Here is a 72,089-nt window from a genome sequence, read left to right as displayed (position 1 = left end):
TGTCTACCATGTAGGGTTACTTTCTATGCATTTGAACACAGCACACTTCCAAACTCTATCCCACAAAAACATTATTTTGCCTTCTCTAAATCTTTCTTTGCCAGTCATATTACTCATCTCAATAATGTCTCCATGTTGTGGTTAATGGAAGATTTGTCTTGGAAGATGAGATATCTGTTGAGGCAAGGTTCACAAACAATTCACCACTGCTCCATCAACTACAGTTTGGGCAAGGAAAAAGCTTAGAGGACTGGTCATGAAAAATAATCAAGAAATAGCTCAGTCTATTTCCAGATTTGAAATAGTTCCCAGCAGCCCTCTGCTCACTAAGGATGTGGCTACCAGGTGGTAGGATAGACAGTTGACTAGCAACAATGATAAGGACAGCACTTTGTTGGGTCAGGAGAGAATAACTTACATTGCCTTGTTTAAAACTTCCAGAAAGTTTTATATATGCACTTCAAACAGCATTACAAAGGTAAATGTTTTCCTTTAGCACAGTGGAGGAAGGCTATACTTCAGCAAAATTGATGTCAGGAAAATGAGATTTTCAGCAGCATGTCCTCTTTTGTCTTTCAACCTTTGCCTGTTTGCTGGTTTGGTCTGTGACTTTTCAGTGCTTATTTATAGTGCAAAGTCTCTTTGATGTTGGGTTGTTAGATTAAGTGAACTAATATATTCCTTATATGCTAATAGCTACATCCCTAATCAACAAGGATGCCTTTTGTCAGGAAAATAGATAATTAAATTACCCATTCCCCAAGTAAACAAATTTTTTGATAAGTAAGGTTTCTCAATAAGCTTTTGAAATGAGAGGTGCATTGTCTCTTTCTAAGTTGTCACTGTCTTTAATGAATTCTCATTCTAAAGTAACTTTCTGATGTAGTTAATTTAACATACTGCTTAGTATGGATTTATGAAGGATTGTTTAGAGAAGACAGGGAAGTTTATCATGATAGTTTGACTCAGCATTAGTAGTTTGTATTTTTTTTTTTAATTTTAGATGCTTTATTGTTAATTAGGGATGACAGATTACAATAATATAATTGAAGTATTCTGTTAAAAAAATGGTAACCAAGGATCTCTTTTGACCAAAACAGACCTGGAAGATATCTGGGGACAAAATGCTAGATGACAGTCCAACCTAGTTTACTCCAGAACATTCTGATGGGCAGGATGAAGAAATTTTCTATTTCCAAACTATTCTTTTAATGTGAATATAGGGATGTAATTGTGTGATTGATTTTTTTAAAAGGCCAAATATTGATAATATGTCTTGAAAAGTGATACATCAAAAGAGTATATAAGGTACTAAGTCACAGTAAAGAACATTATCCTCAAGAAGATTGTCCTGGGAGGTACTGAAAAACAAATGAAGGACAATGCAGTCACTGGTCACAGACATCATGACTTCATAAGGGAAAAATCTGCTTATCAAACTTGATTTCCTTTTATGACAAGGTTACCTATCTAGTTGATCAAGGGAAACCAGTTGATGTAATATTTTTAGAATTCAGTAAGGCTTTTCATATTATATGTATAGTGTCCTTCTGGACAAGATAGCCAGCACTCAACTGGATAAACACATCATACACATGAGCAATGGGCTCATGGGTCAGGCACAAAGGGTTGTAGTGAATGGGGTGACATCAGACTGGTGACCTGTCACTAATTGTGAAACTCCTTCACCTTGGGAAGGCCACACACACAGGACATTGACATGAGAGGCAGCTGAGGAGGTGTCATAAGCCACCAGAGACCTGCAACACATCCCCCAGACTCATTCCTGAGGCTTGCACCAGAGCACTTAATGTGATATTAAGTGCAACAACAGATCCAGTGTCTGTTGCAAAAGACAGCATAAAATTGTTCACCCCTCCATGGGAGGTACCTTGGCATTCCTACCTGGACCAAATGTATCCATTGACTCTATATTTTGTGTGATCCTCACCACCAAAACGAGAAGAGGAGCAGCTGGATGCCATGGGGATCCATGGAGTGGTGAAAAGGAGTCTCTGTGACTCCTCTCTTCCCTTGCCTTCTCTTTCTGTTTATTTCTATTACTCTTTCACTATGTCATATTAACTGTTAAATAAAATCCATACTATTGACTTCAGAATATGGTCTCATTTGCACCTTAATTTGGGCAGAGGTAGCTCTCTAACAATTTTAAAAACTGTATGATAACAGGTACCCTGTATCAAAGGACAGTGTGTGTATAAAACTCTGTAGGTCAAGGGAAGATTGGCAAGAACCTGAAAGAAGATTACACTGAGGGTCACAAAGCATGCAAAACACAAATATCAGTCAAATTACATGTCTCAGCAAAGTCCCTGAGCTGAAATACCAGAAAATGACAGGGATAGTCCTCCAGAGAAATGTCATATAAACTTGTACTGTTTTGTTTTTGTTTTTGATTTTGATTTTGTTTTTGTTTTTTTTTCTTTTCCAGAAGTCCATTTATGTCTACTGGGTTGAATCTGGACTGGACTGACTGCAGACTAAATACTATGCCACATGACCCATGATATGACCTCTGGTGGGCTATATTATCTTTTTGTATTTTTTGATAATCTTTAAATGCTGAGCTTTACAGAGTATATGGTATAGTTAGTCTATCTTACCAATATGTTCAATTGCAAATAGATATTTCTCAAATGTAAAAAGAAAAGTAGTTTTGCATCTGAAATTCTAAGCAGTGTTATGTATACTTCCTGAGAATCATACTAAACATATGACTTTTTAATATATTGCTGTGTTTGGTTCGAGTAGCAAGGTTTTAGTATTGGTGGGCTTCAGGTGTAGCTTTTGTGAGAAGACACCAGAAGTTGTCTGTGTGTTGGACAGAACCATTTCCAGCTGGCTCCAAAATGGACTTACCACCGGCTAAAGCTGAGTGCATCAGTGACACAGGTAGGACTTCTGTGATAACACATTTAAGAGGGGCAAAATAACACTGTAGAACAGACAGGACTGAGAATATGTGAGAGAAACAGCTCTAACAACATCAAGGCCAGAGAAGAGGGAAGAAGGTGCTCAAGGAGCTGGAAAAGTTCCTGTGTGCCTGTGGTGAGGACTATATTGGCACACACTGATCCCCTGCAGCTCATGGAGGGCCACAGAGGAAGAGACATCCACATTGTGGTCTGTGGAATCCTTCATGCCAGAACAGCCCTGAGAAAAAAACTGCAGCTCAGGGGAAACCCATGCTGGAGCAGGAGACTGAGAGGACCCACAGGCCCATGGAGAAAGGCAGCCATGCAGAAAAAGGTTTTCTGTAAGGACATGCAACCCTAGGGGTTACCCTCATATGAGCATTCCATTCGTGAAAGACTGTATGTATCCCATGAAAAGGACTCGTGCTGTACCAGTTAATGTGGAAAGGCAGCTGTCCTGGGTTGTAAAATAAGCTTGTATTCTATTTGCCATCTGTTGAAGGCAAACCGGTTGGACAGGTTTTTGTTGTCTCTCTCAGAGACAATGGTTTGCCCCGTAGAGGCAATGGTTTGTTTATACACTATTGACTGACTCACTGCCGGGCTGGTAAATGTAACACCATCCCATTGTGAGGGGTCCCGCCCAGAGGGGAAGCCAAGCACTCTATTATTGTATAAAGGGGTAGCTTTTGGGGAGAGAGGCAGCTCGCTCTCTCTCTTCGCGGGATTCCCAGAGAAGCAGCTCTCTTTGGCGGCACTCGCAGCGAAGCAGCCGGAGCGCGCTGAGGCGACGGCGACGGAGCTCGGAGGCAACCCCGGCACAGAGGAAGACCGGCCCCACTGCCACCAGATCTTCAGAGGAAAACTATACCCTTCTAAAGATCACCACTGCAGCTGCAATTCATCAACCACTGCAAGGGAAGCAATTGTCCCAGCAGAACTGATACTGGCACCCCGACTCCTCAGGTTCTGGACTTTTTTCACTGGTTTTGTTTGTACCGATTGCATTTGCCTTTTTAAATTGTTGTCTAGTTTTCTCCTAGTAAAGAATTGTTACTCCCATTCCCATATCTTTGCCTGAGAGCCTTTTAATTTAAAGATCCTGGTAATTCAGAGGGAGGGGGGTTTGCCGTTCTCCATTGCACAGGAGGCTTTGCCCTTTTTCACAGACTCCTGTCTTGTCGAACCAAGACAGCAGCCTGTGGAAAGGACCCTTGTTGGAAATCATGAATGACTCTATTCTGTCAGAGGAATACTAAACTGGAGAAGAGAAAAAGTATGAGGAGGAAGGAGTATCAGAGGGAAGGTATGATGATCTGACCGTGCTCTCATTCCCCATCTCACTGCACTGCTCAGGTGGAAGATGATACATAGAAAAGCTGTGAGTGAAGATGTGTCTGGGAAAAAGGAAGATGTGGATTTAAGGAGTTTTTAGATTTGTTCTTATTATGATACTCTACTTAATTGCCAATAAATTAAGTTAATTTTCCCTAAGTCAAGTCTGTTTTGCCTCTGTTGGTAATTGGTATGCAGTCTCCTTGTCTTGAACCCAACCAATAACCTTTTTGTAGTTTTTTAATCTCCCCACTGTCTTGTTGATGGAGGGGAAGTGATAAAGCAACTTGGTGGGCACTTGGTCACCAGTCAAGGTCAACTCATAACAACAAATAGTCATGATAACAAACTAGAACATAAGAACAAACCTAACAAAAAGCACTCTTTTCACCCTGGAAAAAATTTTCCATAAGTGATTGTCAAAATATAGAACTAAAAAAATAAATTATTTTGTTTAGACTGTTAACTGGAACTGCACATTACTTTTGTTTTGGTGGGTTTTTTTCATGACCCCCTTTTTAAGGACAAAGTAATTTTATGCTCTAGATTATTTACACATACCCAAAATCTCACTTGTATGTGTCAGTGGTCTTGGGGAGCAGTGTATTCCCAAATCTCAGCAGAAGGTACCGTAAGATTTATGACTGAAGAAAGAAGAAAGAGAAGAAAATCCTAAGGAGTTAAGACCGAACAAAATAATTTAGGTGTAAAAACTGTTTTACTGACAGGTTTGAAAAAAGCAAATGCAAGTACCAAAATTTACTTTGGAGTTAAAAAAAGAAAGGAATAAAGGACATAAACCCAAAGGTAAATAAATTAGTAGAGGAAAAAATGGAAAAGTGTTCAATACAGAAGGAATCTAAGAAAAAAGTTTGTGTAAGGTGTAAGGGTGTGCAAGGACTAAAAACAATATCAAATCAGAATAGCAAAAAACAAAGTCTGAAGGAACTGGACATGTCTTTACAGGATGTACTGAATTTTAAATCACTTTCTAGGTTGGGTTTTTTGGCAAAATTTTTCCTAAATGAAGGAAAGAAGTGATCTAGCTTCTGGCTCCCCTTTCTTTGCTCTCAGGATTCCCAGTAACACAATTCTATTTCCACAAAAATACTAAGATAGAGTATTCCTTGAAAACATCTATTTTATTGTGTGCTTTTACAGAGGTAAAAAATCAAGTTAAGCACGGACTTTAGACTTAGGTTTTCTATGTATTATTAATCTGGACTTTGATATACATTGCATTTTGAATTACTAAACTAACCAATAGTGACAGTTTTTTATTATTTACCAATAAAACAACAGCATTCTGGTTGTTTTTATGAGTTCTTAATGTGGATTATACAGGTGGTCATACAGGTAAGATTTGAGAAGAGAGCAGAAAAGATTTTCTTAGTCACCCTGACAACTTCTCTCCTATTCTTACACAAACACGTCTTATGTACTTGTCCTGTCTCACTTTTAAACTAGTAAGATTTGTTCTTCCAGAACCTCACTCTTTCTTCTAATCTCCAGTCTAAGTTTTCCCATTTATACCCATTTGCTCTTGTGTCAACCTTGTCTTTTAGTTTAAATAGCTTTCTTCTTCTTTAGCATTTATCTACCTCAGAAGTATTTATAGAGAGCAATGATATACCCTATCAGACTCCATTAAGTTATTTTAGTCTACTCTTACAAGATAAGCTCTTTTTTCCCTGATCATCTAAGCAGCCCTTCTCTGCAACTGTTGGAGTTTAATTAATCTTTCTTAAACATAGGCTATCAGAACAGTGTGTGCATTATTGTAGAGAAAGTCTTACCAGTGCCTTGTCTAATTGCACTAACACTTCCTTATCTCTAGCAGTAATACTTCCCTTCACACATTCTAGGATTTCATTTGCTTTATCATGATCACATGCTATGTTTTATATCCATATTCTGACTGATGAACCTATAGCAGAAAATTACAGATCTAATTATTTGTTCTGTCTACTTCTACCTCTATTTTAAACATAAGCAAATTTGACCTAACAACAGAACAATTAAATGTAAACATTTTATGGAGAAATGTCCATATTGCATAGTTCAATGCTCTGTGTCTATCCCTTTATCTGTTGCAATTTTAGGAAAAGTTTATTTTTTTATTCCCCTTTCCACAACAAAAGGTCAACAAAATAGCCAAGTAATTATGTTGTTTCAATCCTGACTTACAAATTAATATGAAATGAATAATTTTTAGAATGGTTCTTTAGGGCAATTTTTGTAATGGGGTCTTTATCAGTCAGCACACCAGCTGTAATATTCAACTTCTCCTACAGTCATGGCTCGATTAAACAGTACATACCAAGAGATCTTACAAAGTAAATCTGTGTTTCTGAGAAGTATTGTTGACACAGGCCATTACTTCTAGTTACACTGAGACTCAATTACTGACTATCATGACAGATATGAAATTAACCCCTGTCAGAAGTATTTGTGATGTCAGAAGTGCATGAGCTGCCTATGGTCTCAATCCTACTATTAAAATTACCACAAAGAACATAGCTTCCTGTGTCTTGATCCCATGGTTTCCATGAACTTTACATTTTTCTTTATAGATGTTAAATAGTTGGAATTCATTGCTGTCTTAGTTAAATCTGTCAACAGAATGGACTCACAAATGGGACTGTTTATACTTCACAGAAACAAGTAGACAACTATTTTATTACTACTAGAATTTGGACTGAGAGCTGAAAATTGGAAAGAATTTGGTATCTGCAGTTTTAGGACAGCAATAGACCTCTGTGAAATCCATGAGTTCCTTCATATTTAACTTGTGAGTTTTCTTGTGCCTGATGACTTGTCTAACAACCTTCAATGTGCTCCAGTATTTCAGCTGACATTTGGGCAATTTTTATCAATTACATGAGTGGTTATTAATAGCAACAGAAAGATATGCTTATACTTAAGGAGATGAAAAGATGACAAGTAGAGAGATATTTAGCTAAGCCAATCTAAGACATTCCATCTGAAGGCACCAGTTGAAATACTTCCAATTAAACCCACTGAAAACAGGCTATAGTCTTACAATTGGTATTGTGAGAATTTCAGCAATAGAATGTGTAATTTTACATCTTTTGCTGAAAAAAAAAAATTACATGGAGGAGGAAAGGGAAGGGGTGTATTTAACCCAGAGAGACAAAACTATAGGAGGTTTTTCAATGGACTCTGAGTACAGGTTTGGCAAATTACTCTGAGTATACAAAAAAACAACCAGGAAAGTGCTCTCTTTGTTCACTGGGGAAAAAGTACATAGTAAAAAGGCTTAAAGAGCAGCTGGAAACATTTGATTTTACACAAGCAAAGCTTTGCAACAGAAAGGACAGAGAAGCAGGAGACTAGCTAGACTGGGAGTCAGTCTCAGGATGCATTTAAGAATTGAGACAAATGGTGTTAGTGAGGACTAAGCTGCCTTTCTTTTATCCTTGAGAGAGAAAATAAACTAGAAGAACTTCTGAGGATCTGTCTAGGAGACCACAGAACTGTGTAGGAGACCACAAAATTATTAATTAAATTACTGCCTTCTCTTGTTTGTTCAAAGTGTTTGCTTAAGTTTCTGCATTTATAAATTGTAAATTTTAAAATTCTTTCAAAATCATGGTGGAGTGCTTGATATTTTTTATGCTTTGGAGGTAGCTAATGGTATTTGTTATGAAATCAAGACATTGCTTATATCTTCATTGTATGAACCTCATTACATGCTCTAATGTATAGGCAAGTGAACTGAACCTTCCACTGATATCAAATTGTTTAACTGCAGCCTCCAAAGCAACATCAAAAGGATTGAAAGCTATTACCATTTTTTTGCAAGATGTCTAGTTAAACTGACTACTAATAAAAAGAATCAACCTACAGAAAACAGAAGAGCTTTGTCCTTCAAACAGAGAAGAGAGGATAAGTTCATTGCAGCTAAGAGGAGCTCTTTTCCACATTAATCTTGAGAAAAATGGTTGTGCAGTACTGGGGGAGAACTTGAACTTATTTTCTTATGCACAGATTATGTGTCATTTCTAGCTCTGAATTGGGTCTGGGAGAAACACTTACTGGATCAATTTCTGGAAGGAAAGAACATAAGGTCTTGTTTATTTGCTCTTTTGTCTGTCCTTTCATTTAAAGAAAATATAGATTTTCTGAAAGGGAAAAAAGGGTTGAAGAAACACTAACTGGAGGACCAACTGGAAAAAGCTGAGACTAAATATGTCCCTCCATTCCTAAAGAGACAGCAACTGAACTCTGTTCTCATTCAATTCAGAAAAAGGAACCTAGTGTGCCATGGTGAGAAAACCCAATTGAAACTAAGTGTAATGTGGGAAGCTGTTATTTGATGCAATTATTTTGTTTTGCATATATGTGCAAATTGCATATATGTGTTAATAAAGAAGCCTAAAGGTTCAAAATTTTGCCAGCTAATGTCTTTTTTGTTAAAAAACTACTTTGGATAAAATAAAGAATTCTCTTTTATGTATGTGGTCTTCCTAATAGTCTTTATTTCAATAGGATTAAACAAAACAAAACAGTACTCAGTACTTCTTTTCCTTGGTTTACATAATGCTATTCATCCTGATTCATAGAACCCTCAGGATGATCAGGTGGATGCCTGAGCCCAATTATTGTCATGCATTTTAAACTTCTGGTGTTGACTCAATGATTGCATCAGAATAGATGATACATAAATCTCTAGCTCAAGTAGAATATCTCCTTGAAAATAAGTATTCAGAGATACTAGGGAAGAGTTAAGATGACAAATGCTTTTCTTCCTAGTTTTTTTTTCTCCCTCGAGCTCTAAACATTGCAATACCTACATCCATTGATTTTTTTCCTATATATTCAGCACATAATTTTGAGTTTACAAATAAATTATAAATAATTTTTTAATTTTAGATTTTGACATGAGTAAACAGAAGCTATGAGTACATCCTTTTATGAAATAAGATTAGTTGGAGGCATAGTAAAAATGGAATGAAATCTGCAAGATAACAAGAAAACTAAATATAGGGTTCTGTCTATGCTCTTCTTAGACAAGCCAGTAACAACCAAATTCCCAACCATTACTGAATGCTGACATGTTTTGGGAAGAGTGCTCTGACTTTAAATGGGGAGACACAACTGTACATTTTGTGTTATTGTGAGCAAATCAAAACTCCTATAAAAGCACTAATGAGTCAGCAGGCATCCATGAGGCCAGATGGATAGGCAATCTCTGTCAAGAGTAATACAAGCCTGCTATTTGCTGAATAGCAGCCAATAATAATTCACTGCTTTTATGTAGAAAAGAAGTTTAGTTTCTTTCTAATTTCTGATTAATGTTCTGTGAATGGTTCTTTGGCCAATGTGCTTTGAATCACATTTGGCCATGAGGCTATAACCCTTTGAATGACTTGCATATGGATCTCATTAGGAACTAGTGAAAGATATTATTTGCAAAATGCACAAAGAAATAAACTGGCTGAAAATTCAAAAAACTTGTCCTCTGACAACAGAGACAAAAATTAGGAAGCAGTCCCCATGCTGAGCATGTAGTCAGCTGCTTAGCTTTCCTCTTTCTCCAGCAAAATGCTTGGTTAGTGACAAAAATTTGATCTTTGGGTATGTAGACACAACCCATCACTTAAAAAAATATTCCATGCCTTGACATATGGATCATGTAACTGCCAAGAACACCTCCTGTCTGGCTTTGGTGCAAGAATATCTGATGATGGGGACAGAGAGCCTGCTGAAGAACACCAGAAAGAGGAAAAGGCAGTATAGTTATTAGCAAAATTGCACTCCAGGTATCCCTATGCTAATTGTGTTGATCTTTAAGAGAAACAACCAAAGAAAAGTGCTAATAGAAATATATTTTTTTAAATTTGTCTTAGTATTTGTAGCAGCTTTATATGAAATTTAGGTGGAAGTTTGTCTATTTTTGCTAAAAAATTTTCAGCATATATTTAAGTATTTGTGGAGGAAATAGTAATGGATTCTTCAGATGATTGCAAAGTCCTACCTTCCTGAAGACAGAAAATGAACTAATTATGAGATTTATCCTCTTCATAGAAACTATGACCAGAATGGAAAATTAATATTATTGTGCCTAACTCAATGCAACTAAATAATGTGGGCTTTTTTTATGGAGAGAATCAACTGTAAATAAATAATAAAATCATTAATACCTATAATAATCTCTAAAGTTCAAGAGATATTGTTTTATTACTTTGTCATTTGTATGAATCTTTTTTATGGTATTTATAGGCTTTTTGGCAGAGCATGATCCTCTTGAATTACAGTCATGCACTCTGAAGTGCCAGGAGACTCATCTTAGTGGTCTATATTTACTGAGTGCTAATGAACATTTCGCTTTGAATTTCATAAGTCAGGTCACTTTCTGCTGACAAATTCAAGTTGCTGGTTACATTTGTAGATGTTGAACAAATTGCAGCTGTTGCAATTGCCAGTGAAAAAGAAGTTGACATGTGAAGAGCTGGTACATGAAGTTTTGATATTAAGATAAAAATCTTGTATCCACTGCTCCTATTGAATGAGGTTGTCTCATCCTTTGCATAAGAAATGAAATACCCCTGGCAGCTCTCCTCAGTGTAGTGTTGGGTCACACAACAGAAATACCTAGTCTCCATTCTGAGCATGGATCCATGCCTTCATCCACACTCAGGCTTGTTTCTTACACTTGGATCAAGTTCAGAAACAGGTTTCAAGAGACTCCCAGGCAATTCTGGGGGACAAAAATTGGACCTTGATCCTATTCTGAGTGTGGATCCAGCCTGTCTGTAGGGTGTATAGTCCAGCCAAATCACAGTGTATCTCATCTGTTTTGGTACAGATGTCAGGTGAGGACACATGTTCAAAGGACTGGCAGATGAAAGATTTAGGTAGTTGAAATGTACCCATGTTCTTGTTTATAGACATCAGCATCTGAAATGGATATGGAAGCACCTTCAGGTAGTCAGATGTGAATGCATTCAGAGATGTCAGGAAGCCAAATTTTTTGTTCTTTGGCCAAGGCTACTAAGCACAAAGAACGCTCAATCCAATTATTCAAAAATGAAGTAAGAATATCCTTTGTGCATAAAACTGCTCTCTATTAAAGCCTAGTTTAAATTAAGAAAGAGGACTATTGGCATTAGATGATTTGTCACATCTGCAATTGATGTCATGAAGCATTATGAACTCAGCCTTTGAACTGGTTTCTCTGAAACACCTCTAGAAGTTAAACAGTTTTAATAAATTTTTAAAAATTGCTGGTAAATTGTAGTATTTGGCCCAGTAACTAAGAATCTTACATCAGAAATTAATGATTTTAGCTCTTGGCATTTTTACTACTTTTGCCAGAACGTAACTAGTCATACTTTATTTAGAAAGAACAAGAGAAGGAGCAGATGGCAGAATTATTTATTTCTGCCATCATAGTTTTTTGACAAGAATTATTTTTTAAAATCAATATGTTTTGAATGCATATATCTGATGCATGCATATATCTGATGCATGCATATATTTATGTTATAATAAATCCTCGGTGTGTGCAAATGTGTGCACATCTGTATTTATGATTTATTCACCAGATGTTATTTAATCTATGATTTATTCCCAGAATGTTACTTCAGAATGTCTACAGCTTGACAATTTATTAATATTAATATATAATATATTCCAATTGTTTAGGATTATTCTGTTTATTGAACAATGAGAAAAATAATATTAATAACTTCCAAGGAGACAAAAAAACCCTATTGGTGTTTTAAATGAAAATCTGCAAAATGTCTTATGGGACCTATTTTGCACAGAGAAGAAAACATAGATCTTTACTATTTCATGACGAGCAGCAACCTTGTCACTTTAAACATGACAGTCTTCTCTAGGACCAAAAGAAATAGACTTATCTACACAAATAAAGAGGACTCTAAGATGATATAAAATGTCTTCTTATCTTAATGATAAAAAAATTATTTAAAACTCCATACATAACAGAAATAAGAGATTCAGGTACAGGATATCTAGGATAGAGAAAATTCATTAGGACATTTAGAGCAATGAGAAACTTCCTCAAAAAAGATATTCAGTTTGACAGGTGCTTGAGCTTTTTGGTAAAATCAGAGAATCACAGAGTCATTTAGATGGGTATGGTGGGTTGACCTTGGCTGAATGCCATGTGCCCACCAAGTGGCTCTATCATTTCCTTTCCCATCTGGACAGGGGAGAGAAAATAAGATGGAAAATGTCTTGGAGGTTGAGATAAAGGCAGTTTAGGCAGTTTACTAAAGAAAAAGTGAACCTTTGCATGTGCAGAAGCAAAGAGAACAAAAACATGCTTATTCTATATATGTCATGATCCATCAGTAAATAAAGCACAACCTCTTTTGTCCCCTGATAACTCGTTTCATTGGGCTTCTTGGGCACCTGCCACCTTCTTAGGCAATGCTGCAGAATCTCTGCCTTCTCTGTTGCAGAATCTCTGCCAGTCCATATTTTCCAGGATTCCTGGGCAAGTGGGTTTCCCCATTCAGGCTTTTTATTCACTTACTGCATGTAGCATGGCTTGAATGATGTGTTTCAAAATCCGGTCTAGCATCAGCTCTTGTGGTACCAAGAGGAGATTTGCTTATGTCTCAATAACTTCTGAGGCAGCTTGAACCCTCTCATAGGCTGCTAATATCTCTTCTTCTGTTGGATTATAGTGGGTTTCTGATGTGCCAGGCCATCAAATCCACACAGGCCAGTATGCCCAGTCATTCCATTCCTCCTCCTGGCCGAAGGCAGGCACCCATAATTCCTCTTCCTGATCAGAGTATTCACTGTCTAATCTTTTTGATGCCAGCACAGGTGTCCCCTCACCAGGCTCAAAGGAGGTGATTTTGGTTCTTTGTCTGGGAGATCACTGATTGATTATGTTCTTGTGTTTCTGTGGCAATTGCACTGACAGCCCTCTTGGGTAGCCCCTTAACAGCTCTCTCCCCTCTGAGCTCACACATGTGGCCTTCCAGCTTAAAGGTAAGTTCACCACACCACTTCCTCATGTCTTCCCCTGATCACACAGAAAGAATCAAAGTGTTCCACATGACCTTTGCCTGGGGCTTCTTTTCCCTCTGACTGGGGCAGGAGAGGACCAATCTCTTGGGCTGCCCCTGAAAACTGAGGTGCTGGCCCATAGGAATGTGGAAGTACACAGAGTTTCTTCTATGTTTCAGAGCCAGGAGGATACTACCTTTACAGCTGGTGTACCTATTTCTGGGTAATGCGTTTGCTACCAAACTGCTGGAATGTGATGTAGGGGCATTTTGAATAACCTTCCTCCATATGGCCATTGAGCAACAGACATCCTCTGGATCTTTACGGGTGTTATCACTTTTCAGTTTTCTATAAATGACTTTCAGCACTGCTAATGCACTCAACTAGTGGATTCCTTCATCTGCAATGGTCCCCTTGCTTAGGAAGTCCACAAGATTTTCCCTAAATGTCTATCTTGCCCTCACACTACCAATTGCTTCTTTTTTTTTCAATTTCTCTTTCAATTTCTCAATTTCTAGCAAGGGATCCCAGCTGTTTGGCTTCATGACCTTCTAATTGCTGACTGTCAGTGTCATTATCCAGCACTGAAGTCCACCCATGTGACTGGAGGCTGTAATCTCAAAACAAGTCTCAAAGTTCTGATGAGATCAAGGACTGTGTAACTTCAGTGTTCTGTTTGATTCTGCTCACCTCTTTCAATTCATTTGTTGAAGGACCAACTCTGACCTCTCCTATCCTGATTCTCCTGCTTCTTTTCCCTCCCTTTCTAGTCAGTATATGGACCTGTAGCTTGCCTTATCCATTTTTTCTTAACCACTACTGGGGCAATTAGTGTAGCTGTTGTTTGAGTACCTATCTCAGCCATAGTGTCCTCAAATGCAGTTCAAATGTCTAATTCAACTACAGTCCTCTGAGAGTACTGAACTGTGGCTCAATAGGCACAGGACAAGCCCCAGTACAGAGGGAAAAGTTGCTGGTTTTCACTGGCATAAGCAAGACACCCTTCTATCAGGTGATGCCTCAGTTTTTCAGGATTGATTACCTGTTTAGGTATAAAGTCCCAGGCAATGGGAAGTGATGATGGCCCTAAGCATCTGCCACCCAGGAACTGGACATCTCAGGGAACATTTCAATATCACCACACCTAAAGTTTGTTTTCTTTTACACCATGATGGCAACAGATTCCATGAGCCCTATAGTGTAACAACAGTATTAGTTAATATTATTACCAGAAATAAGGGGCTTGAGAATGAGCTATGACCATGGGACCCTACTTTATAAAACCATTCACATCAATTTCAGGTAGGGAGAGGGAGGTGTGTTCCACTGTTGTTCACAGAAGATAGCTCCCCCAGCACAACAAGGCCTTTGGTCCAAGGGTTTGTAGTAATATGTTTTCAAATAAGAATTATTGAAAAATTTAATTTAATTCTTTGTGCAGTCATCTATTGTGCAGTCATCACGGCTGTCCAGAGGAAGAAAGTAATTAAAAAAAAAATCATAAACAAAAAAGCTACCTTGTAAATGATGTCATGTGCCTTTACTTTCATGTTTGTTTGCTACTGAGGTGCCAGCCTGGAAACTTTTTTCCCCTCTCATTTTTGTGCTTTCTTCCATACTTATATATGGGAAGACGTGACTTCCCTCTATCTTATGCCAAATCTGTATTTTCTGTTTCATTCAAATTCTTCTAAAAATGCATTACTTTAAATGAACCACTAAACTAAATTCTTCTCTATCACATTGATATTCTGGATCTGAATTTAAGAATGAATTATAGTAAGAAAACTTAAATTTCTTCCTTCCTCTGATCCTTGTAGTACATTTTCACCATTCCAACTTCTTGTTCTTTCCCACAGATATCACAACAGCAAATATCTTTCAAACAGATATCACAACAGCAATTTTGAAATTAAAATCACTGGTGCTCTGGCACCACTGGCATTTGAGGTGTCTTACATTCTTTGAAGATGTGAATCTACTTTCATTTTCCGTTTTCACGCTCGTTTAAAAGGCTGAAGCATTTTGAAGGGGCAGGTAAGATCATGCATCAAGCTGAGATGTAATTCAGTTCTGAATGCTTGCCCCATAATCCTCTCTAGTAAATGCCTGCTTGAAAGGCCATGCTGAGCAGGAGAGGGACACGCCAAGGAGACCTGTGGAGGCCTGGCACTTTTATGGGCTTCAGGACAGGCTGAGCAACAGCTCTCAGCTGAAGTTCTGTGGAGATGGCCGTATTACAGGACAGACAGCTTTCCAGCATGAAAAAGTTAAGCAGTGATTGTGACTTGCAGATGATTCTGTTAGCCTTCTCGTGTTCGGCTATGCTGTTATGCTGTATACAAAAAATATAAAGAAAAAATACCTCCAACACCATTTCACTATTTTGAAATGCCATAGACTTCAGGTTGCTTATGTAAAACCTTCATTGTAATGGTTAAAAAGGTATCTTCTTTTGGCTACTTAAAGGTCAAAGATGAGTAACTTAATTATGAGGCTTGGAATTGTGTTTTGTTCATCTTTCCTCTAGTTTTCCTATCACAGGTCTAAAATGTATTATGTAGTAGAATGTTTTACATTTAGAAGATATCCTGCCTGAATATCTTTATTTGTGCTTGTGATGACAGGCTGGTACAGCAGTGTGCAACTTGCGAACATACACTGCAGGAAACACAATAGCTTAGCATTATTGAACAGAACCAAAGGGCAAAGTTCCAAATATCACTAACTTGACATTTAAATTCTTCAATGTGTTAACAATGACAGATGTTATTACTGCATTGCAACATAATATATCTATGTGCTATACTTGGATTACAAAAGGACGGTGTTAAAATAGCAGTCTTCATCTTTCATTATCTTAGGGTCTGATGATATTTGCTGGTTTTGTCATTTTGGTTAAAATATGGTTCTGTTATAATTGGATTAGTCCAAAACATTTACTTCAGGTGACAAATCCAAATGTAATTTCTGTAAGAAGTATGTGTTGGAAGCAAGTTTTGCAAAATAAAAATAAATTTAAAAATATTCAGTGTGGGAGAACTGCTATTTAAATAATCCAGGCAGTTAAATAATTCAGACAAGCTTTTTGAAAATTTTTTTAGTATCTAAAAGTTCATAGCATAGAAATCTGAAGGCTCAGGTGAACTCTAATAATATTTGTTTTAAGTCCTAGATTTTAAAGTTGCTAATACTCTTCTAACAAGTTTGTTTTTACTACTGTCACACAACTATGTGTCTGAACCAGTCTTTTTCAAAGTTCCTTTTTTAGGTTGTATTTGAAATGGTTTTGATCAAATACTGTACTACGATCACAGCTGCTATTTACATATGAGTGTTTTTAGTCCTGCAAATAACAGCTCTAATTATTTAATCTTTCAGGAAAGGCAACCTGGGACCTGTTTGAAATTTAAGTTGCTGTTATCAACTCCTATGCAGTTTTAAATCCAGACTAATTATCTTAAGAATGTTGTTGATGTACAATAATAAGTAAAAATCCAGATAGCTCATTAAAAGTATTTATCTTCATTATGATAATATCTATAATTACAACAATTTTACAAAGTGCAATAATTTAAAATTATATATTATTCCTTCTCATATTGCACCATAAAATATATCTAGCATTGAAACTTCAGCTGTATTTCACTACCTTACTCTCCCAGTTCCTGCTATTCCTTCCTGGAAAAAAAAAAAAAAAAACTTCAGAAAATGGAAATCAAGATTATACATGTTAGGACAAATGGTTGCTAGTACTAGCAGTAGAGCAGTGTATGAATGTGTGTTCACAGCCTCTTGTCCACTCTAGTTTTAGTGCTTCATAGATTATCTTTAAAGTCCCCTCCGATCTACTCTATAATTCTATATGTATTATCAAATTCCATGGTAAAAAAAATTAATCAAAAAAATCCCTGAAGATGTTTCCACAGCTTTTTAGGAAGTAGGAGTAATTGACCAATTCAAGGGGAATTGTGAGAGTCACTTGAATGCAACAAAGTCTAGATCCCCTAATATTATACCTGTTGATCAACAGTGCTTCCACAGATCACCAAGTAGGCTAGGAACAGGCAAGACATTGGAAGAGGACACCACTGGGAGTGTTGTTCCTAACTGACCAGAGATATTCAGTGCTCTATAATGTCATGCTCAGCAATAAAAACAAACAAACAAAAAAACACAAAACAAAACAAACAAACACAAAAACAAAACAAAAAACCCTGGAGGGATGCTGGTGTAGTTTTTCCATAGTATCTGTTTCTTGGAGACTGACCACTCATCTGCTGACTAGCAGTAGGTGACTGCCTTTGCATCTCTTGCTTGCGTGGTTGGTTTTGTTTGGGTTTATTTGTTGCTTTGTATTGTTTGTGGCTTTGAGGCTTTTTTCTGTTTCTGTCACCTGTTAACCCCTCTTTGTCTTGACCTATAATTTTTTTCAATTTTTCTCTTCTGGTCTTTTCTGTATCCTACTAGGAGCAGTGGAGATAGGAATGAGCAAGAGGCTTAATTGCAGGCTGGGGAAGGAACCATTACAGAGCCATAGAGGTATTTTGATATATATGCCTATGAAATTTTATTGACAATAGTTATGAATAATAAAAGAAAGAGGAAGAAACTAAACCCCAAACAAAAGCAACCCCAATTAATTAAATCTGTACAAGGGAGATTTTCCTGATTGCTTCAATCCAAACTTCTTCCTGAATAATGATACAACCACTGCTCCATAACAGGAAGACATGAACTGAGTCCCACATCTCCAAAAATCTCAACAGATATATGTGGACAACTTTTTAAAAGCAGCCTCAATATCATGTTTGAGATGTCACAAAGGTGATTCACTCACTCACTCACTCACTCACTCACTCACTCACTCACTCACTCACTCACTCAATCTTTACACTATTTAGCTCTTTGAGGGAATGGTGCTCAAGGCTGTTTTAAGGAGAAATCAGCCAATACAATAAGTGGAAAGATAGTAGGTGGTGTTCCCATAGAAAAAAAACTATAGAATCAAACCTTAGACAGTTGTAAGGATGCTGAGAAGACAGAGGGATAATCCCATGGATCAAAAAATGAGCACAAACATTTTTCCAATTTTTTTTCTTTTGTGTATCTTTCATGAAGCAATTTTCCTGGCTATCTATAAAACAGAGCATTTTTTTGAGATGTAAAATCAAAAATAACAAGGGCGATTAATCCAACGTTGGTGGGGTTTATTACTTTCTCAGTTTGGTTTTACCACTAACACAGCTTACTCCTTTTCCTTATGCATACCTACTAATTTTATTCAAGTCTTCTACACACTTGATCTCTTGTAATAATCACAGCACTGTATTCTGGTACACTGGCTATTTCAAAGAACTTTTAGATTAGAATTTTTTTGTTCTGTCAGAAACAACAGATCAACTTTCATAGAGAAGAATGTAAATAAATAATATCCCAGAAGTATGACAGAAAAGTTTGTATCTTTTGTAAGTTTATGACTCCATTAAAGAGCCAAAAAATGTGACAACAAAATTAGTCTACAGACCAGAATCAGTATGACACATTTCATTGAGATGAGAAGAATTTTGCTTATGAAGTGGTTTCACTGGATATTAAAGCTTAATTTTTAGCTAAGAGCTATTAAAAGCTGTATTTCATTTATAAAGGAACTCTGTGAGCAAATCAGAGCCCTCCCAACACAAAATTTTGCTTAAAAAAAATCCCGTCTATTTCACTATGTTGCTGATATTCTGTGGTATGGGAGTTGTCCTGAGTAGGATAAAATTGTCCTGCAATTGAATTTTTTGATTGCAACTTCCCAAAAATCAAATTAATTCTAGAATACATACAATTTTTTTTTTTCTAACTGGGGAGGATAAAGTCCAAATGCACATCAACAAGGCAAATCTTAGTAGAAAATAGACTCCCAACAAAGAAATGTTCAGAGTTCAAAATTTTACTAGCATTTGTAAGCAGACCTCTTACACTGGTTTTTTTTTTTTTTTTCTCCACTGTTTAGGCATTTTTATTAGACGTGTACACAGGATTTGAAATAATATGCATTGGGCTGTGACTGGGGAAGAGAGATAATAGTACATGGAAGAGAGATAATAGTACATGGCAACATGGCAGGATGAATAAAGGAGGATGAATATCATTAACTGTGAAAAATTTCACACAAAGACTGACCTTGGTGATTATATTTTGATTTTGGTCAAATTAATTAAAACATTTTTTTAAAAATTTAATAATAAAAACAAACTTATATTTCAGGTTTGAAAATATCTGAATGTCACTTAACCGCTTATATCAAAGATCTTCCAATTTTGACATGAATGCTTTCTATATCCATAAAGTTTTGCTTGTGTTTGTGCCCACAACTAAGTCCTGAACTGTTGCTGAACAGTTTGGCATCTAGCCCAGACCGAACAATCCATACATTAGACAATTCTCAGCCTAACCTAAGAGAGGCTTTATTGAGGCTGAAGAATATGAATAGAACACTGCTCCTGCCTGTGACAGTGGGTTCAAGAAGAATTCAGTTCTGGTGTGTTTTACACCTCAGCTGGAGGCTTATGTAGAGGTGGACACTAAAAAGTGTTTTGGTAAAAGCTTCCCCTGAGGGTATTGGAAACTACTGTGGTTTAGTTTCTGCTTTTGCTAGATAGCATACATGCTTTTCTGAATTAGATATTAATTATTATGATATAAACATTTCTAAAATATTGCTGTGTGCTCATCCCTTTGAATCTTTGTACAAGACAGCAGTATTCCAAAATCAATAATACTGACTAAGAAAGACATAACAAATCCAGCTTGACTGAGTGCTATTGCTGGGACTTCACTAATAATTCTGCCCTTGATACCCCTTCTTCCTTCTAAGATCTGATATAATTTGGACATAACATTCATAGTAAAGGGAAAAAAAAATAAAGACTGATTGAAGGAACAGGGGCTTGGTATTCTCTCCACCTTACTAGCTTTCCTAACAAATAAGGAGGTTTTTCCCTATGACTGTGTTCCTCCCACCAAAAAATTTTCAGATCCTTTTTGAAATAAGGAAACGCTTGAAAATTACACTGTGAGTCTGCCTGCCAATACTATGTAGCAACTTATGTAGTTGAAGTAATGCCAGAAATAACTGAAATCATAGTGAAAATCTCTGTTCTCAGTATTAGAATTTTTACTGCTAAAATGAGAGAATAAGTGTTGCTACTTCATTGAAACAGAAAAGATTAACCTTGGCAATGTTTTAAATTACACTTGAGAGTACAGACCTCAGGTGGGAAGGGGATGTTTTCCCTTACACCCAAGTTAGATGGCTCAGCTCAAGAAAGTGGGAAATACTCCATTCTTAGACTTCTACAGCTGGTTTATTCAAGCACTAACTTCTCTGTCCTATCTTATGTGGTTGTACCATTGCCCCAAACACACACATTACAAATTCATTTTATCTCACAAGTCTACTTTCATTTCCTCTTAGGGATTCTAGGCAATTTAACCTCTGGTCTGCACCGCTGGGACCTAGAAGTTACTCAGCTTTGCTATCCCTGTTCTTCCCCAAGTTCCTAATTGGATCCAGCTTTTTATCTCACTCTTCTTTCTTGTTATTTCAGATGCATAATGTTTATTCAATCACTGTTTTATTCAGAATGCATGAAATATAATTTTCACATGGAAGTCTCATACTTTTAGGGGAAATTTGAGTTTTTTCTTGGTATGTGTGCACCACATTGACTACCGGTATAGAAAGCCATTAGCTGTCTCTAAATCTAAAATGAGAAGAGAATTCAGGGTCATCTGCTTGCAAGAAGCACGGCATTTCCTTTGCCTAAGAAATTTTGATAATAGAAAATGTATAGTTTTGGGAAAACTGTTTATGTTATATTGCTTTTGGGTTCATTCATCTTTGTGCACTTGGGGAGAAACCAAATAAATTTTAAAAGTGAAAAACTCAGCCTCCTTTGCTAAGGGCTAGACAGGTGAACCAAGACAAAATAATATTAACAAGAGCTCTCTTCAAAGAAGATAAATAGCTCTGAGATTTATTTTCAAGTTGCACCACCTAATGTAGAGTGTTACACTTATTTAGAAAGAAATTGAGTCTCTCTAAGATAGTTATTTAAAAAAATGAGGAAAAATTCTAGCAACAACCAAATACAAACCTGCTGTTCAAACTCTCACTTCAGTAGATAATCTGGACAGGAGAAGTTAATAAACCCAAGTACACTCAGATTATTTCATTTTAAGGGGATAATTGAAGTAAACTGATTTCAAATGACACCATGAAATAGGTTAAATACAGTGAGAAATAAAATGTACAAACCAGAAAAAAGTTATGGCTATAAAAATACTGAATGTGCTACATTTTAAAGACAACTTCAATGAATTAATTATGTGAAAAGTTCCTCAGAAGCCGTTTTTGCAACATTTCGAGGATGACAGCAAGGAAAGGAACAAGAGTAACAGAGGATTATCAAAGTGATACTGTGTAAGGCTAGAGTTGGCCAGGGAAAATGGTTCTGCATTAATTCCTTTGCAAATTTAAACTCTTTTTATCCTACAGTTTCATCCTTACTCCTAAGGTTATTTTAAGGACTGATCTACACATTTCAAAATGGATGGAAGAGAACACTAGAAATGAAGATGAAAGAACCACTGAGGGGAAAATAATGGCACCCTTTTTTTCCTGCAAACTAAGAAAGTGACACCATCTAAGCAGTATAAATACAAGCAGTTGCTGTCATCTTTGGTATGTTCTGCTGCTGTCTTCTTGAGAAGTTTATAAATTAATAAAATAGCTAGAGGCACCTAAGCTAGGTTATATTAGAATAATCAACTTGATTAAATGAACTACATATGAAAATATCTTTGGGGCACAAAATTACTCTAAGCTCTAAATTACATTCCAGTAAACTTAGACCAACATTTACACTAAAGGAAAAAGTGCAAGTGTGCATGACATTATCAGCTGGAAACATATCCAGAATGACATTAATTATAAATTACTTGTATCAGGAGAATGATTTACTTTGTTTAGGGAACTTCTCTTAAGTTTTGTGGAAATTCTCAGCCAGTTCTGAGAATTGGCACTAGAATTAACTCAAAATGAAACCAAGCCCCTTTAAATGTAGACCACTGAATAGCAGAAGAGGGCTGGGCCAGCTCAGCCCATCCTGATATTTCTGTCAGCAGACTAGGAAACCAGAGGCTATTGCACAGTAATGCTGGTAAACTTTATCGGAGAAGAAGACAATGCAGAACTAGTTGGGGGAACAACAGAATAAGGAGTTTGTGGAATAAATTAACATTTCAGCTCACACCTCCTGCTAAGGCTGTAAAATCCATTCTGTGGGAGGGACTCCTTTTCAGTTTTAGCACTGTGTAAGGGACATGGGCAATCTACATTCATCCACCACTATCAGCCTTACAGCTCTGGAAGAAATTATTTGTGATTTTCTTCTCCAGGGTAGCAGCTCTCCTCTTCCATTTATTCTCATGCCTGACAGCAAACATATATCTTCTGGAAAACTGTTAACGGTGAATAATCTGTCAAAAGCACGGTAGTTTTGTAAGCTTTTGTGGAAAGGAGTTAAGAAAGGTCTGAGTAATTGAAAGAGTAATTAAAGAATTGCTTCTAATTAGATCACACAGTTCTCTGGGGAAGCACAAAGATGTTGAGGTTTGACATTTTGGCCCCACACGCAGACAAGAAACCACATTTAGCAAAAGTGAAGGTTTCACTAGGGTGAGTAAGATGTATCTCAGGAATATAGTGCATTGCTGACAGAACTGTGGATTAGACTTCAGTAAAGATTTTTAACTGGAAGATGAGACTCAGTCGACTTTTAATTGCCATGAAATAAACTTATTATTTAATTCAAAAACAAGTGTTGAAAAAGTAGGGGTTTGGTTTCTAATCAAAATATTTATTTGACAAAATGGTTGCATTAATTAGCTCTTGGTTGTTGTTGATATAGTGCTCTTTTGATGATTTTTACACTTTTGTTATTCCCTAATTAATTTGTGTGCTTCGCAGTATTTAATGAGAAATATGGTGCTGATAGTTTTATTTTTCATAAATTTTTGTTATATTTAACAAATGCAGCAGACATTTACAATGACTAATCAGTGAAAATTTTAGAATTATTTTGGCTGGTTTTGCAGCTTGGATGTATGGTTTTATTCAGAAATATTTCCACATCAAATGGAAGTGGAATGCTAGCATTTCTAAAGTATCTGTAATTTACTTCCACTGAATTGCAAAAAACTATGTTGCCAATAAGAAAGTAAAGTCCATTACCCTACCATACATTGGTTTACCTAAATTACCTTACCGTGGAAAAGACTGCCTTGGATATTTAAGGAATTATCTGATAAAGATGCAAATTTTACAATGGAATTCTGGAATTTCCAAGATTTAGACCTTTGCAAGTTTCACTCTGTGAATCAGTCCTTTAAAGACTTGACAAAAATATTAAACTGGTGCCCTCAGTGGCGATAGCAATCAGCTCCTCAATCATAAACTGGGTTACCAGGCTGCAATAATCCCATTTTCCTGTGACTTCATACCAGCATTTGTAACAGCTATATTAATAAAAGGGAGTAGAATGCTACTGAGTAGTAGCAGCACCATAATGATTTGTCTGAATCTGGGAAAGTATTGATGTGCTAGACAGACATCTGCTCCAAACTGTTTAGGAATCAGATTGAACAGACTAGGGAAATAAGTAAATGGAAATAGAAATCTCATTTCTAAAGTACCACCTTGGAAAAAAAAAAAAGTTTTCAAATATAGAGAACACTCCTGTTAATTCTGTTTTATTGCCAAAGTAAAAGTCATAGAACAACTTCTAGATCTAGCTATATCTATCTATGATAGCTGACAGGAAATGATGGCAAAAACTGCAAAAGTATTATTGACCTCATCTCAATAAAAAGGAAAAATTCTTCATTTCCACGAAGACAGAATATTCCCTTTGACATTTTTCCACACGAGTTTCAAACTGGCTAATTGCAAGGGTTTTTTCCCTCTTTCTTTAATGATATATTTTATTTAAATAGAAAAAATATCCTGGCAAAAAAAAAAAAAAAAAAAAAAAAAAAGGTGTGTAAAAAGATTGTTGCTGGTCAGCAGGAAAAAAGTGTAAAAATTGTTTTCATGTCCATGCAAGCACATCAGGTACACACCAACCAGTTCTGTGAATTCACCATTCAAAGCTACCCACTTAAGTATCTGCTCACAATACCTTTGTTAAAAATGTTTTATCTACAGTTCATATTTTAACCTTGAGTTTATAGTTGCAGTTATTGAACATAGCCATCATTTATTAGGTATCAGGGTCTTAGAGGCTAAGAACACAAAATAACATTATTGAAGCCTGATATTTTTGAAAATTAATCTACATGCAACTTAGGCATTTTTTATTTTTTATCAGCATCATCAAGTTAATAATTGCATATTTTCATGTGTTCATTAAGATATGTCTTTAAGATGAGACAATAGGTATCTGAAGACAATATTTGATCATATACTTGTTAAAAGACTGATGATAAAAAATCACACTGAGCCTGTTGGTGTGATGGTTGAAGAAGCCTCACACATTCTCTGAAGAAGGAATGTAAAATGACACAGAAAGAAAATAAGTTGAGCTACTGGTTTCATTGTTAAGAACAGAATTGAGAAATTGAAGTATCTCATATGGTAATGCAGAGAAGACTTCTGAATAAAGAAGTAGCTTAAGTAGGAAATTACTAATGAATATTTTATTATTTTGTCTGTGTCATTTTAGTTTCTTCTATCTACAAAAATCTGGTTATATTTACTTCTACTATGAGAAAATACTGATGGGAAAAATATCATTTAACTCTTTGGAAATCTGGGAAATAGCATGTTTGTAGCATGACACTGTAAGCACTATATTTAGGGGTCCCACTCTATGTCAGTTGCTGGCCACTCCCTTGACTGTAGGCAGGTTTATATTCGCCTTCTTTAAAAAAGAGATTAACTTTATGGGAATCATCTACTGTATCTGTAGTGGGAAATAAGGCCAATAGGCATGGGAATTTTTTTTTTGTAGTATTGAGCTCATTTATTCTGCTGCTGGGAAAGATGTCTGGCATGTGTTAGCTCCCAAACCATGTCTGGGGATGGCTCGTAAAAGTACAAATGTGTACAGATTAATTTAACTATACAGATGAGTGTGTCTCAGCTTCTGAGTGTTCTCAGGCAGTGGCTAGTTTAGTCATATAGGCACTGCCAGCATATGAATAGAATAATAATCTCAAATGGGTTGTTACTGCAGGAAGCAAATAGGAGTAAGACAGTAATTGATATACAGATGTTGATACACTCCGAATGTAAACTCCTAAAGACAGATATAAAATATTATTTTTATTTCTGTTTAGAAGAGAAAAATTCTAGAAGAGATGTCTTATGACAAATATATTTCTGTGCTGGGTGTGCTAGCAGAGGGGTGAGGCAGGTGACCTTAGAAAATAAGAATACAAGATTCAACATTCCTGTAGAGAATCACTGCTTGTGCAAACTTTCAGCTGAGATACAGCCAAGATACATGGTGCTATGTTGAAAAATATAGACTTCTGTTAGGATGCAAGATATTAAGCTGGACCTACTTCCTTTTCTGATGTGTTGGAAAATGATAGAAAGACCCTATAGAGCACCTAACAAACTTTGGAGAGAAACACAGCTGCCAGACTAAATCAATATATGCTGGAATTTAATTTCCAAGCAATGGACATAAAATGCATATGAAAGAGAAAAAAAAAGCATGAAGTTTAGAAGATCACTCTAAACTCTAAACAGGATACTGCTAAGCTGCTGTGGAAGGTTCCTTGTCTAAAGGGAGATTCACAGTCAAAAATCTCCACATGCACACTGCATATCTACTTGTTTCCTCAGGCTGCTCCACCCATGCCTGAACAATACCATTCATCCTCCAGGGCTCTTCCTGGAGGAAGGCTCATCTTCAGCTAGTTGGCTCTGCCTGGCTCTCTGCCCCAGTCCTACCCCAAAATGTCACATGAGATGTGACATTATGTGTCCTGCTTTCTTTGGTCCTTCAGTTTCCTTTCTTATTTCCCCATATGATATTTGCTGTGACAAGAGACCAGTAATGCATTAGGTACTTGCACTCTCAGAGAAGGCAAAAAGAGTATTGCATTTCGTTAAGTTTATTCGTATTCCTATGTCATTGACTGTTTTATGTGCTTGTTTTCTCAGCTTTTAGAAAGGTGATATAAAAGCTGTTGGTAATCCATAGTGTATGATTTGACCACTGCTGGAATTCAGCTTGATCCTTTTCTATTGAAAATTGCTGCAGAAGGGTTAAACTTTCACCACTGAAAGGCTCTGTCGAATAAGGGAAATAGAAAAGATTTGAGAACCTTCAAGTACACATTTTTATAATGTGAAGTGGAAATCTGTTTTCAGATTTACTGTAAATATATACAGGCATGAAAGTAGTTACTCTGCTTTGCATAATGGCCTCTGGCTTCTTAGGTGACACTTGTTTGCAGCAGTTAGACTATGTAGGATTGCAGAACTGAAAGGTGCAGCTCTTGTTATGTGAAGCTTTATCTTTTGTAACATTGAAGTGTTTCTGGAAAGTTAATAATGACTCAGAAATCAATGCCAAATGCACAGTCTAGACTTCTCCCTCTTCAGAGTTTGTGAAGATTTGCAGGCTGTAATTAAACCCTGCACTTTCTTTTAGTCTCCTGCTAGAGCACCTCATCATTCACTGTACAGTTTGGACGCAATTACCATTTCTGCTGGCCTGCCAATAGCACACTGTCCCGCAGGAAATGGTCTGTGTAGAAAGGCATAAGCTTCAAAGTGCAAACTATATCTGGAAACATCTCCACAATCGCTGCTCAGTATTACTCCAGAGTCCCACAGAATACTAATACTGGTTCAGTAGCATAATGAATAATTAAACACAACTGTCATTGTTTTAAACATTCATTCAATGGCTTCAAATCACAGCAGAAAGGCAAGTATTTCAGAAGCGTGAATCTTTGAAGAACCTGTTTTATTGATGAATGTTAGTTGAAAATTACATACTACAAATATGACATCAGAAAAGTATACCAGGTTTGTAGGATAGAATTAATCTGCATATATTGTTAAATTTCATATGCATTTTAGTTTCTTCTAGTAACATTCTTGTATTTTAGCTTGTTGCTTGGCAACACTATTTTTAGATATTCAAGTAATGTGTATCTTTTAAATTAATCTTTGAAAAGTTGCTGAATCTAAATAGACATTTTCAGGATGCTGAAATACAAATCAATATAATAGTCATCTCTCTAGCATTTAAAATGATGATTAGAATGAAAAAAAACTCTAACAACAAAACCACACATTTTATAAATCTGCTCTGGGGCAACATTATTTGTATGTCACAACACATAAAAATTTAGAACTACAGAACTGTGAAACTAGTTAAAGGGCCATTATTAAAACTTCCCAATGTGCTGAACAGTTGCTGAAGAGTCTCAGATAAATTAACAAATGAAATTTTTGCCTATAGCTGTTGATGGAATATGTGACCAAAACTTTTCAAAATTTTCAATTTCATTATCACTGGCAAAAATGCATGACTATGGAAAAAAATTTTAAATTATTATATCATAGAAATATATTTTAAAACTAGTAATGATTTTGTTTCATTTGGATTGTTTTTGGTGGAACGAAACACAAGCTAAGACAAAACAAATGTGGTGTTGGAAAAAGTTAATTTCAAAATAGAAATTGAAAGGGAATATAAAAACTGGATTTTTTAAAATTCAAGATAAATCTGTTTATTTTTATTTAATTTTAAAAAATGTTAATATGCATATTCATGCAGTTAAGACTATGCAGTATTTTAGTGGTGCTATTACAATATTCCCTATTATTTTTTTGCTCTTTTTTTTAAGTGAAATGTTTTATCATTACACATGAGCATATAGTACAGGTCTTGTGGAAAAGGTGAAATTTTTTATCTATTTTTCTCAGAGTTCCTTCAAATTTTAATCATTGTTCAAGAAGATGGAAGATCTATGAAGACTCCAGTACCTGTTGGATTGTGCAGGGTGGCAGTTTTTCCCACTGAGAAATCACAGGTCTGAGTCTGTGTGAGTTTACTTATTAAAGTGCATAAAAAACCAAAGCCTTTTACTTATAGTGATGATTCTTTTCTTGTGTATAAGTTGAATAGTCTTTCAAAGGCCCCACTATCATTAATTTACTGTGGAATATCAAAATCAGCAAGTTCCAACATGGCAAATGTAATTTTTATGGCATTAACAAAACATTGCAATATCTTCAACTCTGTTAAAAAGTAATTGTTGTTTAATAGATGCATATGGATGTTGTTAGCCCTAGGTACTAATCTCTCTACAAGTTTCTGTTGTTCCAATTCACATGTAAAAAAACATACGAAACTCACAAAATTACTGATTTGTTACATTTATTTTTTTAAGGTTTTGATATTCAGGATGACAAACCTTATCAAAGACATGACAACATCCATGTTCTTACAAAAAAAAATGCTCAAACATGATGTTTGTATATTTTTCTAATATTGTGAAATATTTGTACTCAGGAATACCCCAAAACAGCAGGAACACAAGTTAAGAGAATCTTTTCCATCATTTGTGACCTTGAAAATTACACTGAAAGTATGATGGTGTTCTCCTGTTTATATTTTTATTCTTCTTACCTTGATACATCTTTCAAAATTCTGAATAGGATTTAAGTGGAGGGCCTACTAGCCCTTAGTATGGAGAAGAATATTTTTCTTGCCACCTAAGCTGGAATGATAAGTTGAACCAGAAACAGATACAATGGATGAATAATAAGTATGGCACAACAAGGACTGAATCTCAAAAGCAATGAAACCTTATCTCCAGGACCAAATAAAATTGTAAATATTATTGCGATAAAGATGCCCTCTCTGATATCTACTGGGTTTTGCATTAAATATTTCACCTCACATACAAATATAAACAAGACTGTAAAAAATGTTTATTTTTCTGCTTTACAAGTGTGGCCTTTATCTCAGATGACAATAACTCAGATACTTGTAAGGAAAGCCACAAGAATAAGAGCACAGCAGTGTGATAACAGATCTTCTTAATAATAGCATCAAATACACTCAGATGGCATCAAGTACACTCAGATTTTTTTTAAAAAAGAACACTAGGATATTTCCTTTTTTTAAACATGCCAGCAACTACAACTAGAGGAAGCACCCAACTTTATTTTTGGTCTTAAATTAAACAATTTTAATTATCAATTAAAAAGATAACTTGTGCAATCTGTAATTCAAAATGAAGCCATGATGAGAAAGAAAGAGTGAAACCTTCTCTCTCAGAAAGGGTCTCTCCTAAATCTCCTGCATGAACTTCTCTCTCCATGTTCTGCCAGAAGCCTGGATTGTTATGATCAAATTATTAGAGATGCCTCTGCCCAAATTAAGATGCAAACAAGATCATATGATGAAGTCAAATAGTATAGACTTTATTGAGCAGTACATGTGAGGGAGAGAGAGATAGAAAGAAATAGATTAATGAGAAGGGTACGGGAAAGAAAGAGAGCGACAGAGAAACAGATTAAATAGAAAGATGTCACTATTCTGTAGATCCTGAAATCATCCTCTTGGTCCTCTTCATCTAATCTTCTTGGTTGTGGGGGTCCAATGAAACAAAGAGTTCAATGGGTTAATACATGTTCAGGTATACTTGGAGCACCCAAGCAGAGAGGATGTGGAGGTGGAGTTTTACAACTGAGCCAGTTTGTGCAAGGGAAGGCAACTGGCATGATGGACAGAACCATCTTATCTCTGCTGGGTCTGCTTCTTATCAGCCTCTGGTGGTGGATGTTAACCCCCTCTGTCTTATATGGACCAGAGGCTTTGCCACCAGGCATCCAAACCTCTCCTCCTCCATCTTGGTTGGAAGGAAAGAGCATGCAAATCCCTCAGCAGATGAGGCAGTGGGCTGTGCCCTCTCTCAAATGGACCTAGCCTTGTTTAATTCTCCTTGGACCTGAGATAATTGAACAACAGCACCACCTTTATCTCAGGTTCCTGTCAGGTGGCTTAACTCACAGTCCATATTTCTGAAACCAAGGAGGCATATTTGGGGAGGATGAATTTCGGTGGTTGCAGCTCCTTTGTACAGTTTTCCATAGTCAGCAAAATTCCATGATCTGAAGAGTGTTTAAGACAATTATGGTTTTAAAGTCTCTTACATGGTCTTCCCATGGAGTTACAGCTTCCTTTGGGCATCCATATGTTCCTCCATGTTCCCCCTCCAGGGGGACAGCCTGCTTCACCATGGTATTCACCATGAGCCCATGGGTGGAATCTCTGCCCTGGTGCCTGGAGCACCTCCTTCCCCTCCTTCTTTACTGGCATGGATGTCTGCAGGGTTGTTCTTTGCACATATTCTCCCTCTTCTCTTTGTGTTCAGTTTTCTCCTGTGCATTAACTTTTTTCCTTAAATCTGTTATCCCAGAGGTGCTACCCCTGTTGATGGTGGGCTCAGCCTTGGCCAGTGATGGGTCTATCTTGGAGCTGTCTGGCATTTGCTCCATTTGATGATGGAGAAGCTTCCAGCATATTTTCACAGAATTCACACCTCTAACCTCGCCATTACCAAGAATTTGCCATGCAAACCCAATACAGATATGAATCCAAAAGAAAATACAACCTTAATATTGGTGGGTTTCTAACAGCTTTGCAATGTTTCTAGAACATCTCTACAATATTTCCCAAATGTAAATAGAAAAATAGATGAGAGAAATTTAGGAATCAGGCCTCTGTAAAATTGTCTGGAGAAATCATATTCCAGGTAGAGATAATAAATGTTTCTGCAATACCTTTGAGAAGATACAAAATAGGGAAGAGTTTTAACATTATCATTTTGCATAGGTGAAACACTAAAGTTTGTCTAGGTACAGTTGATGTTCCACTTTTGTAAGCCAAGACAATCAAAACAGTCACATGCTCAACCAAAATACAGTAGTAAAGAAATGATAAGAGGTAAACAGTTATTAACTTGTGAATTACTTTTTTTATCATTCACTGTAAGAAGATGAAACTCAAATGATATTCCATAAAGACAATCAATTTCATAATAACGAGCAACAAATGTTGATGAGCTGTTAAGATGCATATATCATATATGCTTAAGGAATAAATGATGAGTAACAAACTTCTCTAGCCTAATTTCAGTACACATAGCCTAAGCTGCATGTGTCATGGTTTAACCCCGGCCAACAATGAAGCCCCACATAGCTGCACACATGCTAATGGCATCAGGTAGAGAATTGGAAGGGAAAAAAATAAAGAACTCAAGGGTTGATGTAAAAACAGTGTAATAGGAAAAGCAAAAACTGTGCACTCAAGCAAAGAAAAACACATAGTTAATCCACTGATTCTCATGGGCAGGCAGGTGCTAAGCCCTCTCCACGAGAACAGAGCCCCATCCCCTGCAATGGTGACTTGGGAAGTCAAACACCATCACTCCAAACATCCCCCCTCTCCCTCCTTCTTCCTTCCACTTTATATATTGACCATAATGTCATATGGTATGACATATCCAGATTTCACAGACTTCACAGAATATTCTGAGTTGTAAGGGATCCCCAACGACCATCACATCTGACTCCTAAGTGAATGGACATTCAGTCACTTGGGGTCACCTCTCCTTTTTATGTTTCCCCTCAATCTCCCAGACACACCGAACTTCCTTGCCAGTGTGGCAACATAAAAAGCAGAAAAGGCTTTGGCTCTGTGCAAGCCCTGCTCAGCAGTAACAAAATCATCCCTGTGTTATCAACACTGTGTTGAGCACAAATCCAAAACACAACATCATACTAGCCACTATGAAGAAAATTAGTCTAACTCATCCAAAACCAGTGCAGTATTTCACATAATTTATTCTGAAATAAAACAAGACAGAATTTTTGAGCAACATGCTGTTTGACATATACATCAGCCTCAGGGAACAACACTGGCGTGAGATTCCTCAGTTGAAACAAGAGAGTCCTGTCATGGGACACCAGGATGTGAAACCCTTCTCAGACATAAAATCTGTTTTCTATGTTTTTCTATGAAAATAGGAACACTCTTTTCCCTCCTCTTGCAACCAGCTTACATTTCAGCCAAGAACATAACAGTCATGACATCAGCTGGCACACAAGCAAGAGGAAATGCCAGGTGTATCCCTGCTGAACATGGAACCAATTACTCGTCAGTAACATATTTAATAAAGAAAACTCTGTCTGCTTTGGTATGGCAATGAATATAAATGTCATTTGTTCTTTAAATAGTTGTTATTAAGCAACGATGTGATAAATATAGGTAGTGGAGGTTCATAACTCTACATCTTCCAGGTAAACCAATTAATTAACATTTTTCAAATTGTGCTGGGGAAGGCATTTAGTGCAGGTAGCTCTGTGTGTAACTGCAGCGTGAGGTTGAGCTCTGGGTGGCAGGAGCCTGCGGCAAGAGGCCCTGAAGTGGTGCACAACACTTGGCAGAACAAAGGGCATGGGGGCCTGTGGCACCAGCCAGGTAACTGGACACGCGGAGACATGGCAGAATAAAAGGACTTAGCAGGAATACACTAGGTTATCAGTACCTAGACTGTAGTGTATATAAAAGCCCAGGGAGTTTTTGTTCAGGGTCTCTCCTTGCAGGCACGAGCTCAAGCATATGCTGCACCATGACTAAATTACTTTAAGGATCCAGAGATCTGAGATGCCATTATGGGAAACTGAGAGTCAAGCCATTAAGGAAATATTGTCTAAATCTGTGGGTGTGGTGTACATAGGGAGTCAAGTGAGGCATTCCCTGGAGCTCACTGGAGCTGCCCAGTGTGAAAGGGGCTTCACTCCCAGCACTGAAATTCTCTGGTGATGCAAGTGTGACTGCCAGAGCATCTCCTGAATGGTCAAGAAACAAAGGTTTCCTTAAGATTTGAATAAATAGGATGAGGACAACAAGGGTATTTAGGACTGAAGGTCAATAATATTCTTACCTCAATATTTAAGAAGACAAGGTGGAAAGCCCGTCCTACAAAAATGGTTAATGGCTTGAACATTTTGGAGTCTATCAATGGAGAAAAAATATAAGCATTCTAAAAATTCTAAAAATATAAGTTGCTGTGAAATTCTGTTATATGTTGGAGGTTTTTGAGTGCAAATAATTTTTGCTGATACTTTAAAGGCTGGTTATGGTTTACTTATACTTGCTTCGTCCAATGAGCTGTGTTGGAACAGTCTACACAGAAGGATGAATTTATGCTTGCAGTAAACTTTCATGACAAATTAATTTGGGTAGACTCTGCTAGAGCTAGTCATTGAATAAGAAAGAAAAAGGTTTACGATATTCACGACAGTCATATGTCTACAGAGATTAATTAAAGTCCTCTATAGGAAAGTTTAATATTCTTGTTAGCATAAGTTTAGATCTCTGTTTTGGACTTTATTAAACTAATGGGAAAAAAATATTTTTCTACTGTTTTCCCAGGGAATAATGTAAAGAATTTTTCATTAAACACTTATGTAAAAATATGTACGTTCTGCAAAGAGTTAAAATTTGTTTGATCAGCACAATTCATTTTCATGGTGCCTAAACCAATAGTTCAAGAATTTTAAGATTTTACAATCAGTATCTAAACACTATAATTAGTGTTAATGCTGTATGTTTTATTGAATATCTCAGTTATTGATTTTTAAGCATTAAATAATAGTAAAGAGGTCATTTACAAGCTTCAGAATGGAGGTGTGCGTCCTTCTGACCCAGTTTTGTACAAATAAGTGAGGTGATGTTATATTTCACAGGCTGAAAGAATCTAGCATATTACCATCAGCCCCAGTTATTTCAAAATAATAAAAACCTCATAAATCTTTAAGCTTGGTGTGTGGGTGGGTATGTGTGTGCGTTAGTTACTGTGGGGATTTTGTTTTGTGTTGCGTTCTTTTTTTTCTTTTGATGTCCTGATTCTAGCCAGGAGAGGGTTCATTTTTGCAGCAGCCAGGAGGGGCAGGGCAAGGATCCTGAGGTTATTTTACCCCACACCACACCATGCACAGTAAGGTATAGGGTCTTTCTGTGTTTTGCCAGAGTGTGTGGTCAGGTGTGATCATGTATGAATTTCACCTCTCTTGTACACACTACTATTATTACTTTATGTTTTTGTTGTTTACTGCTGCTTTCAGTAAGTTGGTCTTATCTCAAGCCATTATTTTTACCTTTTTCTGTGCCTTTCATTCACCTCTCCATCCCACTACAGAAGCAGGAAGGGTGAAATGAGCAAGCAGCTTGTGGTCAGGGCAGGAAGAGAAAACTGGGGACTGTGTTTCCTAAACTAGAATATTTGTGGGTTTTTTTTGTTTTGGTTTGCTTTTTTAAATTACTATGTGAAAATATGTGTGTAGATTATTTGTTGTGTTTTTGGTTCATATAACACACTTGAGGCAGTTTTCAAGCTTTCTTTTAGTGTTTTGAGAAGTAGAAGCTACAGAATATATGTCAGACTGATCTTTCAGGTAGTATGAGTCCAGAAGGTAATGCTTCTGATCAGAATTAATGAAGGTTGAATCTCTTTGATCATTGGATTTTTCAGACTTTTTTCAAGTGGGGTATTCACTTGAAGCATTTGGTGCAAATCTCAGGAAAATAGAGCAATAAGCTCTTTTCTGTACCAATGATTTTACCTAGAAAAATCTGAGTAAAACAGCAATGTAGCTAGCTGTCTATTTTTCACAAAATGTGTAGGTAGTTGATATCCTTGAAGCCTCTGCTTTCCTGCCAGATTTGCATTAAGAAAACAATCTTTCAAAGTTATCCAGAAAGGGCACATGGATGAACCCAGATGGACCCAAGCAGGAAATCAAGCTAATTACCCCTGATGTGGCACGGCTCTCCAATGCTGAACAGTTTTCAAAAAATGTACATGAAAACCCTTGAAGGGAGGATGAATTAAAACCTCCATTTCAGATAAATTGCCAGCAGGAAAAAGAAATTGCTAGCTATTTTTCAGGAATCACCTATTGCTCAGCTTTGCACAGCTGGTTCAACAGCAAAGGATGTTCAGTTGCAGCACTGCTGTTTTGTTCCAGACCATCCAGCTCTACCTACTACAGAGCTGATGATGTGTGACTGAGTATAATTCCACAACAATGACTTAAAGGCTTACCCTGGCATACTGCCCTTATTATTGTACAAATAGAAGTGAACTCTGTCCACAAAATAGCTGTTATGTGAATGAAATAAAAGTTTTACTTTTGAGTACAGCATATCTCCCCATCCCCATCTGTCTTTGTGAGGTTAAAGAAAGATCCTGAGCTGTTGCTCAGTGCCATTACTATTCTGGTCAGGTCTGAATTCAGCCTTGATTAAAGCACACTGTTCCCAAGCCATGGATCTTTTGCTCTTCTCTCTGTTATTCTGAAGCATTGCACAGGAAGCTTAGCAGAGAACAAATAACCTGCCTTTGAAATGCAGGTGTTGGTGATGTTCCTGAACTGGTACAGCATTTCATTAAAGTTGACAAAGATCTATTGGATCATCAGATCAACCCTTCTGAATCAGCAGTATGTTTCTCTGAAATAAAGGCTTTATCTTCTTCTCAAGCTTTAGTTTCTGTTTAATAGCACTGTTCCAGGAGCAGAATCATTAGGAAGTCATTTCTAAGGAGTCCATTCATACTCCCAGTGGAAGGAATCCATTTAGTTATAAGTGCAACAGATCTTTTCTTATTCTGGTTAATGAACTAAGGAGTCTAGTCAAACATAAATTAATTACCTGTAATTTAAATTCAACTGCACAAAAAGATGAGAGGTAGCTTCAAAGAAATAGATGTGCTTGTCAACTTGTCAATGTAACCTACAGGATGGTCCATATTCATAGAGAAATGCAAAAGCACTTCTGCTGTTTTGCTCCCAACAGGGACATCACCCTTTGATCGAGGACTGTACTGAGTTGAGCACACTCTAGCCAGAAAAATTGTGACTTCTGATCATAGCCAGTCATGGCTTTCTGCTTTGTAGTATCTTCTGTCTTTCAGAGCACAACACAAGCTTTCAAAATGTATTTAACAGTACAAAAAATATTGAAAAAGAGTTTTCATTGCTCTTTTCTCTGATGGTTTTATGCTTCCCTCTTGCTACCTCTTCCCCTAATATTTTCAAAAGGTTTGTCATTCTGAGGATTAAGGCCATTACTTCAGAACATCAATAGAAACAACAAAGCCACAGTGAAGTAATGATCACTTGGAAATATCTGCTTTATGGATGAGATTCTCTTGATGGTATTAGTTGGTGTATTTATTTCCAAGTTTCAAGTTTAAAGTTAATTTCAGTGCTTCCAGTGTATTTATATAATTTTATATTATAGAGTGAGTAGAGTTACAGAGTGGATAGAATTGCTTACTGTGCTTTTATGCAGTACAAAAATTATTTGAAATATGCTTTTTTAATGCTTCAGAATCAGTCAGATCTTTCTTTCCTCTCTTTTTTTTTTTTTTTTTTTTTTTTTTTTTTTTTTTTTGGCTCCTGGGTATCTGAATGGCCTGAATAAAGTGTGTCATCCTTAGCTATAGTACTCACCCAAATATTTGCAAAGATAGATTGCAAATATTTATTGATTCAACATGTACTTGTTTGATTAAAGCAATGGTTTCCTCAGATGTGTTCCTGCACTTGCAACACCCATTAACTAAACACTTAGCCTTGATTTTTGACCTGTTATTAGATGAGTGTTGCCACATGAAGAAAAGTATTTGGAAGCTATTTTTACTCCTCAGTGCTGGTACTTGCATATATACACTTTACATATTTTTATAGAAAATACAGCCATACCCCTTATGATTTTTACTGCAGAGATTGGAGCTATGTACCGGCTTGATAAGTTGTAAGAATCAGCCATTTGTCTGAAGTGGTTATTAAACAAGTGGCAGTAGATTTTGAGTCTGGAGAAAGGGAGAAAAACAAAGAGAAAACAGACTGAGAACTATTTATCCTAATATTTCCAGTTTAACTGAGATGATGATGTCAAAAGTTTACATAGTGTTATCATAACTCTGGAAAAAACATCAGCTCTTATTTCAACAGTGTATACACAAAGTGTGACCTGTGGTGTCTTAAAGAGAGGCTCATCTATTAATTACTCTTTTATATAATATATACCCTGCATTTTATATCTCTCATTCTCTCTTTTTCCATTTATGGTCTAAAAACCTCACATATCCTCAAGTTTAAACAAATATGATTTAAAGTGAAAAAAAAAAATCCTCAAGAAAATTAGTGAAGCAGATTGACTTATTGTTATTATACTATTATCAAAAGATGCCTTTGCCCAAATTAGGATGCAAACGACCATATGGTTGTATGCTGATGTCAATAATACAGATGTTATATAACAGTAAACATGAGAAAGAGAGCTAGGAAGAGAAAATTGAGGAGAGGGAAAGAAAGAGACAGATTAACCAGAAGATATCATTCTGTGTATCCTGTGTTGTTCTGTTGGTCCTTCTTCACCTGGGGCTTCTCAGTGGTGGAGAGGCCTCAAGGTAATTCAAAACTTTCCAGTATTGGTACATTGTAGCAAACAAAGGAATTAATGCTCATTGGCTACACAGTTCTTATTCTATTGGTTAAATGATCTGCTTGCTTCTAATGCTAGTTAGTGGGCATGCTCAATCTTTCTCTTTTTCTGAGTTGGTCAGCTGTGAGTTGGTGATCACAATCTCCCCCTGACAGAATTCTCTTTTACCCAATGTAAGCTGATTTCGGCACAGTTGCTGTGTTGGCTTTCCTTGTGGCACATAAATTCTGCATTCTTTTTGTCTATTATCAGTGGTACATTCTTCTCCCCAGTTTTGATAACCTCATCCTCCATCTGAGATAACATCTGGACAATAATACTGCCTTTATCTTATGTCTAGTTCCCATCATGGTGACTTACAGTCCAACTTCTGGGTATCCACAGAGGCATCCCTGGGGGAGGGGTGTGTTTACGCTTTGGTGGTCACAGACGCCATCTGTCCCATAACCTGGGGTGATCTTTATTTGACTGTTATATGTGCAGAAGCAGCTGCTTCTTTACATGGTTTGCCATAAAGGGAAGTTTTGTCTGGATGTGCTACCCAGATCTCACCTCTGCCAGGCCTGGAGTTATTGCCATCCTGTCACTCCATCTTGTGCTTATTTCATGGCAAAGTCCTTGTCTGGCCTTGACAGTGTTTGACACAGGCAACTGTGGTCTTTAGGTTGTTACACTTTTAAAGCCCCAAGTCTCAGTATTTGGTCCAGTCCTGTTTAATATCTTTGCAGATCATCTGGACAAGGAGATTGAGTGCATCTTCAGTTTGCAGACAACACTAAACTGAGTGGGAGTTTTGATTTGTTGGAGGGTAGGAAGACTCTGCAGAGAGATCTGGACAGGCTGGATGGATGGGCTGAGGCAAATGGTATGAATTTCAACTAAGTGAAGTGTCAGTTCCTGCCCTTAGGACACAAAAGCCCCATGCAAAGATACAGGCTTGGGGCACAGTGTCTGGAAATCTACCTGGTGGAAAAGAACCTGGGGATGCTGTTTGATGACTGTCTGAACATGAGCCATCAAAGGACCCAGGTGCCCAAGAAGGCCAAAGCCATCCTGATATGTGCCAGAAATAGTGTGGTCAGCAGGCCTAGAGAGAATTTCTTCTACTGAAAGGGTGGTCAAGTATCTGAACAGGCTGCCCAAAATCCCTGGAAGTGTTTATGAAAGAACTAGACATGGCATTTTATGCTGTGGTTTAGTTGACCTGCTGCTGATTGGTCAAAAGTTGGACTCAACGGTCCTGGAGGTCTTTTTCCAACCTTATTGATTCTATAATAATATTCTTTATCTAATTATAGAATACTATAGCATATTATAGAATATTCTACAATATTATTATATAATATAATAATATTATATAATAATATTCTAAATAATATTCTAATTACCACCATTTCCATGATGGTATATAATAATTTCTTTAATTATCATAGAGTTTTTGCCTCAACAATCTTGCCTGCGAGGCTTTCTCTACACTTTACTGATTCTCCTTAGGAAAAAAAAATTTCTTGACATCTGTTTTAATATCATTTGTCTTTATATTCCCTTTAACCTCTTTGTCCTACTGGTAATCATATTAGCTGGAAAAAAAGAACAAAATAACTAATATCAGGATACAGTTCCTGATTCCTACAGAGAACTTTAATAAAATTCCCCTTATCTGTATTTTGCAGTTGAAAAATAAGCAAAGATTAATAGTACTTCCTTTTATACAAGCCTGGGGTTAATCTTACAATTCTCATTTCTCCGAAGTGTTAGCTATATATATATATGATCTTTTCATTTAAATTAGCAAGGAAGAAATATCAAAGGAAAATAACAATAAAACCAAACATAAAATCCAACAAAAAAAAATTCTAAAATTCTTCTTTATAATCTTTATATACTGCAGGGTTTTTTGTTTTGTTCTTTGCTTAAGAGTGGGTGTTATTTTTGAAATTCATTTGCATTTAATTTCTACTTAGATTGTTTGGGTTTTTGATGATACTGTACTTTCTTGGTATTTTGACATTAAAGTGGTAATAGTCCAGAACTTTTTAATAGTCACACCCATGTATCACCATCTTCAAAAGATGCAGACCTGTACAACCTGTGTGCTTTGGCAGGATGACCAGAAGAGGTAGCTTAAACTACCATTGTTTGAAAAACACCCTGATTTTTGAGGTGGAGATATTTAGGAAAGGGATGTTGTATCTATTTATATAGAATTATTCTTTCTGCTTCCTTTTACCATGCTTCTCTGTGAGACAATTCAAAATGACTATTACTGCAGAGGGGCAGAGTTGTTCTACTCATGATGATACAGCCCAGATCTTCATGTCATATAACCATGTCAGTCTTAGAAATGTTTTCTCAAAAGATGCTTGTCTGATACAAAGAATATCCCTATGCTCATCTAACTTCCCATTATATTTTCAATTTAGGAAGCAATTTTGGCTTCTATGAAGAGCCATTTTTTGCTGCTTCAGTTGCAAAGTGTCTGCATCTAGTGACACAGGGATACAAGAGGCAATCCTACTGGTTTATTAAATAAAGTCGAAGACAGTTCAGCTGAAGGAAAAATGGGCATAAGTTCAGATATAACCATTTTGGAAACTCAGTGGTGCCCAATGACTATCTTAAGATATTTAAATGAGTCGTCTATAATGCAAAATTCATCATAGAATTATAGAATCATAGAATGGCTTGTGTTGGAAGGTACCTTAAAGATTATCTTTTTCCAACCCAGCTGCTATTAGCAGGGATATTTTTCACGAATTTACCAATATAACTATTTAAAATTTGGATTCAGAACAACTATTCATCTCTTTTATTACACAACTTGCATTATTTTAGATTTTTGTCTAATCTATTCACTCTGCTTATACGTGGAATCTTATATAAAAATATTCAAGAAGTGTTGGGACACAATCCTGTGCAATCCTGTCAATCCAGGATGACTCTTCTTGAGTCAGGAGGTTGGACCAGATGACCTACTGTGGTCCCTTCCAACCTTTCCCTTTCTGTGATTCTGTGATTCTGTGAATACAGCTTATTTATTCTTGGAATATTTAAGTTTCTTCATATAAACCACAAAGTTGTTTACATTCACTTAGACTTTTAATATTAAAGGCTTGCAACTACCCTGCCCTAAAAGGCAGAGACAACCATATGATATATACACACAACTAAAATTTTTTCACAGTCTGGTAGCTGCAGAATGAAAGGATAAGCAGTAATTGAAAATAGTAGGCATAAAGCACAACCAGTGCAGAATGGAAAGGCTTGCATTTACTTTGCATAGCTGTAACTAGAAACACTAGTTCCAAGGAAAGAAGAATCATGACCAGAAACTGCCAGTACCAATCCCTGACCTAATATAAAATTTCCCAGCTCCGTTGATTTCAATAGAGGTAGAAAATTTACAGCAGTGAAAGCTGTAGGCCATTTTATTGCCCCGATTATGTTCTTACCCATGTGTAGTAAGGATGGATATCATAGACCCTGGTTTATCTCTCACTCTGTGGAAGATGAATTTGTTCCTGGGTAGTTTCTGCGAGCTTCACTCATGAAGCAGCAGTAGGACTGGTGAAGAATAGGAACACTTTACCCATTGCAAAGTCTGTGCATTCTCACTTCTTCTGTATATGTGGGCTACTGGTGAGGGAGAGCAGTATATAAGCAGAGACATGAGCAAAAAATACTTCTGGAAGAGATCATCTGCATTGCCTTTGGAGATCTAAGAAATTATGAAAATCCAGCCTCTCTCTACTCACTATTACCTAGTTTTAATTGATGGGATTCAAAAGCAGTTTGAAAGTCTCAGGGCACTATTCTGCATAGGTTTGCATGTCATATCACATTTTCTCATAATTTATTAATTTTCATTCATAATTTAAATGAGAACATTGTGAAACATGACTCTAGCTGAAGATGTTGAAAATCAGTATTCTCTACCTTTTTCCTTTTTTCAAGTCTTTGCACCACAGATCTGATATAAAGATAGAGGAAATTTAAAGAAAGAGAAGTGTTTTGGCAGACAAATAAAAGGTATAGCCAAACAAAATAACATGAGTTTGTATCTAGGAGTCATATTTTTAAAAACAAATTAACAGTTTTTATTTGCAAAAATTTGCTGGTAACCAAAGGAAGGGGACAGGAACAGATTGCTGGCAATCTGAGGAACTCACCTATGCATCAGCTCAACAGCTCTTGGCAATACAATTTGAATTGATGGTGAGATGCCAGGTGGGCAATTTCATTGAAGCTGAACATACAGAAATATTTAGGAATACCTTTGAAGACATTGTCACATATATTGTCATGTTATGTGACAGGAAACAGTTAATGGAACAGAAAATACACTTCATGATGTCTCTTGACCTCTTTGTTTTACACAAACACAAAAGGATACTGAGTAAAACTGAATTATTAGAAAGACGAGAAAGATGATTAGGAGATTAGAAAACTATTTTCTACAACATATAATTAACCAGCTATAGTCATTATCCTCAATATCAGCAGTGTAAGGGCAACAGTTAATAGTCAGGTGCTTGCACCGACATTGATTCCTACAGGATTTTCTAAAGAAACACCAAGATACTGTAATAAATCCCCACTGATTTAGTTTATGATCCTCTGAAAGCATGATCTCTGGAAAATAGGTTTGCATAAAATTGGTTATGCTGCCTCACAGGGGCACAGAAAATATACAGGTTGCCTGTGAGACATCCCAGTGTATATGCCAGTATGCAAGAACCTCAAGGGGGCTCTGGCACAGGGGATCCCCAGATCTCTAAATTTGTTGGTCAACAGGAGCACCCAACTTGAACAATCTCTCACCAGTCATGGAAGTGGGATCCATGAGCTACATCAAATAGTGGCTTTTGAGCATGTTAGCAGATATTAGACATCATTAATTTATGGCATTTTATATCTTTTGTGAATTTAGATGCCATGACCTCAGGAGGATTTGAAAAACAGACTTTTTTTTTTTTTTTTAAGAAGAGAGATATTAAACTGAAATATATGTATCAAAAAGAAACAGGAAAAAACCCAAACAAACCACTTTGGAAGAAACAGAAATCCTTTTGATTTAAAGCGTGAGCCATTTTCTATCATTGGATTGTTTTCTGCACATGGTTCAGGATAGCAGGCAGTGCTAGTGCCATAAACAGGGCTGATCTGAAGGGGGGTAGCCACACTTTTGTTTGTATGAGCAAAATCCAGGGTCTGCTAGTTAGCTGCAGTTAGCCAAGCTCAATCCTTTTTTCTGATGAGGGCCTCTACATCTGTCAAACCACTGTACTTGGTCATATTTTCCTTTGTTTAATTTTAAACCTTTCTCATCATCTTCACTTTCTCATGTCATTTTTTAATCTGTCTGAAAGGATATGCAAAAGAAAGGACTTTAAATTATTTTTTTTAGAAATGCTTAATGTAAGTGGTGCATAAGGGCAGACAGAATTCAATTTGGGTAAATGTTAGCTAATACACACTTGCAAAAAATTGTCTGAATTTTAAAAGGCTTTGGTCCTGGTTCAATGCGTATTTGAGTGTTCCTGAGAGGATAAAGCCCTTCATTTCCTTGTCAGGAGCTAAGGATTCTCTTTCTACTCAATCAGCAATGCAAAGAACTTAACATGGAGCTCTGACCCCTCTTAAGAAGAATGTGAGTGATTGTTCAATGAAGACCAATTCTTGGTGTATTGTTGCAAACAGGTTGTTTGGGCAAATCATAGGCATTGAAAAATGGCATACAAATACCATAATCCTGTTATACAAAGCAATATTACAAGCTGGGTAGGCACTGAGTCCCACATTCATAGGACCACTTAAAAAGATTTAATACTAGAATTTCAGAGAAGGTTAATGAAAGCAGTAAATGATATGCTAGAATTTGCAGGAAACAAGGCAGCACAAAGAGCAAGTCATTCCACTCCAGCCTCACTATGCCTTTTTATGATGGCAGCAAAATAGTCAAAGTGACCATTCCCCTAGACAGGGAGAATTTAAAGTCACTATAGGCAATTCTATTGCATTGCCCTCTGCAGTCTTCAGTACTGCACTCTTGGAAGCTGGCCTGGAAAAGGAAGGCAACTGCAAGATTTCTGTATTGGATACTTCATCTAGACCAGAAGCCCAGAATGGTTTGTGAACAACCACTCTCAGCAAAGCCCTACTTAGTAGAATATAGGCAGGAGCTGCTCTCAGTGCTGCAAAAGGCAAGTTTACATTCTCCCCCACCTTTTTCCCTTGGGCAAATACAGATTACTGAAATAGAAAGGCTGGATACTGAATTTGGTCAAAATTTGGCTGTCATATAATGTTCTTTAGTTTCTTACATATTTCAGCATAGAATGAAGAATTTGAATTCTTTTTATCCTTTACACACTATTTTTATTAGCTGCAGATATTTCTGCAACACACCCTCTCTGGCTGAACATGGCAAATGAGGTTTCATAATTTCCAAACATATATATTCACATTGTGAGTGGAAAGTTATATACCTACACATTTCTTTCAGTATGTGTAGTTTATTTTGTAGTTCTTAGGGCACAGAAAAAATACAATAATTACCAGGCTAGAAGACATGCCAAAGATTCAAAACTTTTTGCTGAGATTTGAACTGAATTTAGTTTCTTAATGCTTATAAGGAGGTTATTATTATAGTATTAAGTGAGATCTATTGCGAACAACAAGTGTTTCAGTAATTGTAAAATCTGTAAAACAGACAGGGCTATTTAAGATGCTTCAAAATTTATAGCACATTATATCTAATTAATACATTCAAATATGAGTAATAATTTATTATTTGAAATATGAAGCAACATTTTTCTGTATTCATGTTTTATATTAAAAACAACATATACAATTCCCTTAATAGTGTTGGAATGGACAATTAGTCTAGAATGGTATACTGACTTAGTCCACTACATCATTTCTTGACCTCTGTATGTCACAAATTAAATCTGGATTAGTTAGGAAAGAATTACTGTAGAAGATTCAACTGAGCTCTTCATTGGCATGTGAAAACCAGGGTTTATTAGCAGGGTTGTGGTTGTGTAGGCATTGAAGTGTTTATAATTAATTAATCTCCAGGTTCAATTACCATAGCTAAACTCATACTTATTAACTGCTTTTATTACAAACTATGTATCCTTTTCTAATAAATTAATTCATTTATTATATTTCCTTCAGCATAATTATGTTTTTAAAACATTATCATGAAATAGAGAGAACTCTAGAGTGCTAAACTGATTTTTTAAAGTTCCTTGAGGTTATCAGATAAGTGAAACTGAGTAAGTACAATATATTATTATTATTATTATTATTATTATTATTATTATTATTACACAGAAAATATAGGCAAGACTGAGTACAGTAGGTGTATACATATATGTCTGTATATTTGTACTACTGGTGTCTGAATTACATTTCAGGATTATTTCACGTGCAAAATTAAAGTTGTAGTACTTCACTGAGTCCTTAATTGGGAAAAGATATACAGGAAAATTCCATAGGGTTCCAATTGTTTACGGCTCTCCAAAATCTCCAGTACGGTGTAAAGGATGGGATGTATTTTTCTCAGTAGTGGTAGCCACCCATTTCAGACTGATCTCTGTAGATCAGGAAGATCTCTGTAGATTTATAGTAATCACCTTAGACTCTCTACAAGAAGATCCTGGACCAAGATGACTGAGTCACTGAATTACTTCCTCTGCAGTGATGCCACAGTAATTAGAGAACTCCTGTTCTAAGGTGATCCCTGAACTCCTTAAGAGAGTTATTTCTTATCAGCATGAAAATTATAGTATTCTTCCTTCTCTCAGACTGAGTGGAATGAATTTAAAAGACATGTGAAGATCTGTAAATCTATAGGAGCATGAAAATCTAAAGAATTTCTGCAATGGCTGTAGTTTGAACAGGACTACATTTAAAACAGACATTTCTAGGCATGTAGTGTGCCACAACAGTTCAGCAGCTGACCTAATCCAGAAAGATTTTACAGCTGGTGTTGAATGCCTTGTCACAGCTGCTTTGCTGCATTGTTAAAAGCAGTGTGAGCATCTTTACAGAGGCAGCAGTACCATCATGTGTAACCACAGAGTGTGTACACAGGGATTGATCTGATCCAGCTGCAGGTGTATGAGTTAAACATGTACCTCTAAGCTAATTACTGCTATCAATGGAGAAAAGTATACACATGGAGAGATTAATTAATTTGACTGAACTGCTGACTAAACGACACTGGCCACAAGGGATATGAGCCTACATACCTACCTTAAATCAAGACTTCTAAATTCTAAAGCTACATTAGAAGAGAAAAATTCCATTCACACTGTTTAATGGATCAGAAAAAGATAAAGTAGGTTCCACTTAAGACTTCACTACTTAGAATTTCATACCAAACCAGAAGAGAAATGAGTCAGAGAGTCAGGGTGGAGGTCTTGAGAGAGCAGATACTCCTGAGAATAGTAAAATGTCTGAAATTATCCTATTGCAGAAAACATTCAGGCATAAAACAGACAATATCACTGTGGGCCTTACAAATTTCATAGAATAAGACAAATACCTGCCTGCAAAGAGTCCAAACAATCTCCATATGCATCTCTAAGCATAAGAATAAAAATTATGCTATTTTTCTTTCCATCCCTGGAAATTGAGGAAAGGAATTGAAAGGAAATTAAGTGCTCAGCTTTGAGGGAGATCTAAGGAGGGAATAAAATTTAACAGAACAGCAATATATGCCTGTGTCTGTCTAGAGAGATGCTAATTAAATATTATGGGGGAAAGAGGAAGGAGGTACTATCTCAAGACTTCAGATATTTCTATGTGGGAAAGCTGTCTCTATCACAAAACAGGAGGTGATGGCCTCAAAATTTGGTTAAATAAGATGAAAAAACTACTTCATGAACACCTATAATTGAAAGGCTCCATCATGCAGCATTAATTCAAAGGAAGTTTATCCATGAAATCTTATCTGAATAGTTTTTAAATTTTCATTTTAAGTGAAATCTGCTACTCTGCAAATGATTTAACTAGTAAAGCAGGCTTATCTATTTCTCTGGAGCAAGGAAATTTGTCTGTCTTAAGAGAGACCCATTATATCACATACCAAAAGACAACTTTCACCTTAATGAGAGGTAAACATTTTGAAGGCAGAACCTCCAGAGATCAGTGACCTCTCACCAAGAAAAGCATGACAGCATGTAAACCTGAGCATATTAATTAATAGTAAATTTTTAAAAATGATTGAATGGATTGATTTATAAATTTATTTACTTAGTTGCTTTTTTATTTATTAAGAGTACCCTCCCAGGAATATGACAAGCAAGTCATATTCCAAAACTGCACTGGGAGGCAGATGGCTGAATATGACTCCAGAAAGTGATAGACAGAACTCCATGCAGCCAGAAGATAACATTGCCTGCCCAAGTGCTGGAATTTGATATGTAGAATATAACTACTAGCTCTCAGTAGTATTCATTAACACTTTGAATATATATGCCTGGGTATGTGATCTGAGTGTGTACAGCCTGTTGATTTGCCTGTCGGATTTCATAATAACATTTATAAATATTTTGATTAACTTCAAACAGCTTTGTCATAGAAACAGATATTTAAAAAGTAAATGTCTGAGGAAAACTCATGAGGCAGAAGATAGATATCTGAATAACATCTCTAGAAAAAAAAAAAAAAAAAAGAGAACATGGGGCTTAACCTAGGTAGAAAGATATTCAAGGATCAGGGATTTGGGACTATAGAAATTCTCTGTGATTCTGAACAACTCTTTAAGGATTTAGTATCCCCAAAAGTCTGTGAAGCTTGCAGAAATTTAAGAGAACAAAAGTTTTTGGAACTATTCTTGTCTTGTCTCAATGTTGGGGTACTCACAGAGGAATACAATATATTCAGTAGAAGGTATCTTCTTATTGGCTAGATGTTATGGGCTTATGTTCAATAATTATATGTTAATTAATAATTAATGTTTTCTGCAGTAATTTTACAGCAATCTCAAGTTGTGCTTTGTATGTCATCTACACACTGAAATAATCCGTATGAACACTGTTCTGTCAAATTTCTCCAAAACAATTTCACAGCAAAAGCATTTAAGCATTTGGTAGAGTTCCACCAGCACTTGCAGAAATTTAGTGCACCTGCAAAGAATCATCTTTTCACCCATATTATAGCATACACTGACAAAGTCTTAGAATCTCTTGTCTCATAAGTCCTGCCAGCATATTTTCATTACTTTCAAGCATTTTTCAAAACTTTTCCAGTACTTTACTTTCAAGAACTCCGTCCTTTACCCACTCGTCATCTACACTGTGATTCATTCCTGCTTTTACACAGCATTCATGTGTTCAAACAGTCCAGGTCATGAATATAGGTCAGTGTAACCTCTAAAAAATAGAAGCAAGAATAACCCTAACCAGAAAACAACACCTCCACAAAAACAGCAGTACCCAGAGAGGTGCTACAGATGTGACAGAAATACCAGAAGTACCTCTGTTATGGTACAAACCAAATACTGTCACAGAAGCAGATCTCTTACCAAGCACCTGGGAAGAACTGACTAGAAGGAATACATGCTGCCCTCTAAAAGCTACACGTGCTTGTGTAAGTTACTTCTATTTTTAGAGTGCCTCAAATATTTAGTAGGTCACTGCATGAAGACCTTGTCACTAGAAGAAGATATGGTGAGATAGATGCTAAAGGGTACTGCTACATTGTAGTCAGCATCTTTGATTCTTGTGCATTGATTACAATGAAATGAAGAAAAAAAAAGAGAAAAGAATAACACACAAAATTACAGAGAAAATAAAACTCAGACACTTGATTTTTAAATGGCCAAATCTCCAAATTATATACAATTTATTAATATAATATATGACATAAATCTTGTCAGCCCTTTGTTCTTGTTGATTTCTATAGGACATAGGTGCAATGGAAGCAGGGAAATATTTCTATACACCTCATCTTGATCTCAGAAAGTAGTGGGCTAATGGAGCAATTTTTTCTAAAATGTATGCTGCTCACTGTGCAGTCTCAGTTGCAAATCCCTAAAACATTCCACAACTGAACTATTTTATTCCTTATTTTGAAGCAGCTAGTGTTTTCCGCTGCCAGAGGTCTGGTACTGGATTTAGCAGACCAGGGAATTGCTTTAGGTTGTCACTTCTTCTCTTAGAAAATGCAAATTCCAGGCTGCCTGTAGAAATTTTATTAATCATCCTGCCAGTTCTCTTTAGACATAAAAGGCTGAAAAAAACCATAATTGAATGAGAAAAGGAAAAAAAAAAAAACCAAAAAACCACCATTTTCTGGTATTGTAGCCTTGAGACTCTCATAATGCTTTTCCTATCCTTCTGTGAAAGTGATGGAATTTTTATTTCAGCTCTGATTCACATTGCTGATATAATGTCAGGTGACTAAAGGTAACAGCTGGGGGAAGAAAGACATCAATTACATTTGCATTCAGACTATCATTAGGGTTGTAGAAATCTGTAGCACTTCAGGGCTAATTTCTGCAGTGATGTTAACTAAATAGTGAAGCAGATTTGTGAAACTTCCATGACAATTCTGTAGCAGTAAATGCTGCAAAAATTATAACAGCAAGAAACATAATATATGTAATTTAAGCCATTTTGTTATTATTTTGGTTTATATCCAATTATTAAATTACACAGTGAAAACTGTTAGCACTAGGAAACATATAGCAAATTAAATATTTGCTATGAAGACTCAGAAAATAAGAATTCTTTTCCTGCTGGCAGCATGAGGTAATAAGCTATTTCCCACAAGACAGGATAAACTTATTCTCTTCACTGCAGTCATTGTTTTGTTCAGACATCTTTATTCATGTGTATGTATACTCCATCATTTACTTATAGGTACATCACAAATAATGAAAAGAATTTAATAGAAAATTATCCTACCAGAAAATATAATTTATCAAAAATTAAAAATGGAAACAAAAATATTACTACAATTATAACATAGTCCTTCAATGTTAACAAAATGAAAAACACAGGAAAATAAAAAAAAAATAAAATTCAATTTTAGTGAATTCAACTGAATGCTTCAACTGAAGTGTTTCAATTGAAGTAATATTGCGTGTCAGGTTCGTATTGTTTCCTCTATGGCATTTACAGGTAATATTAAATTATTCACTGATAAAGTAAAAGCATTTTAAATAGAAACCTTTAAATAGTTTTAGTAATTAAAATTAGTATATTTTCTTTCAGGATATCTGAATTCCTAATATTTTCAATATTTAGTCTGACATACATGAATGCTTATTCCTTAACCATGAAAAATCAAGTATTGAAAACATGTACATGAAAAATACAATGTAAAATGGAACTGTGGAGCACATTCTATTTTTCTCAGGTAGTATGTTAAACGAAGGATGGAATGTGAAGGGTTTTTTCCCTGTCACTTTGTTTTTCTGCTTGCACTGATACAGCTTATGCCATCACAGAATCACAGAATGGGTAAGGCTGGAAGGGACCTCACTGGGTCATCTGGTCCAACCTCACTGCTCAATCAGCGCCATCCCAGAGCTCATGGCACAGGATTATGTCCAGACAGCTCTTGGATATTTTCAGTGAAGGAGACTCCACAACATCTCTGGGCAAATTATTCTTGTGTGCAGTCACCTGCACAATAAAGAAGTTCTTTCTCATGTTCAGGTGGAACTTCTGTGTGTCCGTGTCTGCTCATTACCTCTTGTCCTATTGCTCGGCACCATTAAGGAGAGCTTTTCTTGTATTTAACGAAATGAGCAAATAGACAGTAAAAAGAAGACCTAAAAAGGCATCCAGATTTCCTGCAATAGGACTTATAAAGAGAAAAGAAATACAGGCCAGATTCTTTGACTTCTCTTCAAACTGAAGGATGGAAGAATGCTCTCAGGCTTTGTATCACCCAAAACCAAATAAACCAGGTGAATGAAAAAATTACTGATTAACCTGATTATTCTTTTTAATGTATTGAATTTCTTGCTGAAGTCATATGTTCTTGTCCATAAATAAATATCTTTTTTGACAGACAACAATCCTGTCTCTTTTGATATGGAAAATGTGACACCAAAACTCCAAACTGATCTCAACTGATGACAGTGAGTGTTCGTAAATTTCTGCAGCCTGAAATAAATTAAGTGTGTCAACACTTTCCACAGAAGCAAAATTCTGCCTTTTGACAGGTGTATGTAGGTTCTTGACAGTAAACAGCAAAAGATTCAAGCAAATTGACTGACTGCAAAGGAAATGGGATTAATTTTACTGCATGTCTATGATTATAGTGGTAACTGCACACTGAACATACAAACACATAGATCCAAAGGTAAAAAAATTCAGTCTATTTTCATTTGTGAACATGAGATTTTGTTTTTTCTACCTTCATGGTTCATCCATATTAAAAAAAATAATTTGGGCTCATTACTTTCCAAACAACCTCCAATGAAGACACAGCTCAGATCTTTTGGAAACAAAATGTACTATGTCTTACTGCTCTTCCATGTTGCTGATGTGCTCAAAGAATATACAAATTTGGTAAGTAGGATTTTCCTTTGAAAAAACTATCTTCCTGCCACATTTCTTATAGTTTCAAATCAGTAGTTCTGGCTTAAAGCCAAACTCTCTGATATTCTACTGATTCGTCTCTGACACCTTTTACAAGTTAGGTCCAAACTTACAATACTCCATTTTTGCCATTAATTACTTGTTTTTACTGAGAGACGGCACATCTTTGCTAGTCATTCAAGGATGTCACATTACCAGTTCATCTAATTTCTCTGCTCCTCTTCTTAGGTTAGAAAATCTTCAAACACTTGTATTGCTTTGCACCTGTAATTTGGTGGTAATGACCTCATGTTGATTATGAATAAATGCTGGGCAAAATTAAAGACATGCCCATACAAATATATGTAAATTAGGAAAACAGACTTTGGAGATTTGATCAATAAAGGACTAAAGGATTCTTGCATTTGGGCAATATAAGCCATATTTAAGGTGAGTCATCTTACTGCCCAGTGTTCTCTGCATGTTGATTGGTTAGACAGGATAGTCCCTTTTATTTGAAAGTACTGTTAGAAGCACAAAGATCACAGAAATTGTTGATAAATAGATAAAGCACATTATACTTTTAATTTAAATAATTATTTTTTAGTGTTTACAGAATCAAGTCTGTGATAACCCTATGATAAAATCTTATCAACAACCATTTTCAAGCAGTTTGTTTTGTATCTGTCTATTTCCTGGGTGCAACACAGTAATTGTTAACTACTTTCCACATTTCTTTTATGAATTTGGTGTTTCTGAGTTGGGAAATGCGCTGGATCAAAATCCCTTAAAAAATAAACAATATACAGAGCTAAGGGAGCTGATTTGCAAGCTTTCAGGCACTATTGACTTGAATAGGCAACTATCCTTGGTAACCCAAAACATGTGTACCATATTCCATATCTCTGCTACATCATATGCCCAAGATTGTCTCTGTCCCTCTAACACCCAGGGGCCAGAAGGAGAACCAGGTTGTCTGGGCCTGGGCCAGGAAGGAGGGGGGTGCCAGGGTCACTTCAAGATTTGGAGGACACTCATTCAGAGCCTCTTTTTCTTCCCACTCTAGCCAGATTGCTAAGACTTGCTTCACTGAGTCACTGTTTCTCTCTGGGCTCCTTGCTTGCCTCAGGTCTCCAAGAAAATGTATTTCTTGATCTTAAACAGTTTCAGGGAAAATTTTGCAAATTGAAGCTGTAGGTTTCAGTGCCCAGTACGTCTGCCTCTTTCCTTTTACAATGCAAAAACAACTAAGTACTGCAGTGCCAACACCAACTGGGTCCAGCTGGCTGAAAAACAAGCAGGGAAATTGATGCTGCAGCTTTACCTTGCCCCAATTCCAGCCACTGCCCAAGTTCCTGGTTCCAGATGCTGCCCAAGCTCCAGCCCTGACCCAGTTCCATCTGCCATTGTTGATGGAGCTGATTCCACCAGGAGACCCATCCTGTTGGATGGCATGGAGCAAATGGATCAAGGGGCATTTGAATGGGTTTTGACTCTTGGTTTCTTTTTGTTTTGTCCTTGTTCCCTGTTGTTGGCTGTCTGGGGGAAGAGCAGACTGCCTTATAAATTGTCTTAAACCATGACAGAAGCAAATGTAGGTGACTCTGAACCCATTTCCTCCCTTGTCACACTTTCTAGAGGGTCACACAATAAAACTATTTATTATGAGGGTATTTTTAGTGTAGTGAAGTTTAGACCCCTCTTCCAGGGCATATCCATTAAGTCACTTTGAATATATCATTAAAATTCCATCAGAGTTTTAGAGTAAATAATTGTTTTGTCCTTGCTCTATATCTGGAATTTTAATGGACATGCACACGTCCATGAAGAGTCTTCATCTGAATTTGTGACTTTGCTGCTGACTTTGTGACTCATTGAAGACCTCAATTTACATTCATTCATAAATACAATCATCATGCAGAAATAAGACATTTTTTCACCTTAGTTCCCTAAAGGCCGTACATTTGAAACACATCAAATTGGGTAATATTAGATTTCACAGAAGATACCACTGCCTTTTCCTTAGAAGCAGATTCAGCAGTTATTTTCATGCAAGATTTTATATACTTATGCAGGAATTGAAATATCTATTTCTAGACTATTTCAATTTGAATTTGCCTAAAATATACCCTAGAAGATAACCTATTAAGCAAATGTGGCAACAGCCTCCATTGACCCTGTAGGTGAATATAACATTTCCATTTAGTCAGGTGTATTCATGTTAAAAATTTCATACACTAATATGGGACAATTTCTGCCCAATTCTGAGATCTTCTTGAGCCCTTTTTGATGCAACCCCAAGTTCCCCCTGAAACTCACATAAGCTGAATATCCTATCTGGCAACATAAGATGCTTAGTTAGTCTTGCAAGTTTAGATCCTATGGGAAGTGTTTCCTTACCAAAAAATTATTATCTTTTGATGCTCCTCCTCTAACTGTAGTGTTTCTAGCATGCTGGCACTGTATTTCTCACTTTTTATCAGTCCCTTTTATTATCTACTGGATCAATTAATGTTTTTCACTCCACTGTAGGTGGGGAAAAATTAATTAGACTACTATGGGGGATACTAATTTCTTCTTATCTTTTCCTTCAAGCTTGAATTTTTAATGGGGATTTGTTTGATCCCTTTCAAACCAGAATATTATATTAAAGTTTTGCATCTATCTGATTGGTCATTTGGTTATATTGCATGTGCAGTGACTTTATATCCATTTAAAAATATATAATAACAGGAAAAATACAAAGGAAAAACTGAGAATAAAGTGAAGAAGAAGAAACTTAGAAGAAACTGAAAATCCTATATGAGACTATCATAGGGATATTACAATTCTGCTGTCACACTTTAAATCTGGTGAGATGCAGACTCATGCCATTTTTGTTCAGTGAATCAAATCATGTCAAGGCATTTTTTCCTGCACAATTGTTACACAGTGTTGAGTTTGTGCCACTTATTATGGTACTAATTAGGCTATCTCTAAATTTAATATCATCTGGAGAAATTTACTGATAAAAGCTACCAGGCTATAAATTCTGAACATGGAGGAAGTAGGAGGAAACAAGCTAAAATTAGACCCTTTATTTATAGTTAGTGTTATGGAAGTCCAGAGGGAGATGCATCTATTTCTATCATGACCAAGCATAGACTGGAAAATAGATCCTTAGAGTGATATACTCTTTCTTTCCATTGTGCATAAAGGGCTCTACCATTCTTCCTGCAACTTGCTAATTCTAATTTGATCTGACAAAAGCCAAAGAACAAGACACTGTGTAGATGTTCAGATGACCAAAGACAAAATGGAAAGAAAAAGGCCCACAGGCTGTAACCAGTCTTAGAAGGCATTTCATCAGGATCCTGCAAAAGGAATCAAAGTAGGAGAAAAAAAGAAAAAAAGGGCAAGAAAATAATTACCCTTTGCAAAGTTTGGCTGGCATTCCTGGAAAAGTTTGAACTTTGTTGCTGCTTCTGGCTATCTGTACAAATCATTTTAACAAAAGATTTTCCATAAGTATTTTTTTTTGTATATATATATATGTGTGTGTGTGTGTGTGTGTGTGTGTGTGTGTGTGTGTGTGTATCAAATAGAATTTCATAACCACATACACATAAACTCTATAGTTCAGTATTTAATTTACAGTAATTGGGACTTTTGCTTATAATTTTCACAGTTACTCATCAAATAAACTGCCATCCTAAAATTTCTTAAAGATTTTCAAGTCCTCTGACAGGAGTTGCAAAAATGCTTCAGAATTTCAGAACTGAAAGTACTTAGTAAATATCACGCTACTGGGTAGCTGCCAAGGCATTTGGAAGATGGTAACGTGGAGAAAACTGCTGGAGAGTAGTACTTTAAAAAATAGACTTTGAATTTTTTTTTGGAGTAGTCTTGTGAGGAACACCTGGACTAACAAAATGTGTATTACCAGATTAAGTGAACAGATGCAATATTTCACTTAGATTTGAGGCCATATAACTCAGACTTCTAAATTGTCAGAAACTGAAGAGTGAAGATCCCATTGATGGAATTCAGCTCACTGAATGATTTCTTTCCAAAGGGTATCTAGAATTAGCTGTTTTCCTGGTTTGCCTATTCAATAAGTGGAAAGAAATAGACATTTCCAAGGAAAATTCATGCAATCTTCACAGAAGTATCTGCCCTCAGTTAGCACTAACTGATTTTTTTTTTCCTACTGTGAAGCTTATATATAAAATTCCATGTTATATTCTGAATTTTAATTCTTCCCAATGCAAAAAAAAAACCATTTTCCGACCTGGATGCATATTGAAAAAACCTATCTTTTGATAATGGGGAGAAAGCACACCTAACACATTGGGTCTGTGTATTACTGATAAGTGATTTCTTTGCACTAAATAGATATCTCTATATTCAGTTACATGTATACAAGTATGAAGCAAAAAGACATTTGGAGAAATACATTTAGCTTGTTTTGGTGTCTTAAAATTTGAAATTTAAATAGTGCCACAGAAAAGGTAAAATATATAAGTATCCTACACTGTTAATTTGTGTTTTACCGAAGAAATGAACTGTTGTACCACATTTTGTCATGAACGCTAAACAGACTATTCAGAAGTAGAATTTAAACTGTTGCCACCCAAAGTGTCTGGTGTAGTACATGTAGAATGATATGATTTAATTTTTCCAATGTTATTCATATGATAACAATTAAGGGTCATACTAGCACCAGAGGAAACAGCTTTTTTATGAGAAACACAAAGAATATAAAAATCGCCTTGCTTATGTTAATTTGTTCTGAATGAAGAAGCAACATGGAGATCAGGATTTTTAAAAAATTTTATTCACAAAATACCTTGCTTATTCAGGCAATGAGATACAAAATAAAGTGTGTGTTACTATGAGATAACGTTCACCTCTGGGGCTGCTGTAAAGGAAAAAAAAAAATACAAATTGCATTCTAAAGAGAGCTATTGCCTACAAAGAACTTGAGAAAATTGGTATTACTGCTAAAAACACTCTAAAGTACCTAATTAGGATTTTGGAGATGGGATTAGTAAACCTTTTTTAAGAAGAAGAATCTGCACTTGTTAGAGCAATTATATATATTTCTACTAATTCAAAAAAGAGTAGTGAAACATAATGGCTGAATACTTTTCTTTCATATGTGCCCTTAAGTACAACGTTTTAAATATACAAAAAGAACATCAAACTTTCAAGGAGGCAAGTGGTTAAAAGTCAGGCAACTTTAATTTACCCCTTGTGCTCACGTCTTACAATAGCTGTCTCAGTTTAAGATCATTACTTGTTTTATCTGTAATGGAATGGATTTTTATTTTCTTTGCAGTGATCTTGGATTCATCTGGAGAGAGTTCCCTTCAGTTATCTCCTACTTACACTTTCTAAAATCAGTGAAATAATCTTTCCATTCTTTTTATTTTTTGAACCATTCTTACTCTTTAGCTCACTGTCTTGTACAATAATTTCATTTTTAAAATAGGTGGTAGTATTCAGATCTGGAAAAAAATGAACCAATGAATAAGCAGAGGCCTGTTGACACTGAAAAGTGTGAACTCCATTTACTTTACATACAAACTCCTATTTACCCATTCTAATACAATAATAGTTTAATTTCTGTTGGAAATCATATTGTATTGTTGTTTTGTTCTCAGCATTACTCCTAGAGAATTCTTACATACTCCTGTGCAAAATCCCTATTCTGTGATGAAACTATTTTCTCCTCATATTTCTGAAGAGGAATAATCAGGTCCTAGTAGTTTCAATATATATTCCTGACCAGAACTTTCTCCAGATGAGGAAAGTTCTATCCAGAATTCTAGCTGTGAAATATAATCTGTACTCATCACTTCAATTAAAGCCATATCTGACCTTAACTAATGCTCATTGAAGATTGAAAAGATTTTTTTTACCAAGTAATTTATGAGAAATAGAAACATTTTTATTTGATTTAAAAAAAAAAATTAGCATAAGTACAGATGTGAGTATGGGAAGATTCCAACTAGTGACACCCAGGTTTTGGCAAACTGCAGTTCTGGGTACTCTGAGGTTCAGAAGTTATCCCACAGCACCTCTTGGTGTTTGACAATATATTGAATGTATTTCTCCTTTACTCTTCCTGTGATTGAAGAGCCAGAGTCATGACTAAGCTGTTGTGGTTTAAACCCATCTAGAAATTAAGCACCCCTCAGCCACTCATTTAATCCCCTTCTCTTTCCCCCCAATCCTGGTGGAATGAGGGGGACCATCAAAAGTAAAACTTGTAGATTGAGATAAGAATAGTTTAATAGTTGAAAAAAAAAATTAAAAATATAAAAAAAAAAAAAAGAAAAAAAGAAAAAACCCTCACAAACAAGTGATGCACAAGGCAATTGCTCAGTACCTGCTGACCAGTGCCAGACTTTCCTTCCTAAACCCAAATTGGCTATCCTTCAAGGTAATTCCTCCAGTTTATATACTGGGCATGACATTCTATAATGTAAACTATCACCTGTCCCAGCTATGCTCCCTCCCAGTTTCTTTTCTGTACCTTCTCACTGCAGAACATAGGACATACACACAAAAAAAATAGCACTTAATTTAGGATAAGCATAAATTTCAAAACCCCAGAACATCAGTATGTTATCAAAACCATTCTATTTGGAATCCAAAACACAGCACTGTATCAGATACAGAGAAGATATTATCTTATATTATATAGCATTATAGTATTATATATAGTATTATATTATACTCTATCCCAGCTAAAATCAGGACACCAACTCATCAATATTTTATGCTAGTCAGCTGAAAAATTTTAGGCATGTGTAGGTCATATCCAAAAAAATGGCTTTCCAAATAACAGTATTTTACTGTTTTTCGCTGTGTATCTAGATCTATTGACACTCTGTGGGAGGATGGATTGTAGGAGAATAGAGATAGTGCTGAAGGCAATCTTGCCCCGTGAGTTGCAGCTGTACTAATTACCAAAGAATAGGAACAGCCCCGCCCTTAATAGGGCACAGCTATGTCCAATAAAGATGGGTGTTATAAAAGAGTGGATTAGCTAGGTGAGAGAGTTGGAGTTAGTTTGCTGCGCTGGCCAAGGGTCAGGCAGTCATGATAGGGACAGGAGGAAGTCAGCCAGCTGTGTGGAAAAAAGACAAAAGGACTCAGTGTTGTGAGGACCTGCCCATGGGAGCTCACAGAGTGAAGGTATGAAAGCTTTACAGTAAGGTAACAAACTGGTGATGGCAGTCAGTTCCCATCCACCGCTGATTGGTGAGATAACGTTTCCCTATGAAGTTGTGGAGTCTTACAGACCTAGTAGGATATTCCTGAGGATTATTAAAATTCATTGAACACTATAGGATAAAATATGATTTTGTGAGTCTAGGTTTTTATGCATTAGCATCAAATTATTTAATTTGCTTTACCTTGAAATGTGTTACTGAAAACCCTCTGATGATTATTCTCATTCTGAACTTCAAACTGATGCTAGATATTAAACATGAACTTCATGTGTACAAGTATCTATTAAGATTTTTTTCTGTTGTTAGATATTTAATTATACTCCTGTCTATAAAACAAAAATATTTTTTCCTTAATATCTATTCATTTGCTCATAAACTGGAAGAAATAATATCATTACTAAATGTAAACAAACCTACCTTTTCCAATAAAATAATTGGCATTGTCAATAGCAGTTTAAAATAATGCAATGACAGGTGTCTTCTGATGGTAAAAAGTCAAATCAGTAGTCTATCAGGAAAGCATAAGCTTCCCTACTCAGATTTTTCAGTCTTCTTTTCTGTTCAGTGTGTAATTGATTACTCAAAATTTTGCATTCCTATTCCTTGAGTGATTTGACACCCTATAACCTTTGGAAAAATGTGGGGTTAACAATTCATCAAATTAAACATGGGTTAGAATGGAATACAGACCATTAGCTAGGTGAGCCTGTAATCAAATATATGTTTTAGCTATATATGAAGATAAATTTTAACTTGCTTTCATTTACTTGTACATTCAGTGAATACTGAGAATGAGTAATGATGTGTTCATTTTGTGAAATGCTCTCATTATATTTTATGACCCATGATCAGTTTACAGCCACATAAAAGATTTTATCACAGAGATGACACCTGGAAGAAGAAAAAAAACTATTGATTGTATTAGATGAGGCACTTGTAGAAATTGCAAGTGATTGACTATTAACACAGTATAATAAAATCCAACCCTAACAAGTGAAGAATTCACTGTTTTAATCACAGAGGGAAAATTGAAGAATAAGGCTGTCAGCATGTACTGCAGCATAAATAAATTTCAAATAATAAATTAAGCAGAAATAATGGCTAATCTTTTTTCAAGCTGTTTCCTTTGGTGGTGTAAATTATTTTAGATACAGTTTTAGGTGTGTGTTTTTTCTCACTGTAATTTTAGAAATCCGTCATTCAACCTGCTGAAGGAGGTTTTCTTCTCTTAGAGGAAATCACAGTTCAATACTCAGGGATGTTATGTCATCAGATGCCCTTTCATGAATGTTCTTTCCAGCCTCACAATAAAACTTGGCTGCCACTACTTCTTAGATAAATGATGCATGCAATGTGTATCTGTGTTGCCACAGAATTACTGAGTAGACATTTGCTGAGGTCTGGCTGCCCTCATTAAAGGATAGATGAAATAATTTTTAATGTATAACCTCTTATTGCTATCTTGGACCCTAACAGTTTTCACACTAAAAAAATCCTCTTTCTTATCTTCCAATGTCTTTGAAACAATGCACTTACATAAAGCTTATTCATACTATCTGCTTAAAAAGACATTGCATCCCTGAAGGAAGGAATTAAATAATTAATCTCTACAAGAATAATTTTTTCCTAATCATGATGAAATATTTTCTCTTGCCCACTGTGCCAAACACCTGCCAAACACATGTTCAGACTTGGCTTGACAATTTACAGCACAGCTGTGTGGCTCTGTTCAAGTTTTAATCATCATAGAACTGTGAGCTTGCCCTTGCTAGATTGAGTAAAAATATATGTTTAGGTAGCCATTGGTCACTAAAGTTCAAAAATTAAGGTCTCATACAGTTCCAGTGTTCCCACTTGTGTTGGTACATAAAACATGATGTGTCTACAGAGGTAAGAGCCAAACTCAGGTTATTTGAGAAAGGAACCTAAGTTAGACTTCATTTCATCTATATATATATTCTCAAATATTCTTGAATAATCTTTACACGTTGAAGTGGTATAATGTCTTCAATAATATAAATAATAAGAAAAACAAATATGTCTTTCTAAAAATAGCTTCTAAGTTTATCAGATGCCTCTGTGTTTGCAGTACATCTATAACAGGATATAACTCTTATGTAGTCTATAGGAGTTAGAGATCAAACAGCCTTTGTGGATCTTCTGTCTCAATCTAAGCAGAGTACAAGAGTGTATTGACCAAGATTAAATTCAAAGGTTTTCAGGAATTTATCATGGAAATTGCCTTTGAAACAAGACATTGATTTACAAATTAAATCCTGGTTGATAAACTGGGCAAAGGATATCAAACCAAATAGTTTTGTATGAAAATTCAGATTTTTTTTCAATACAGTACTGTAAAGAAGGAAGTGGTTTCCTCTCTGAGGAAGCTTGTTCTACTAATTTATATAACCTAGGGGTAGGCATCTTGGTGCAAACTCAATTTTAGCTCAATGTATAGAAAGTAAATAACATAGTCCATATCTTTTAATTTCATTACAGATTAAACCTTTGAGAAAATGTTATAGAGATTGAAAAATAAAATACAAGATACGTAATGCCCATGTACTTCCCTTTTGTTTATTTGCTGATAAAAACAAGAGTAAGAAAGATGTTAAAAATGGAAGAATGATAGAAGCATGTGAGAGAGTGGACTTTTATGGGTCAATGACTCAAAATATTCTCCAGTTGTGGAGGTCTAAGAATGCTTTGCTAGAGCTGCATTTAGATGCATGAATCTTTTGAGTGTGTAATGGGTCAACCTGTAAGACAGAGAGTGAATAATAAGCTGTGAGTGAGATAAGAGACGAAAACCCTGTGGGGACAGAAAGGAGTCTCTTGTCATGCTTACACAAACCCCTGGGTTGTAAAACTCCCCCTCCTGCCCTATCCCATTAAAGGACTGATTGGGCATCCTGGCTCAGAAGCCTGAGAGGCAGTTGCCATGTCTTAGGTGTCATAAACCACCAAAGGCTCCTGGAGCACACCTACACTCATTTTGAGGCCTTCCACTAGAAGACTGAAAGCTCCTCCCTGAGGGAAGGTACCTGGGTGTTCCCACCTAGCCTGAGTGCATTTTAGCCCATTGGACTTTGTGTTTTGGAGGCTTCCCTCTCCACCCCCACCTCAGATGTACCATCACTTTGACCAAGGGACATCTAATCAAGACTCATGGGAAGTTGACAGGGTGGTGAGATTTTCATACTCTTATTCTCTCTCTTTTCCTTTGCACACATCCTTGGGTTATATTTTTGTACTTTCATATTGCAATGCCTTCATATTATAACTATTGATAATAATCAAATCACCTACACATCTGCTTTTGTCTGCAACCCAATTGTTCTAAAATAAATTGTAATATATTTTATATGTGTGTGTATTTACAAACATTGATCATTCAGTGTTGTTTCACTCTAATCCACCCCAAGGAATCTATTAACATGAACCTGGGTTACTTTTGACTCCTGTGATGTGTCATCACAAAACACAAGTACATTGGTATTGTAAATGCAGGCAAACCCAATGGGAAGAAATTATGATGTCTGACTCAATTCAGAAGGCTGAATGATTTCTTTATTATAACTATGGTAAAATGCATTAATAAATTAATATATAAAAAGGAAGATACTAAAACTACATACTACTTTCTCTATCTCTAACAAAACTTGTGACCCTCTCCTGACAGTCCAGCCCCAGGTGGGTTGGATTGGCCATCAGGCTCAAACAATCTTCACCAGAATCCAATCAAGCACTCACTCCAGGTAAACAATTCTCCAAACACATTCCACATAGGAAAAAAGGAGCAGAAATATAAATTGTTTTGTCTTTCATTTCTCTTTGTGCACCTCTATGAAAAATCCTGAGAGGGAGAGAAATGTGTTTGCTGCACATTGGCTTGCTATAATCTCTGTTTTAATTTGTAACAAGACAGAATAAAACTGACTTTATAGGGTACATTTTATTTAGTAAAGTTGAACAATCAGTTGAAAGAGCAGCTGGTGACGTTGTAGTAAAGGCTTTCCAAAGCTAATTTAAAATGATAGAAAAAAATCTCATGTAATATATAGCCGCACAGATTTCCTTCTCACTCCACATACTTATTACACACATCTGTTCTTCATTCCCAATGAAAACCACAATTCCTCTGAGTTTCTTCCAAAGAAACCCATCTACAACCCAGAATCAAAAAATGCACAAGTGAAACAGGTGTTGAATTCTATCCATTCTGGATTAACAATTGCCCCAACCATTATCATCTTCAAATGCAATTTCAAGTATATAATCAATGTATATTTTCTTCGTTGCATTTAAAAATATTCTGATTTTTGTTACTGTGGTACCCATAATATGAAAAATTACCTTCATAAATACAGAGAAATTTTTGCAATGAAACAGTTTGTGATCTAAAATACACAGCAAAGAGAAATGTTGATTAAAATATATATTTTGAAAGAAAATCCATTTTGATAAGTTGGTAGGTTTCGAAATGCTGATGCCATTTTCTTGATTATTTTCAGGTGTTTAAATATCCACAGAGCATTTGCTATTAATTCAGCTATTAAATCAATTTATATGTACAAAATTAAGAAAAAAAAATACTCCCCCTTATGTTTTCTCAAAGGTTTTAGGTACTAAGTATTAATTTATCATCTTGTTGTTAATCTAGGAGACAGCTCTGAGGTTTCAGCAAGTTATGTTCTACCAATAAAATCTTTTTCAATGCACCATTAGTTGTATTTTTTTGTCATCTGATATGAAACATCAGTTTTTCTGCTTGTTCAAAACCATGGAGCCCTATACCATTTGATTTGATAACGTTTTTTCATGCTGCGAATTTGGCCCAAAACTGAAGAAAATTACATGAATTCCTCTTTTGATGGAAACACTGGAGCATTATTTTCTAGATTCATATCTCTTCATGACTATGTCAGCTGTAATGGAGTCCAGAAATTGAAGTGGTCTTGTCTCCAAATGCTCATCTCTACTATCAGGATGTCAGTAATTGGGATTAATTATAATGAGACTGTGTTGCTGCTCATAGTTGTTGGAGACACTAGAGTTCAAAGATGCAGAGCTGTCCTGTCTCTCATACTGAACCTGACCTAGAATTATTTCCAGTCTCTTACTCTGTCACAGCTGGACCTGTACCATAATGAATTGTATTTCTGTATTGTCTTCCTGAGATTCTCTAGCCTCACATCTGATGTGGCTTAACAGACCTATTCTGAAATTTACTATTAATTTGAGAATAGTGTTGGTCATGGATATGGAGTAAAGACTTGCAGATGCAGGACAGAGGCTTATAGTTCTGCATTGCAGCTTTGAGTGTGCTTACTGAATATGTTTCACATGAGCTGTTTTAATTCACACTTCTAGTTTCGTTTAGTGTCACAATCTCGTCATGGTCAAATGACCCAGTTCTTTTATTTTTTCCATAAAATGACATAATACATGTGTTCTTCTCTTTTTGGAGGAAAGAAACTTGAGAATTCTATAGAGAGGTTATGGTGGATATACTGTATGACATTGACAAGACAGTACTTAAACTCCTTCAGGCATGTGTAAAGGAGCAAAGACCCACCACTGGGTATTTACCACCATCACTGCATCACAATAAGAAACATTGCTCTGAAAAGGAGGCCCAGAGGAGTAATCCCATGTCAGAAAGTGATGAGAACTTGTATTCCAAATACCAGAAACACCTCTGAGACTTAATTTTTCATCCTATGCAAGTGAGACACTAGTTAATATATTGTATTTACCATTACAAGTGTGTGTTTTTATACTGCCTAGCACAGAAAGTCTTTGAACTCCTCAGAGGGATAAAAGTCACCAGAACTAGTAAATTATGCATTGTTTCACTGGGAAATACAGATGTGAGCAGTGTTTCCAAGGCGCACACACTATACTGGTGTTTAATGCATGTTTTATCTCTGCAGTCATACAGTTAAGATTTAAATGCAGAAACCAAAACCCTATGATGTCCTAAGGATTTTCAGCCATTTAGCAATGAGTTAATTATCCTAAATAATTCAGTAGAACTTTACAAGTCAGCACTTAAAGTGAATGCTCATTTACCAATACTCATTTACCTAGACACTCTTCTAATCCAGTCTGCTACTCATAATTCTGTTGGACTCTAAACACTGAAAAGTGTTGTCTGTTTTGTCTGGTAAACATGTAGAAGAATGTAGATTTTTGAAGGAAGGCATCTCTGATACATCCTGGAATAGCTAGGGTCATCAGTGAGCAGTTTCACCATGCCCCTGAAAAGGATAAAACTTAACACCCTCATTTGCAAATGAGTTCTCTTTTGTTAATAACATTCTGTCCTATTGATAGGAACATTAAAAATGTTACCCCACTGTCACCTATGGTTTGACCCAGCTTCTTTGTTCTGTTGTGCTCGTCAACATATTCTCCTGAGAGGCAAACTGGTACGATATTATTGTGAATATAACTTAATCTTATAAGGTTATAATTTTGTATTTAGATCTCCTGCACTTGTCATCAAATGAGGGTGTTGTTTGCTAATCTTGTTTTTTTTTTTTTTTTTCATTCTGTTTTCCTTATTTTTAATTTCCATGCTACTTGGAAAATGTATTTGAGGACTTTTCTGGTAGTGGTAGTTTTTTAAAAATTGGTAGTGACTTAGGTAGAACCACTGAACATCACTGAACAGAGGAGCTTTGGCTACATCAGCAGGTTTACAACCTGTAGAAATAACATGGCAGGCTCTGGTTGTGCCAGGCCAAGTCAAGATAGCTTTATTATGTGGCTGAGGAGCAGATTAGGGCCCTTCCTTACAGACTCCTAAACCCAACAGCACAACAGGTGTTAAAGTTTGAACTACTGTTAAGAATCTTCTGCTAAAACCCACTGCATGTCTTACAGTATAGTGATGGGCTTGGGAGCCTGCCCAAATCTTAATTACAGCCTGGACTACAGCGTCTCTGTAATAAATAAAATAAATATACTTCTTACTTTCTGTTCGCTGGTCATCTGTAATTTTCCTACAGCATATTATTAAAGTAATGGCTATAACATTGTTCTCAGTGGAGATGTCCACAAGTGATTGCATTCCTTCAGATTTCTTGTTGGGAAGTCACAATTCTTGGGAATGGATACAGTGTGGTTCTGTTTAGGAGAACTCTGGTATTCAAGTGGAAAATATACAGCAGAATATAAACTGATAAACTTTTAGGGTAGGATTCAGTTCCCAAAACACGTGTCTATTAAATCAGTTGAGGTGCCTCAAGTATCTGCATATGTCTGGAAAATAAATACAAGGTTCTTCAGCAGAATCTTGGTCTTCTGAAACAAAAGCTGGTGGCCAGATGAGAAGCTACAGACCAGCTCATATTGTAGCATTGCCTATATTCAGACAACTGTGAACCTCCCCTGATGTCTAATCCCTGCTTCTGAATCCATGGAAATTGATAAATGGCAATCCTTCATATACTCCCATTCAGACGCTGTCAGCAGCACACTTCCCATTTTCCCTCTGCTACTTTTAGAGATTGCAGATCCTCAGACAGATGGGAAGCCTCTTGCTCTGGCTAAGCCTATTTTGGAAAAATTTCTGTGACTATATCCAGTTGGGTCATCAAGATGTTTGAATAGTAAACATTCTCAAGGGCTTTCCAATAAATTATCTCAAAGTTTTTAGCTTTTACTGGGCTAATGTATGCATATTCCATTTGAAAAAAAAAAAAAACAAGAGCTTAAGGACCAAATGAAGGCTAATATGCTATTGGATACAGCTGTGAAAATTCCATTTTAAGCACTGATGTCATCCTCTATCCACATTTTAGGGAAGACAATAATTATATGGGACAGTTTATCCTTTTCCCAAGATCTTACAGAGATTTATGTCCAACAGAGACTGATTTAATTGTGAGCTCTCTTTGGACGCTTTTCTTTGGACTTCCACCAGCTGCAATGTGAAAGTATAAGGATCAGAAAGTACTCTTCCTTTTTTTTTTTTTTTTTTTTTTTTTTTTTTTTTTCCTGTCTAAGAAAAATAAAGTTTAACTATAAAAACCTAATTTAGAAAATGTACCAATATGGCACAATTAAAAATTCCCTTTCTTTTGCTTCCAAGATTTGATACAGGTAGCACACCCTTCAAAAGTCAGTGAATAGAAGCCTCTGAATTCACCAGCCCTCCAGATTTCTACAAGGTACAAGACCAGTATGTACCTCCATAGGCTTATAAAATGCAAACATATTTTAGGAAAGTAAGGATGATAAAATTTTGCTACCCTCTTCAGATATACTCCTTCAAGAACAGTGCTCTATCTTTTAACAGAAAAGAGTGGCTTGTATGTTCAGTCTGCTCTCTGTGAAAAAAAAAAAAAAAAAATTAGGATTTGCCAGTTTGTAATCAACATGTGAGCTGTGAAGAATTGTTCCTGGGTCTGACAACAAAGTTAAACACAAAGATTAATGATTGTTTTTACGACAGAAACACTTTCTGAAACTTTACAGAATCCACTTACCAAAGATACACATAGTACCAAATTTCTGTTTAAAGTTCCCTTCCTTTTGAGAACAAAACTCAACTGAAATAATTTCAACTTGACAATTCATATCTCTCTAGACAGCAACTAGCAACAGAGAGGTAAATTGAAAGCCATCCTAGCCCTTTTTTAGAATAAGAAAAATATTACAAGATTTTGCAAATGTGTAACATCCCAGAAACAAAGACAATGCAAGTTCTAAATTTTGAAGTTTTGCCAATTACAGTATGTTTTCTTAGATATAAAAGAGGTGCCAGAGAACAGATGTGGTGTGATCTTGCTTCTGAAACAGGTTAAGTACTTATGGTCTTAACTTTTAATAGAATCTAGTAAAAAATCTGTTCATTCTAATCAAGGACAAATGTCCTATTTGTTGGTTAATTTCCATAAAGTACCAGAGGGGCTGAAAGACAATAAAAGGATGACATTGTGATGATAATATTATACTTATAGATCAGAAAATGCTGGTCCAGTTTTTTCCTAAATTAGTATGTTGGAGCTTAAATGAAGTGAAACAATTTTGTGTATTGAACAAATTCTCAGAACATTTGATGGTACAAATTTGGTATCTCTTGAAAAGTAGGTATACTGCTTTGAATGAGTAATTAGATATAATTAGATAATAAATTCATGAGCTGAAAAGCTTAAAAGTAAGGCAGAAAAAATATAGCCAAAATGAATTACAGATAAATACATAGATGACAAAATGAAGTATGCAATGCTCAATAATTTTCAAATATTTTATAACACAATTACAAGTATTTTATACCTGTGGAATATTCTTGTATTTATTTGATTGGCAACATGATTTTGATCTGCTTTTGTATTCTTTGCAATCTTATAAGCTGAAAGTAATAGTCTATCTCTTTGTGTGACATGGATGAAAACTGAAGGTTATTTCCTATACATGCTAGAGCGTGAATGGCTGTGCAAGGGTGTGCACATGTATTCACTCCCATGCAGAATTTGGATTTCTGTTTCATGTATCATCCAGCCCCCACAGATGCATTTCAAGTTCTGCCTTCCTAAATAATGTCTACATTCCTCTAATGTAATTACTATGCACCCATTGCTGTTTTGCTTGGTGAAGATTGCTCATATGTGCTGCATACTAATTCAGGAAGCATCCACCATTGGTGGTAAACAGCTAATCTATTTCAAGCTTTTTTGCTATCACTTACTAAATGCAAAAAACATTTCACTAATATTTTCTGCTAGATAAGAAGGCTTTTTTTTCTTGTAAATTTTTCTCCTTTTTTTTTTTCTACATTACTTCAAATACCAGTAGATAGAATGATGCTCTTAGATACTGTAAAATTTCCAGGAAGATTAATACTGTAATTTTCAAAATAGATGGCTTGTTAATAGGAAAAAAAAAAATACTACTCAATACTGAGATACAAGGGAGATGTATAGCATCCCAAATCAATGCATGCAGATATGAGTTATGAGGCTGATCCAAGTCAAAACTGTCTTTTCAGTTGACTGAGCAGTACTAGTATTGTAATCTTATGCCGGTTTCACAGTATTATTTGGAACTGCAGAATAAACATGATACCCAGAAGGAACATTAATTCGCAGACATATATTCATGTTCATAAATGAGTAGACCAGGATGTCTTTTTTATTTTCATATTCCTTGGGTATCTTTCCACGGAGTTACTTTTTATTGTCTTCCCCACAGGAGGTACTGCTATTTCTTGCAAGCTTCAGCTCTGCATCTCCTTTTCAAGACAGTACTTTATTTGCCTGAATGTAGTTACTTACTAGAGCCATGGTTGCCATTACTCCTTAACACGATAAAAAAAAAAAAAAAAAAAAAAAAAAAAAAAGAGAGAGAGAAAATATATTCAGTTTGGATAATATCTTCACTGTGTTAATCAAGACCAGCTTTCTCACCCTTTCTTTGAAAAGAAGCTTCTTATATTTGTCTAAGTGATAGGAGAAGTCCTCTTATCATAACCTTTTTATACTCTTCTTCTTTTCATTCTTTGTGCAGACAGAAGTATTCAAATCTGAACAATTTGTCCATAAGAGACCCATCAGCTCATCAGACCTGGTCATTAAGTGCGGAGGCAGATACAGGTTGATGTTGAGTGTGCATTTGTGTGTGTGGACCACATACTTTCATAGATTAATCTGACAGCCAACATTTATAACATTCTTCTCATTGGATTGACCTTTTGGGGTCCATTTCTCTAGCGCTAAATGAAGGAGAAATGTTGCTTTCAGTAAATGCATCTAAAAAGTGAATTAATACTTTGTGTTGTACAGCTGCATAAGGTGATTCACTAAATAAAGGTGTGTATCTCTGACAGTATTGTTGATATGCCTATGCTTTTGCGTTTGTGAAGTGGGGAAGGTCTAAAGCTATTTATCTTGACATAATACTTACTTAAAACAACTCTTAATAATCTCAACTTGAAAAAAAAATGCAAATTAATTAGTAGTTAAAGGAAAAAAATGTGTAGAGGATAATAAAAAAATACAAGTTACAGAGATAAGGCTCAGTTTCTGGAATGATATTTCAAAAAACAGGAGTCACTACCTCAGGTTGAATAAAAAGACACTCTATTTGGCATCTTTTGGTGGACAAAGCTCACCAGAATGAGCTCTGTAGGGAAGGTGCATAAAGGCATCAGGCAGAAACTTCTATTCCCCACAGACAAAGATTCCCTAAAAACATAATCTGGGTGCACAATGGAAGCATGTCAGGCTTGTAGGTTTCTCTAAGTTACATTAAACTATTGTTCTCCATTATAGTGGGTAAGTCCAATGGGTGAGATCCTTAGGCTATTTCACATATAAGTATGAAAAGTTTATGCTGGTAATGACTCTGGAAATTTAAGTATTGACAGTACTAGTCTACTTGGAATCCTTGAAAGCAGAACTATTACAGGACTGCATTATTACACTGATGTTTGCAATTGATAAATAAAGCTTCTCTCCTTATGTAAAAATATTTTGAACTTATTACAGGATTCTGCCAAAAAGGTCATTGTGAAAGATAAATTGTTCTTGAATTTTTCATGTTTGCCTAGCTGTATGGCAAGAATATTTCCATTTATGCACCCTAAATGATTTCCATTCAGTATTTTCTAAAAAGACTGCAACTCTGCTTTGGGAGAATTTTCTAAAACTGAATCCTGATGTATAGAAATGAGATATGATTTGTATAGAGACATATAGGAAAGACTTAGTATAGCATCCCAAAACTCTGGATTCTGAGGGTATGTCTAGAATAGAAAATCTACAGTTTTACTAATTTGGGAAGCCAAATAAATTAAAATATCACTATGCCCATGGAGTGCATAATTGTTCCTCAAATAGGCAAGAAACATTAGGATTTCAAAAGCATGACTATTTTTTTTCTCAAGGGAAAAATGATTAAATGATGCAAGATCTTCTTTCATAATCTATTATTCATTGGAACATACTTCTAGCTCCTATTATTGCCCTCAGATATTGAAAATGAATCAACATTTGTAGAAAATGATTTACATTTTTTGTTAAGGTGCAATAATTGGATGGCATAATAGTAATACATGTACTATTTTGCAATACCTGCTAAATGGCCCACCCCAGGTTATTCTGGGTTGATGGCCATTTTTCACTAATGCAGTGGGGCTAAACATTTAATTCCTAGTCTAAGAAAGCAATCAAGCTGGGGTCATTTAAATGCTTAAAGGCTCTCCATCACAATTTAAACTGCTCAAAAACATTTCACTAATTTGGAGACCTGTAGTGATGAAAGTACTCAGCATTACTTTTGGGCGTTATTGCTCTATCAAAGCACAGCTCATTTATGATGTGAGAGAAGGCTACAAAATTGAGAGGATGAGGTGACCATTCCTTTTTTTTTTATTCAGTAGCCAGATTGTAAAGGTCTCTATGTTTTGATATCAGCAACACAATTACGACTAATTCTTCATCCATCTAACCAGCAACTTACACCAAATATCAGATAAGGTGTATTTCAAAATACTCAAATTAGCATAATATATGTTTTCACTTTTGTGAGTCATCTGGGCTCCAAAATATTTCAATCATGTTTCTAGGTGATAGGACTAATTTTCAATATAGCTAAAATCTAAGGCTGGAATATTGTTCTTTGTAGGTATTACAAGTTATCCCATTTTGGGATATTTTTCTTTGATTTCCTGCAGTGCTGACTTGTTGGGGGTGTCCATTATGCATATATGTGTTTGTAGACATAATTTTGTTTTTCTGAATCTGCTTAGGTACTGAGTTCCAAAACATGGAAAAATTTTATTAGTTTGACAGACAGGAAGTGTAATGAATTTATGTGAGAAGATGGAAAAGAAAATCAGGAAAAAAAAAAAAGAAGCTCTATAGGTTTAATTAAAAATATTATACATGTATGTATATGAAATGTACATAAAGGTCTTCAATTCATCCAGATGCTGATAGTAACACACAGCAATACAGAATGCATGAACAACCCAATATCAGCAGGATTGAAACAAATTATATTTTCCTGTGGAAGTCCTAATTTTTCATCTACAGTCAATGGAAAAGATGAGATTCTCCCAAGAGCAATTAGTATTGGAGGAACTAAAACTACTCCAAAGCTGTTCATATTTTCACTCTGACTAGAACTGGAGTTGGGGCAAATACACTCCTAAGTGTTCAATTTCAAATGCACCTAGTTCACTAGAATGAATTTAGAGTCATTATTTGAACCCTTAGAAGAAACTCTTCTTTTAAAAAAATCAAAGATTATTTTATGTTTTTCAAAGAAATATTTTTTTCTAGATTAGGAAAAAGAATTGTTTATAACAATAAATTGAAACTAGTAAATTGGAAAATATCAAAGTGAAGAGACTAGCATTATATATGCTGAATATCCATTCAAAAATCAAGAAGAAAGGAACCAATCATATCC

General features: G+C 35.9%; 1 pseudogene; it reads right to left on the bottom strand.

Moving 5' to 3' along the window:
• Nucleotides 1-11,684: 11,684 nt before the first annotated feature.
• Nucleotides 11,685-52,881, bottom strand: LOC146763443 (uncharacterized; annotated as a pseudogene).
• Nucleotides 52,882-72,089: the final 19,208 nt, after the last annotated feature.

This window comes from Lonchura striata, chromosome 1A (genome assembly GCF_050655825.1).
Source record: "Lonchura striata isolate lonStrDom1 chromosome 1A, ASM5065582v1, whole genome shotgun sequence".
Classification (NCBI taxonomy): domain Eukaryota; kingdom Metazoa; phylum Chordata; class Aves; order Passeriformes; family Estrildidae; genus Lonchura; species Lonchura striata.
This window is presented reverse-complemented; position numbering and strand designations above follow the sequence as displayed.